General features: G+C 40.3%; 6 protein-coding genes across 8 annotated transcripts; 5 read left to right on the top strand and 1 right to left on the bottom strand.

Moving 5' to 3' along the window:
* Positions 1-5,940: 5,940 nt before the first annotated feature.
* trim46a (tripartite motif containing 46a) lies at positions 5,941-13,748 on the bottom strand. Its single transcript, XM_076109303.1, has 12 exons — positions 13,689-13,748; positions 12,555-12,813; positions 11,896-12,046; positions 10,916-11,114; positions 10,683-10,829; positions 10,298-10,393; positions 9,587-9,840; positions 9,372-9,493; positions 8,945-9,274; positions 7,579-7,808; positions 7,379-7,446; positions 5,941-6,388 (listed from the first exon to the last, which is right to left on the bottom strand). The coding sequence occupies exons 1-12, from the start codon at positions 13,746-13,748 to the stop codon at positions 5,941-5,943; spliced, it is 2,364 nt and encodes a 787-aa protein (XP_075965418.1).
* Positions 13,749-14,434: 686 nt separating this feature from the next.
* LOC142969309 (transmembrane protein 107-like) lies at positions 14,435-16,766 on the top strand. 3 transcript variants are annotated; one of them, XR_012959121.1, is made up of 5 exons: positions 14,435-14,843; positions 14,994-15,061; positions 15,494-15,594; positions 15,933-16,194; positions 16,370-16,411. XR_012959121.1 is itself a non-coding variant. In XM_076109145.1 (5 exons), the coding sequence occupies exons 1-5, from the start codon at positions 14,757-14,759 to the stop codon at positions 16,437-16,439; spliced, it is 423 nt and encodes a 140-aa protein (XP_075965260.1). In that variant the 5' UTR covers positions 14,435-14,756; the 3' UTR covers positions 16,440-16,766. The 3 variants fall into 3 exon arrangements, 2 of the variants coding, with proteins under 2 accessions (XP_075965260.1, XP_075965259.1); XM_076109145.1 differs by having other exon boundaries at positions 15,933-16,029; positions 16,370-16,766; XM_076109144.1 differs by having other exon boundaries at positions 16,098-16,194; positions 16,370-16,766.
* Positions 16,767-17,308: 542 nt separating this feature from the next.
* On the top strand, positions 17,309-19,496 carry krtcap2 (keratinocyte associated protein 2). Its single transcript, XM_076109449.1, has 5 exons — positions 17,309-17,467; positions 18,085-18,239; positions 18,488-18,551; positions 18,829-18,895; positions 19,011-19,496. The coding sequence occupies exons 1-5, from the start codon at positions 17,464-17,466 to the stop codon at positions 19,129-19,131; spliced, it is 411 nt and encodes a 136-aa protein (XP_075965564.1). The 5' UTR covers positions 17,309-17,463; the 3' UTR covers positions 19,132-19,496.
* Positions 19,497-20,688: 1,192 nt separating this feature from the next.
* Positions 20,689-22,336, top strand: LOC142969511 (protein S100-A1-like). The gene is made up of 3 exons (XM_076109451.1): positions 20,689-20,846; positions 21,841-21,995; positions 22,112-22,336. The coding sequence occupies exons 2-3, from the start codon at positions 21,858-21,860 to the stop codon at positions 22,268-22,270; spliced, it is 297 nt and encodes a 98-aa protein (XP_075965566.1). The 5' UTR covers positions 20,689-20,846; positions 21,841-21,857; the 3' UTR covers positions 22,271-22,336.
* An 8,369-nt stretch (positions 22,337-30,705) lies between these two features.
* Positions 30,706-33,783, top strand: LOC142969341 (protein S100-A1-like). Its single transcript, XM_076109190.1, has 3 exons — positions 30,706-30,836; positions 31,706-31,860; positions 33,574-33,783. The coding sequence occupies exons 2-3, from the start codon at positions 31,723-31,725 to the stop codon at positions 33,730-33,732; spliced, it is 297 nt and encodes a 98-aa protein (XP_075965305.1). The 5' UTR covers positions 30,706-30,836; positions 31,706-31,722; the 3' UTR covers positions 33,733-33,783.
* A 5,897-nt stretch (positions 33,784-39,680) lies between these two features.
* s100w (S100 calcium binding protein W) lies at positions 39,681-40,145 on the top strand. The gene is made up of 2 exons (XM_076108898.1): positions 39,681-39,824; positions 39,957-40,145. Exons 1-2 carry the CDS (start codon positions 39,681-39,683, stop codon positions 40,143-40,145), a joined length of 333 nt encoding a protein of 110 aa, XP_075965013.1.
* Positions 40,146-60,948: the final 20,803 nt, after the last annotated feature.

Below are 60,948 nucleotides of genomic sequence, written 5' to 3' on the forward strand. Positions count from 1 at the left end.
TGTAATTAAGTTATAACTTGACGAAAGTCCACTTTTATACAAAATATTACTAAAAAAAAATAGGGACAGGATAGAGCAGACAGGTGACTCATCAGGTCTGCTACACAACCCAGATACAAAGATAAAGTGAGTCAAAGGGCAGTTAAGTAGTAAGACGAGAAAAATGAGTAATTGATGCGTCTAGGAGAAGAGAAGGGAGTTTTAGATGTTGTCCATTCTTCTAGTGAAAAGAGACAGACATCAATGAGGCTGGAGGGACAATGCATGGAGTCAGATAGACTGGCTGGACACACCCCTCGTTCCAAACTATGGTTTTATTGTGAAGAGACAGCGTGTTAAGTGTTACTCTGGAAATCAAAACATGGTCTTCATGCTGATGTGTAGGCTATACGTCTTTGTTCGACAGCCAAATACTGACATGGGGCCTATGTTGTTTACATGAGTGTGTGTGGAGTAGGGGGTGATGAGGGGGGTAATCAGCTGAACAATGAGTACAACTCACAAACAGGATCCCTCTGTTTCCTGAAGTAGAGACGGTCTCCTTAAACAGCACACACACACACGCTGAGTATCTTTAAGACATACACACATTGTACGTACACTTTGTTGTCTCTTCCACAGTCTCTCCCCAACAAACACTATTATGTGCATTCAGATGTCTATTTTTATCATTATGGGCAAAGTCTGATCTATGGGATATGTTTCCCCCGTAATTACACCCAACAAAGTCTCTGCTAACATGCAGTCTGCAGCCAGACAGTGTGCATACTCAGCATATAAACACACAGCATACACACAGCTCACTGGGGGGGGGGGGGGCAGTATCCAGCCTGGGCACTTTCTACCATCAGTAAAAGCACACCTGTCCCAGCTGCTGTTTTGAAGAGAGCAAGAGGGAGAGAAGGAATGTGCTTCTCTCAGTTTTCCTGTCAGGCCCTCGACCTTCCCACCCGTCTCCGTTGTCGTCCTCCCTTTACTGGTTTATTATTCCCATGGTCAGCTCTTCTCACGCACTGTCATAGCATTTCTTTGTTTCTCCTCGTCGTGTTTCTCCTCACCTTTCCCCAAGTCAAATCTCTAACCCGTATCTTCTTACACCCTCTCTTTCTCAATTTATCAGTCTCCTCCTTCACCTTTCACTCCTCTAAAATGACTTGGTGGTCCCGCAGTCCTGCTCCTACACTTATGTCACACAGCTGACTGACATGTTTTGTGGCCTCAGATCATCTGCAGTGATAATCAGGTCTGTCTCTTCAAAATGTCAGCCAGTCTAAGATTTATATAGATTTTACAAGAGGAGCAACACACGCCTTCTCCCCTGAGAAAAAAATCACTTCAAGCTCTCTTGATATGCAGCAAATTTCACTGACGGACTACACATGAAATTCCCCAGTCAACATTGATACTGAAGCTTTCTCTCATAGCTTTGTATTGGTGTACATGTATATGCGTGCACTCCGTTGTTTGTAAATGCAGTTGCTGCGGTAGGTATTTATGGGGAACCGTGTGCAGGGGGTAGCAAGTGGCTTTCTATTCTCAGTTTTACCAGCTCCTCCACTTTTGTTTGGGTTTTATAATCAGCATTTTCTTCTCCTCAGAGCCTGGTGGTTGCACAGCTGAAAGGCTGCATGCCACATAGGTAACACACAAAGACCACCTTCCTTTTTCTCATACACACACAATCACACATGCAAAAGAAATGTGGGCTTTCAGCTCTTTAACTGTTACCAGTTGGTGCTGAAAGACCTTTGCTCTGTACGGAAATAGATTTACAGGCAGCCCTCCGTTGTGTCCTCAGGGTTATATTGTGTGGTTCAGTATATCCTGTCTCTGTCTCCCATCCTTCTCCTTCCTGTTCTTCCTCCTCCCTCTGCTTCTGCCGGCCTTTACAGTGGGAACATTGAGCAAAGTGATATGTGGACAGCTAGTCATTAATCTGTCAGAGGACAGCCTATGGACAAAAACACTGTCAGCGCGGATCAACATGCACATTTCACCTTCCATATAAATCATTTGTCAGGTATCCTCCGATCAGAGACTCAATAACAGAGCTTGACACCACTGGACCCAATGGCAGAATTGTGTGTGTCAAGCGCAAAATTTCATTTAGCTGGCTTTAAAAGTTAAATAAATACATTTGAATTAAACAAACTTCTTATTCTTCTTGGTTATGTTCTATAAATCCTTTCTAATACTCACACAGCATGTGCAGCCACAAACCAGGTTAAAGTTTTAAATCAAGCCAAACAGGTGGTTCAGGAGAGTTAATGTCTTTCCAGTCTAAAAATGACACACAATCACATATAAATACTCACAGAGCTTCAGGGGCTTTGGTCCTGTCTGAGCATGCTTTTTCACTTTGGCATCCATTCAGAACACACACACACACATGCAGCAGATTGGTGTGTGTGTGTGTGTGTGTACATGTGTAAATGTGGATTGTAAGTGTTTTTGAGTGGCAACCATGTGAAGTGGATTTGGATTCAATTGCATGTGTTTGTTTGTGTGTGTGTGTGTGTGTGTGTGTGTGTGTGTGTGTGTGTGTGTGTGTGTGTGTGTGTGTGTGTGTGTGTGTGTGTCTTTCATTGCAGTGTTAAACAAAAATGTTTTTCGTGATGTACCGGAACCTCTTCGAGCGGTGGAAAACCATTTAGTTTGACAGTTTACAGACAGAAAACGTGCAGACCATAGTTGGGACTTGTAAAGTTACTCGGGGGCCTAAATGTTGGTGGACAAGTGTGTGTGCAGGACGTACACGTCCGCTGTGATGTGCAGAGGTGCTGAGGAAAGACAGGCGACACAGCTGTTCTGGGGACTTGGAGCCTGTGCTTGCATTGGCAAACATTTCTGCAGCTTCCTGCACTGTGTGCACATTTGAAAGTGTGCTACATATCAATGCCTGTGGAACTTATTCTGCATGGCGCTCAGCATTTTTGCCTCAGTCAACTCCAACACATGAAACAAAGCTTTATTGGCTATTCAAGTACTGTAGTTTCATCCAAGGTAATGACTCAGAACAGATAATCTGAGATAGTGAAATATCCATGAAATATTACATCTATGTTCGTGTTGAGATATATGTAATTATCTGTATTCATGTGAATTCTAAACTCCCAGGTTTTCCCTGTTATTGGTGTAGTTTAGTTGCTTATTCATCTCATCGGACATTCGACCAACTCCTCCATTAAATCAAATTACAAGAACAATAGCATTTCACAACACACCTGCGTGCAAACACTGGCTTAACTCATGTGGGGAGGAGTTCTGTTGGGTAAACAAGTGAACACTAGACTGAGCTGTAGCTAAGGCATGATGCAACCACCAGAGCCTGAGGAGGCGGAGTGAGAGAGAAAACACTTAAGGGAAACGCTGTTTCAATGGCACATTTTGCAAGTTTGACTATTTTTACAATAATACTGGGACCAATGTGGTGTTAACGTAGTTTTGTTCTATGGGAGGTTTTCTTTCTCTTTCTATTATGTCCCTTTTGGTTTATGTGGTGTAAATGCAATGTAGATAAGTGTAATCAATATGTGACACTCTGCAGAACTTTGCAGGTGCATTTTGTCAAGGGACTGCAGATGAAAATGAGTCAGCCTTGGGCTATTCACCACCTATTCACCTTTATTGCCAGTAACAAATACATTGGTAGAACAAATGGGAATGGGAAAGAGGCACAAGGAGAGAGAGATACATATTCATCCAGGTGTAACACAATAAATAGCTCAAAGAATAGCACTCGTAACTTATATCTGACCTGTCTTCACAGATTTGTGACCAGTCAAGTCAGTGTTGACACATCATGCACCTGTTGCTGACTGACGTTTGAGACAGAGGAAATAGACAAAGCTCAAACAATGTCGCCCCCTAATGGTTCATTATTTGTATTACATGCTCCTGCAGCAGACAAGTCATACTTACAGAGAGCATAAACACTGGTTTGATTTGCAATGTCTCTTTGTTGACGACCATAACAAATGCTCAATTACTCTGGTGTTACGCAATAGCTATACTGAACTTTTTCACCTTTGTCTCTCTGTCTGGGAGAGGACAGTGTGTTCTACGACCACTCCAACTGGCTCACCTACTGAACCGTCACCTCTCTCGCCCTTGTCTTGAGCTCACATATAATACCGCCTCGTGTCCTTAAGGTGTGTCTTGAGTCTGTACAAAATAGGCTGGTTATATTTAAACCCTGTGGCACAAAATATCCACTTTACCTGTTAGATCTGGCACACTCGGGTGATTAAGGGCACGCTTGCCCTTACATGCAGGCGTGCCCCATGCACTCCGAGCACTGCTGTTTACTGTCAATCAAAATGTGACAACTTCATAGCACGCTACAATTAAACACACTGTTTGCGATGATGGAAATAAAATAGGTTTACAACCAAGAGAGTCCTCTGTGATTCAGATTGAAAGCCTGTCAGAAATACAAAACAAGAGGACATACACTAAAGAAAAGGTTTCTTGGGTTATCGTGGAAAAGCAAGTTATATTATTCAGAAAAGAGGGGGATTGCTCTTGTACAGTTACCTCTATGTAACTTTAGAAGACATCATAGTAATTACTGGTCATTATTTGAAGGAAAGGGACTCCATGTTACAGTTATCAGTCATTTATTGTTTTAAACATTCTGCCAGCCGAGGCTAAATCTAAATGAAGAGATTCGGATGTTTGCGATGCTACAGTCTAAAGTCATTCAAGTGCTGTGTTGTAACTCAGGTAGAGGAGTCTAGACATGTCATTCGAGACAGTCACAGCTAGAGTTCACATACACACACATACAAATCAGAAAATCACATTTTATATCAAAATACAGACGGAGCCAGTCGATTTGAAAATATTACAATATAGACAATCTCTTGCACTGAAATGATACATAACTGGTCTCTTACATTCCCCAGACATTACTTTATCAGCTTAGTCAAGTAAATGAGCTACTGTCAGCTGTAGTATGGCTCAACCAGAGCTCATAAGATAGACCTCTTCTCATTAACCTACTTCATCCATCCACATCTAATCATTAATATGTATGTGCAAATCCCTCAAACACCACAGTTTTAAACTGGCCAAGTAGGCCATCTGCATTTTTAACTTTTGTCAAAATGTGAAACACTGCAATGTATTCACATGTGATTGAGTCAAACTGTTAGCGTGTTCACCCAGCCGAAAATGCCTCAAAAGTCCTTTTTGAAATGCAAAACAGCGACTATATAAAATACCACGTGGGACTGTTTAGACACAGAGACGCGTGATCCTGACGCGAGCCAACAGAACTTGACAATTCAACAACCGAAGAATATTCACATTCTCTAATTCTGACTTATATGCACATCGTTAACACTTGTTGAGGCAACATTAAAAATAAAGATATAAAATTAGACGTACAGTACATCTGAGGTGCGTTTACAAGGTGAGAGTCAGTTATCTGCATATATGTACGTTTTAAATCCTAGTTACACTTGCATGCAACTTTTGTTGTCCAGTCATTCTGGGACAAATTAAGACAAGTGTATAAGAAGGGCAGACTTTTTTTTTTTTTTACATTGCAAACAGATTTAACCTGTTCTAAAGGGGATTTACTCACCCTGTCAACACAATTCTGCATAGTCTAAAATCACTTCAGCCACAATGTCCATAGGAGCATTAAGCAATTGAAGAGAAAGAAAGCAGGAAATAAATAGCCAAAATACAATATGTCATGTCAGGCCAAGTGCCAATGCAAAAGAACATGATATATTTATATTACGATCTCAACAATCACATTGAGAGGAAAACCTTAACCATATTCAGCAGTGACAGTTTCATCAAGCATCAATACAGGATCAAGGCAATTCATTATTGACTTACATTAAGTGGTGAATACAAACCACATGTATCTCTATTGACATAAAGTTTGACTGCTTTGATGTGCCCCATAAACTGTCCCACCACAATTTATTTGCTGAGATTTGTTGCACGCGTTTGGATAGTTACCCTACGTGGTGACGGCTCCTCGATGCTCCGATTGGCCACGAGGTCCTGCAGCTGCAGGGCCCCTCCGCCAATGAAGCAGAAGGCCGGACACACTGGAGTTGAACAGTCCATGTGTCCCTCCCAAAGGATCCGCAACGAGTGGGCATCATAGAAGGTGACAAGTCCTTTGTCACAGTCCAGACACACTCCCAGTCGGGGTGGCAGAGGAGTGGTATGAGAGTGAGGCAGGTTACTATGGCTGGTACTGTGGGAGTGCACTCCCCCCTGGCTCTGGCTGTCCCCGTGGGTCTGAGTGTGACCATGTCCATGAGGAAGCAGGATCTTGCCCATGCCTATTGTGAGGAAGCAGAAGGGAGGAGAGTCCTGGCCGTCCTCTGCCCCACTGTCATGGCCACTGTCTGGGTCGCAGCTGGGGGGAGGCAGACGGGGGGAAAAGATTAGACCGTGCAAAAGAAAAACTAAGCAAAGGAGGAAAATGTTCAAAAAGTTTAAATACAGAATGACCTGAAGATATAAAATACTCCACTTTATACTCTGCAACTTCTATTTGCACCTGTATTAAATTTGAATGTATTGAAAAGTCATTGAAAAGCAAGAATACAAAATAAAACAGTGATATATTGATATTATCAAGTTGGTCATCTGTCTCCTAAAAACATGTCCACTGTGTCCTTTAGTCCTAACTGCAGCTGTGTTGGAACTCCAATATACACGACACTATACGATTGTATATTTATAGTGTTATGTGAATTTTGTGTGTGAAAACTAAGAGTGCGCTTGATTATAACTGTAGAGATCATGTAGTTATGAGACACTCAAAACAGCAGTGGAAGTATATATATATATATATATATATGTGTATGTTTACATATTGTGATTATATATGTATGTGTGTGTGTACTATTTACTCTTCCTCCATACTTTGAAAGTGCATTAGTCAATATTCTATATCAATAATTGATCAAGTGACTACATGTAATCTGACTGTAGAAACTTGTGTGTGAAAGTCAATGAGTTTCCTCAGGGTTCTGAGAGCTCAGCTAACAGAGAAACTGCTCCACAGTCTGAAAGTTGTGGCTTCAAGGCCTTCCTTCATGGTTTGTCTTTTTTCCTTCTGTTAAACCTTAAAACTAAATGAACCATGCAGATAATCCAATAAAAACACTGAATAGGAAAGAACAGGGTTGGAAGTTAGCACCAGCCACCAGCCAAATGCTGGTAAAATATGCAAGTGGCTGCTAGATTTGCTTCACTCGCCCGCCTGAAAACCCAATGTTAATGTATTAAGTGGCTGGTATCTTTTGGAATCCACCAGCCACAGTGGCAGATGGACATAAAAGAGTCCTGATAGCTCAGCTTGTGGGGAAGGTCTATGTTTAAGAGAGGGCGATTTAGTTACCGAGGGCTGGCCATGTCCTGGGGGAGATGAAACCACTCTTGTAGCTTCTGCTCCTGTGCTACTCCCACCTGCAAAACAGAGTCAGAAAGACAGAAATCTTTGGTCACATCAATTTTGAGTCAGTATGTAAGGTACAGATGATTTCATATATGCAACGCATTATAATACCAATCCAGCTGACCAACAAGCATCCCTCTCACCTTTACCAGGTAGGAACCAGGCTCCACGGAGCATGCCCAGTAGTGTCTGCCTTCAGTGACGGCCAAGTCGGCCACCAGCAGGTCAGAAGTCAAGTTGCAAGAAGTGAGTGTGCGGTCGGCAGTCTGCAGGAGGGAGAGGCCTGGCACACTGCGAGCGTAAGTTTGTCCTCTGCCCAATGCCAGCCTGTCAGCATGCAACCCCCAGCGTGAGTCCAAAGAGAAACTCAACACTGAGGGGGCAGGAAAAGGAGGCGTACCAGGAGGGAAAGGAGGGGTGAAGAGGGGAGAGAGATGGCAAGGAAGGTAACGGAAAGGAGTCACGAGGGAGGAAGGGTTAGATCCCGAAGCTGTGACAAGTCTGATCACATAATGTAATAATAACCAGCGTGGGAGGAGAACACATAATAAGAGGCCGATCAAGAGAAAAGGTGTATTCAAGAGGAAAAATAGGATGGAGTGGTTTCAGCAGGAGGAGGAAATGTGAGAATCAGAGTAAAGGTAACATTCACATCTACATGTTGTTGAAACTGGTTTTGTGAAGGAAGGACAATGTAGAGTGTGACGACCCCTCCACTCCACTAGGTGTCCCTGTTTCCTGGCTCTTCCTTGACTTACAGAATCTGTCATCAGTTTAATGAGCCACACCTGGGCCCGCTGTGGTTCCTGTTATAAAAGCTCACCACCTTCACGTGGAGGCTCCCTCTTCCCTGGCTGATGTGGCTGCTGTTTGGTTTGTAGTAGACGTTCCATACATGCTTCCATGACTAATTACTGACTTGCATGTTTAATGCAAAGGTTAATGTTTTAAATAAATGTGCTATTTATTTATAAACTCGTCTGGTCTCACCCTACTTTATCGCAGCTTTTGAGTCGGGCTGTGACAAACTAACATTAAAAGGGAACCTAGGACAATATAAAGGAACGATACATATTTGTTGTGCAGAAGGACAGACAGGAAAGAGTCTGGATGAAACTGAAATGCAGAATAAAAAAAGGGATGTGCAGAAGCTAAAATAAAAAATGGGAATAGAAAAAATAAAGGAATGGAGAGAAAAGTAAAAAATATCACAATTAGTTAATCAATTGAAGAAATGGCAATACCGGAAAAATATCAAACTTAACTGTTGGCAGAGTGTTTTCTTTGTTACCAATGCAAACAAACCTGTTTTGAATTTAAAAATATCTTAAGGCATATTACTTATTCTCCAAGCTATTTACAGTACAATTATTTGCAATTAATTCAGTGAAACTGCATTGGAAACAAGGAATGGCCTCATTTGTTTTTAAAAGAATGGAAAGATTACGTTTTTTTGTGGTAAAAGAAATGTTAAAATGTGATGTCAAACAATGGATGCCCATCTCTCACCAGGTGCTGGTGGAGTGTGGAGGTAAACTTCTTCACTGTACTCTCCAAACCCGGCCTTGTTGCAGCCTCTCACCCTGAGCACATACACGCTGTCCATCTGCAGCCGATTGATCACCGCGTTGGTTCCTCTCACTTCATCCAGCCGCAGCCATGCAGTTGCAGAATTAGGAGATCTGGTGCCGCCCCAAGTGGCTGCGGCCCCTCCTGCTCGTCGTTGGTATTCGACAGAGAAGTGCCAAGCTGGGGCCGAGTCCTGAGGGAGGCGCCAGCACAGAAACAGATGGTCATACGCAAGTGTCTTCTGGGTGTCAATGACTGGAGCCAGTGGGGCTGTGGAGGAGACAACGCAACACATGTGGTTAATTTACTATAATAAAGTATAATTTCACTTATATATGGTTTGAATCGCAGAAACAAAAGAGCCTACCATGTATGAACTCCAAGCTGTGGATGAGCTTGACTTCTTTGGATGCGTCGAGGTGAAAGTTCCTGAAGGAGAGATCAGCTGAGAGAGAGAAACCCTGGAGGTTTTCTATGGCCTTCACAAGCCTGGAGGAGGAAAGACATGTCAGATGTCAGAAAGCAAAATCTTACCAATCCATTCCTCCAAAATTTTAGGATTCAGCTGAATAAGTGTGTTACCTGCTGTGGGTGACTCTGGCAGCCTGTACGAAGCAGGGTGGATCGGTCTCCTTGAGCAGCTCCTGGGTGTAGGCCATCAGGCCAGCGTGCTCCAGCAGGCCTTGCCTCACCGAGACCTGGACCGACAGGGCATCCTCCCTCCTGCTGCGGGATCCCTCCAGGGCCAGAGCCAAAGCCCCCTGACGCTCCGCTACCGCCGCTCCCAGCTCTCGGATACAGTGGGTCAGCTGATGCAGAGCCACTGCGCTGTTCGCCTGGAGAGAGACAGAGTGGGGAGAAAGTGCTGAGTTAAACAGCAATGACAGATTAGGAATGACAAACACAGAGACAATGTCGAAGATATTGCCAACACAGAATTGTGTCATGGCACCAGAGGCCCCTGGCCTCTAGAGGGCCCACTAATACTACCTGTGCCTTTAGCTGCAGTTGTAGTGACGGTTAACTGGCAGGATAGGCTGGGGGTGGATTCCCGTTGTATTGAAGCACAACAAAACCACAGTGTGTTGTTGATCAGTGTCACAAATGTTGCTTTTTGTAAGTAAACATCAGTGCTTTCAGCTTGTTCTCCACAGCAGTGTTATAGAAGAAACACTGCTGGCCATAGTCATTTCCATTGAACCCAAATATTGCAGCAGATTCTCCAACTATTTCTGTTCAAAGAACAGCATGAGGAAACGGGTACTTTGACAAAGCAGAGAAACGATAGTTCACCTCCATCTGTTTGATGGCAGCTTCCAGTTGAGTGATCTGACTCTGTATCGTCTCCTGGTTGGCCAGGACAAAGTTGACTTCCTTGGTAACCTTGTCCTGTAAGACCAAAACATTACATTACATTACAGTCATTTAGCAGACGCTTTTAACCAAAGCGACTTACAATTCAGATTCTATCACATTTCTACACCGTAGGCACAGCTACGGGAGCAAATTTGGGGTTGAGTGTCTTGCTCAAGGACACATCGACATGCGACTAGTGGAGCCAGAGCCGGGGATCGAACCGCCGATCCTCTGATTGAAGGACGGCCCTTCACTTAGCCACAGAAGTTAACATTTCAAGGCCGCTAACGTCAAGATCTTAACACAGTTGAAACCGACTCACCTTGAGGGCCTGGTAGGCCTGTGCTATAGGCAACACTTTGTGTCCGTGGTGGACACGGCGGAGCTTACAAAGTGGGCACAGTAACCTCTGGCAGTTACGGCAGTACCACTGCAGTCTCTCCTGCTCATGCTCGGTGCATGTTAGGACCTGGAGCACGGAAGAGGATTAAGGCACAATGACAACAGAAGAAGAAGCTACTGTATATGATGAGCAAAACACAAAAACAGACAAACCTTGGGCCGGAAGTTGTTGGTGGGTAGAATGTGTTCGTGCTGAGCTCGAGGGGTTCCCCAGGGGTGGTAGAGTTTGAAACACTCGTTACAGAAGTTGGACTTGCAATCAGCGCAGCCCTTAGAGGCCTCCAGAGACTGGGGAGGCTTACAGAAACCACACATGATGGCTACACTGCCCAGACTTACTGTGTGCCTGTACCTAAAGGGCAGACAGGGGTACAGGGAGATAAGAGCAGGGCGAAAGCAATTCTGCAGCAGAAAAAAATGCAAAAAAAGGAGGAGTCCATAAAACTCAACAAAGGGAAGATTGAGCTCATCCGGGTTTGCCCTGCTCTCTTTTCAGTAGTTACTCTGGAAGTGCCTGACCTGGATACATCACCACCAGCTGCCTTGTTACTGCATCTTGCGCAGTAAAACATGCACCGTCACACTTTCCTGACCAACACAACCACTCTAGTGGAATCAGCAGCTGCACTCATCAAACATAACTCTCTGCCCATCTCAGAAGGCTTTTTTCCCAAAGCAGCTCCTCTCAATTTGATCTTCACAATTTGAACTGATAAGAGAAGAGGATGATCAACATTAAAGAAAGATGAGAAGTATTTCATTTCAAACTTCCTCAACGTTTCTGTGCTGTCCCTGCAACCAGCTCTGAGGGTCAGTCTTTGATCAGGAGTAAAGGAATGATTCATTATGGAAACTCCTTCTAGCAAATTACTTCTTGTCTTATTTATAAGGCAGTATTGACTAAGCCCTTCATTCGCTGCCTGTCTTTATTGCCTGCAGGATTGATAAGGGGATTTTTTGTTTCTTCTTTCTTTATGATTTCTGTTAGTGAGCTGATGATGAGAAATTATCATGGAGTGAAATACCAAGACAGCACAAGTCATGTTTGAGCCTGCAGTGTCAGCTCTTACTACACCTGACTGCGCCTGTGACTCTCTCTGCTACAGTATATTACTGTATATCTACATGCAAACCTCTCCACAATCCGCTCCAGTGTGAGGTTGCGGAGGCAGTCTGTCAGGCCTTTCTCTCCGAGCTCCACATCCTGCTGACAGGAAGGACACGGGAACAGCATGGGGGGAGGGGCCGCGTCCTTCCGTCTCCGCCCTGGATATGTCCCGCACACTGACAGGAGGACGCAGGTGTAAAGGAGGGGAGATGGAGGAGAAGGAGACATGGATAGAGATGTAGAGGAGAATAAGGCAGAACTCTTAGTTGTCCCTCACATGTATAAAAATGAATTCAGTGATAAGTAAAAGTAAGTTCACTTTGGAGGAAACACTATTAGCTTACACACACGCAGTGAAAATACACCTGCTCGACAGATGCTTACTGCCTGTTGTGCCTCCTTGACTCCTTGTCTCTGTGGACTTTGCTCTACATGCACTTCAATAAGTCATGAGATGAATGCATAAAGCCCTGCATGCTCAGCGGGATACTGATGTATCAGCTACATCGCCTATGAAAGTCGGATGCTAAAAAGACCGTGATGTCATATCACGCTGCCAGCTTTTAATTTTTGCACAATGATGTCACTCTAAGATGACCCAATGCTGAGATCATTCATTTTCATTTTTAAATTCCCATCAGCTGTACCAAACAAACACATATAAGCTCCACATCCGTTCGCCACCTGTTCTGAGGACCCGTTCCAAGCGGTCAGGTGTCCTGGGTGTGGGTCTTCGAGCCTGTCGTGGGGAGCGAGTGTTGGGTGTGGAGGCCGGCGAGTTGGGCTCTGGAGGGAGGTCTGGAGGAGGATAACCTCTCTGTACCAACACCTCAGCCGCACACAGCAGACAAACACTGTGCTGACACGGCAGAAGGACGGGCTGCTTCACCATCTCGTCACACACCGGGCAATGCAGCTCCTGTTCCATACTCTTCATGTTGGACTGGAGGGGGAGAGGTTCAAGAAGAGAGCTGAGTGAGGAGTCACATTCGATAAAGGCTGAGTCACTAGAGTAAAAAAAGAATCCACTGCTCTTTACATTCTGCAGTTCCTGTGACCTGTAAAAAAAGAATGTACATGAGATGTGTAGGAGTGAGGAGCGAGAAGGGGAGCGGCATCAGACACTGGTTTTGTATAACTGATGTTAGAAGTATAAAGCACAGGGGAGGAAAATATCTTTCCCCTGACTTCAGGTGTTAGTCCGTCTCCAGCTTCACCTTCCCTTTGAACAAGTCAGATATGGAATTAGCTCAGCTGTGGCATAGGATACTGTGGTTTGGTAACTGAGTATTACACTTCTCCAAGGAAAAATGTTAAAATAAATATATAGCTTTCAGTTGTTACTGGAGGCCCAGTTCCGGTGTTGCATCTATAGCCTACCTAAACGCAGCATCCCGTTTCTATGACAACGCACATCAGTTCTGCCTCATCTATGCGGCCCATGAGCATCTGAAGCCGTTAGCCAACATATTTGATTATAATCACCAAACATCCACCGCTTTATCTGCAACGTTTGGATATAGCCTATGTTATTTGTGGCCTTGCTTTTTTTTTATGTTTCCACCCACAGTGCTCGAGTTTTTGCCAAAAACTCTGTTTGATTGTATTAATGGCCAAAAAATGCCCAAACGGAAGAAAAGCCTCACATTCCATCATCACAGACGCAACCTGTGAGTTCAGATGGGGCGAGAGGAAATATGGCACAAATTGTGGGATTAAATATGAGGGTGGATGACAAAATGCGATGGTGCTATCTTGTTTAAAATAAGCACACGTGGTTTAAAAGAAATAGGGTAATAAAATGAGCGTCATACTTACACTAATGCGAACCAAAGCGTCCATGATAGAGGTAAAGGTTTGTAACTCCGCTTCAGCCATACCTCGAAGATGTCAGCGTCACTGCGATACAACAACGAAACCTTTTGTTTTTCTGGGTAAAGACAGGGGCAGGGTATGTCAGTCGTACCGAGGAAAATGCGACCCTGGACCGTAATTGGTCAACCACCACAACAGATTTGCTTTTGTGGGTCTTCTCTGCTCAGTGTGCCGTTATGCGCACGCTGATTCTGTGCGGTCTGTCTCTAAAGCAGCGATTCGCCTCAGTGTAGAAATAGGATGGGGGGGGAGGGGGGGTTGGTTAGGTCTGGTTTAAACCATTAAACATGTTACATTGTTAAAATAGATATATTGGTATTGTTATGTGTTTTCAATATTTGCATATTTGACTATTTATAAACAACATGTCCGGGCTATGGGTCCAACCATGAAACAGCGGTTGATGCCCAGTATTATTATTATTTTTATAAGAATTAGTATATTTGAATCGTATCGCTTCCTTCTTGCTCAGTTAGTCAAAATACATCTCCTGGTTGTTGCTTTCAGAGGTGCAATTCTTTTAAATATGCCCAATTGTTTGTGGCCCAGTTTTCGTAGTACCGCTAGAGGGCAGTGTTGTGTAAGAAAAACACGAACAGTCCTCTTTCAATTGTTGTCCGTGTCCGGAACCTTTGGATATTGATCGTTAGAGAAACCGGACTGTAATTAAGAATGCACCAGCTCCTATTTATGGTGTCAGTTGTTGTAGCAACCGTGTTTAGGCGCAATAGTGTGGATGTAGTATCTCTTTGTTGTGTTGGTCATAATAGTAGCTAACTTAAATATTAGTTGCGATATGTTCGCTATTTCTAATTAGTGTGTGTTTCAACGTCGCACAGTGTCGTTTATGATCGCCTTGGATAAAGTAAATAAGCGTATTTGTCAGACTGCAGCGAAGTGCAGAGGCTAATATGCGCAGGGCACATTGAAATTGCAGCAAATAACGTAGCATTTGTTTGCGCATTGTATTCCAGTATACTCGTGGTCTGTTTAAGTAAATAGTTGCTCGGTATGTCGGCTGTCAGCAGCCTCGTACCTGCACGGTTCTTGACCATTATAGCTCACCTTGTCATCGTTATCACAATCTTTTGGTCGAGGGTAAGTAACAGATTGTATTCACCTACTCTAACCCGTAGTGATATATTGCGTGTTAGGTGCTTTTAAAAAAAAATATATATATATATATATATAACCAATAATTAAGTTAGTGTTTTTCATGCTAAGCTGTTGGAAATGTTTGTTTCACAGGGAAACAACGTGAAGGCTTGCTTGCCTTTGGATTTCACGCAAGAGCAGTATGACGATGAAGACAGGAAGTAAGAACACATTTGACAAACGCATACACACAGAAAGTAAGACGAATTTTGACCCACACAGCAAGGTTGTAGTCAAGACCACCTAAACCAAGTCATGACCAGGACCACAGTGTATCAGGACAGAGACAAGTACAAGTCTTTGAGGGGTTGAGACCAAGTCAAGTAGTAAATAAAGGCATTGCAGAGAGGAATTTTATTTGTGGGGATTTTCTTTTGTTTTCTATTAGCAATCACAGTAATGATGTTAAATAAATAAACAGACAATGCAAAGGCAATTTAGTGATGTCCCCACTGTGGTGGTCGTGACCTGCCTTGAAATAAAATCTGAGGTCCTCCTTGTCTGAGAGCGAGACGAGACAGAGACCGACCTCGAGTACTACAACACTGCCACACAGGCGTACACACCCTCTCATATGTCTCTCTTTGTCGCAGGTTGGTGGTGGCATTGGCGGTCACCCTCGGTCTGTTTGCTATAGAGTTGGCTGGGTTCTTCTCAGGAGTGTCCATGTTCAACTGCAGCCAAGGTCTCCTGTGTATCCTTTTAGACTGATACTGTGGGCCCCTCATTGATGATGATTGATAGGAGATGACAATATAATTGGTATATGTCCAGCCAGGGGCCTTTGTTGTTATTTCTCCCCCTTTGTTTCCTTTCTGACTTCATTACTACAAGGAGCAGCAATTACAATGACATTTATCTTCTGCACAAAGACAGAGAGGTGGGAAATCATTTTGTCTTAGAATTGATGACAGCCTCAACAAAGAGCCAGGAAATTGATGTCACATGAGATATCTAAGTATAAAGAGAGATCAGTGGTATTAAAAAGTCATTCTAATTGTCAGTTACAATTCCATGACCCCAAACTCATAGCAACAGGAGTCCATGCCAGTGCCTCAGTGGCTCTGCTTTTCTTTCTATTTGAGCAGTGGGAGTGTGACATCTACTGGTGGATCCTTGCCTTTTGCAGGTTTGTGTATCTATACTTCGTATTGTTTGCCCAAAACCATTTTTTTCCCTGACAGATATTAAACCCAGCACTGGCTGTCCACTGCAGCGCATCCGTATCCTTGTCTTTCTTTGTGTTTGAGAAGTGGGAATGCTGGACATATTGGGTTATTTTTGCCATCTGCAGGTTTGTGTTTGTGCGTGTGTTGATGTGCATGCATGTATCAGCTTTCTGAGAGCAAAGTGATAGAACCTCTATAATCAATGAAGTATTAGTAATCATGACATATGAATGCATGGAAGTAGTGCTCAGCACTGTTGCACTGTTTTCTCTACATTTCTATCTCTGTCTCTCCCTCCAGTGTGCTACCTGCTTTTGTGGAGATTCTTCTGTTTATAGCTGTTTTTGGACTGAAGAAGAAGCCATTATGAAAGACAGTACTGTGAACTTAAGTCTCAATCAACAGATCAATCAGTGTCAACAGATACTAGCTGAAGAAGATCTGTAGTTCATTATTGAGGTGCAGAGGAATGGACGGAAAAACTATGTTTAACGACTGTATTACGTGCATAAAGTGCGCCAACAGCAAAGGGATATACAAGCTACTCTCTGCAATGTTTTTTTATACATATATATAATAATGTTAAAGAAAAAGCAACAATTGTTCTGTTGTTCCCAGTCTGTCTGTCAAATTTCAATGGATATTCTTAGAATGTTATTGTAATCTCAAATATATGTTGTAAAAATTGTTTCTTAAACTGCTGTTGTGTTGTCTTTTCTTTATGCTTTTAACCCCTCTGGCACTCAAGTCTATATTTGCTTCTCAGGCACGTGTGTTTCACAGTGCTTTCCCTCGACCAATACTCCTTCACCCAGATTACCAGACCCTTACCACAACCAGAGTTTTAATCAATTATTAAAACAATAGATGGGTTATAGAAATGGAATATAACGTAGGTATAAAACAGTATGTATGTTACATTAGAATTAAGAATTATTGAACTATTCTCAACAAAGACTCAAAAACAGCAGAAGAAACCATTTAACGAAGACGGTAATGGTAATACACTCATTTACAGTACAGGCTAAATTATTTCTGCAGTTTAAAATGGTTTCATATTCAGTTCAGATTTGTCATGAAACAACAAAGTCTCTCATCGATGAATTTCCATTTGTGTGAATCTATTTAAAATGGATAAACTGAAATAAGAGACACGTTTACAATGATTTATAGCTCTGTGGTTTATTCAGCAGATTTAAAATGAAGTTCCAATCTAACCAGCTACGTTTCTCTCTTCCTCCATTCATGACTCCGCCCACTGGTCCCACCTGACATTTGGACCGGGTGGTGAAGTTTTATTTGTTCCTAGAGCCGATCACAAATTAACTGGCCGGACCAAGTTAAACCTAAATCACATTTGTTTGACGACAGGGACTTTCATCTCACAGTGAATCATGGGTATGTATTACACGATTAATGTGTCATTCAAGGCAACTCACCAACTCGCGTTTGTATTCGCGTAGACATTGTAAAACTCCAGCGGCCAATTCTATGGTCAAGCTAGCAAGCTAACGCTAACGTTTAGAAATGGACTGAACCATTTTACCGTTTGCATATTCACTACTCTAAAACAGCAAGGGCATACATTTATTATTACACTGTATGTGAGAGCGTTACGTTAGCCGGTTATGTTTGCTGCTCACCGTCGGTTGTTTAGCTTAAAGCTAACAGCAATTTGAACGGAAACGTCTATGAACGAACACTGACGTGGCGTTACGTTGTAAAGCATCAGCGTGAAGGTGGCCAATCTAGACTCATTCAAGTGAGTGAGCAGGTATTTGAACTGGTCTTCTGAAGTTTATATATTCCGAAATTGATGATATCGTGGCTCAAATGCAACAGAGAGTCATTCCAGCATCTCGTATCTTTAAAAAAAGAGTGTCGATTCCAAATGTCTTTGTTTTTGATCTGATCAAGCAGAGGAGAACTCATCGGTCGAGTGTATATTATTGCATCCTACTTAGACTTTGCATCTGTGTTGGAGTTCTACAATAAACCCTTTCTTTGCCCTGTAGCGGTGAACACGGGCACCTCTTTAGTACTGTCCAGCCTGCTGTCAGTGCTGGTGTTCGCTGGGATGCAGATGTTCAGTAAGCAGTTGGGATCCACCGAGTGGCTCACAATCCTGGGAGGTTTCCTCGGCTCAGTCCTCTTCATCTGCTCCCTCACTGTATCCTTTTGAACTGCTTCAATCCCTCATTGCTAAGCATTAAACTGCACAATTCTTTAGTATTGTTGAGATATCTTTTTTTTAATTAACATTCCATGCTGTAGTTGTCTTTTGTTTACACATTTTCCAGCAAAACATTGCTTCCCATTTTTTACCTAACCTGATTTCTCTGAGTAACCTGGTTTCTTGTGTGCATGTAAATGAACAGATATCGCTGAGGATTGTTACACCTTAACTTTTGTTTCCAGGCATTTAATAATATGGAAAATCTGATTTTTGGGAAGGGATTCCAAGCCAAGATATTCCCAGAGAGTAAGTAGTGACATCACTGAAATCAAACTCATGCTGTCGCAATGTACACAATGTGTTTTATTCTAATTTTATTATTTTGTTTACATGATGATTAGCCTGATATTTTTCCTATGATTTGCCAAGTCAAGCGTCGGCTCAGCTTACACTGAAACATGAGCATCCTTGATGATATACCATCTTGCACAACAGTATGCACACTTTATCTGGGATTAGCCCACAATGATATATCACTCCGGCTCTGTTCCTCACTTTTGTCATTCATTCTCTCAACTTCCAGTTCTGCTGTGCCTGTGCCTGTCACTGTTTGCCTCTGGTCTGGTCCACCGTGTCTGTGTCACCACATGGTACGTGTCAGTACCTCTGCAGATCACTGAGAACTCCTTCAACTTCATACAACACAGTTAAAAGTAGTTGTTAAATGTATTTTATCCCATTGTTTTTTCTGTCTTTCTATTCCAGCCTGATATTCTCCCTCTTTGCCTTGTACTACATCAACAAAGTATCTGCAGCTCTCTACCAAGCAGCTGTTCCCGCAGTAACTCCAGCAAAAGCTGCCAGCAAGGGCAAAAGGAAGAACTGATGAATTTGTTGGATCCCACTTGCATCCAGCAAATCAGTTAATATTTCCCAGGAGCTGATGGCCAGTGCAACACAGCAGTTTCACATTTTGTATTAATGTCTTGAACCCATAGCCCTCGGTGTATTTCTGCAGCCGTTTTAAAGATTACTTGGAAAGTTATGATCAGTTCAATGACTACAACTTTGAAGCCAATATAACAATCTCAATTTGAACCAAGGCCATTAAAAGAAGCCTGACGACCGTCACATTCCATTAATAACCTTTTGACGATTGCAAAGAGATTCAAACAGGTTATCTGTGTATTCATCAGCACATCAAGTTGCTTTTTTGTTTAATTCATTTTGTAATTAAACTCTGTAAAAGACTTCGGATGTGTTTGCATTCTGTCAAACTAGTTTGTAAATGTCAGTCTGTTTGCTCAGGTAGGTGTGGTGGTGTCCTAAAATTGTGTGCTGAAAAACTGTTTAGGAAAAGGCAGAGGAGGGATAGAAACGGCAGCTTGTTTATTCTCCTTTTCCACCAACTGTGGTCAAAATGCCCCCGATGAAGTGACTAAACCACGTTGGTGTTTAGAGATGATATGCCCATGAGGTGAGCGTAAAACACTTAAGACCAACTCTGATGTTGTGAACATGTGAAGCCGCTGTCTACTTCAAAGAGAGGTGAGTGATGGTCAGTTAGACTTATTTAGTCATGGTGGCAAACTTTGCGTGGTTAAAAAAAAGTACCAGTAAGCCATGGATTTGTGTGTCAAAAATGTATATATGTTTTATAGATTCAGATATTTGCACTATTTAGTTTTCATTTGGCAAATGTGGCCTAAAGGTCAGAAAAAAAGGTCTTGCAACGGTTAAATATGGCTCGGGACAACGAAATCACTGAGGTGCCCTTGAGCAATAACTCTCAACAGTTCCAGTGGAGCTGCTCGGTGGCCAACAGATCACTGGGCAGCTTCCCAGTGTTAAACGTCCTTGGACTGATATAAAGGTCCTTGGATAAACAAAGGCCTTAAAAACAAATGTTCAATATGTCATCAATGTCTACTTTTATGACATGAATCAGTTAAATGCGTTGGCAGTTTCAAAACGGAGAGAACCTGGGAACAAGTGAAATCATTAATTATATTGATTATTTTGCACACAAAGCCGTGTGTTTTGCAAGGTACCTCCAGTGGGAACATGCCATTGAAGACTGACTCAGAAGATGGCACCAGATTACGGAAGACAATTATTTTTGACTAACGGTCTTGTCTCAGGCAATATCTGAGGCCCAGACTTGCCCAGACTCAGCATGTCCAGGCATCATAAAGGAAGATCATTCGACTGATATGCGTCATATTGCCGTTGCCACAACTCTCAATAACAGATTTTTTTTTTTCTGGCAGATTTTCCAGATGGAGTTTCTGTCTAATACTTAAAACTCTAAAGGGGAAAGTTTGAACAGCTGTATTTAAAGAAATTGTCGCATTTTAAGGTTCTCTGCCTTGCCTATACGGTGACGGTATAGAGTGAAAACATGGGCAGGGATGGTATTTGCTCATGACTCTTCCGTGTTAGTTCTCTCTCTCTCTCTGCCCCTGTGTCTATATCCCTCCCTCTCCCTCTCATCATTTTTGGGCGTTGCCTAGTTAACTATAAAGTCTTGAATAAACTTCCAGTGAGCCCCTGCACTCTTCACTGAATCTCAAACTACAGTTTCTGCCTCTTTGAGACCTGGTGAGTTCATTATAATTACTTATTGTTCTGCTTTTAACTGTTGAAGAGCCTTTTTTTATGAGTTCTATGAGTTCAGACAGAAAACGGATTCTTGTTTATATGACGATTATTCATCTGATCTGTATGCAGTTTAAGGCTACGTGCTAAAGCTGCTTTTTGTCGCACTTGGTGTATTCAGCGACTTTCCTCCTCTGACAAGTAGCGCCTCGTCCTCTGTCGGTTATGTTCCTCTTACTTTATTCCCCTCGTCTTTGTCGTCCACTTTTTTTGTAAAGTCTACCTCGGGATTTTTGGAACTCAACCAAAAAAATGGTGGAAGGGAAAGGCAGCGCGAGAGTGGGAGGCTCGAGATAAGGAGTTTAGTTTATGTGCCAGAAAATGATGTCTAATAGTTTAGGAATGTGCTTTGAGTGCCAGTGAGACCAACGCCCACATCCTCACTTAACAATATGTTAGTTTTGGATGAAGTGGTGGAACAAATCTGCAGACCTTTTACTGAAGTGAAAAAAAGTAAAAGTATCATTATGCAGTACATGGCACCTTTCAGAATTATGTGTGTTGTATCATTGATTTCTAATTATTGATGCAAATACCTAAAAATGATACTTAAATACAGTACTCGAGTGACTGTACTTATACTTTCCACCACTGAGTAGCCTTCTGCTTTATTACAACCTTATCCTTTAGGCCTTCTTAAGTTAACTTAAGGTAACTTAGGCCTACTTAAGTTAACTTAAGTAGAAGTTCAAAAGTAACCTAATAGAAAGTTCCACTTTACAGTTAATTCTGCTTTATTGTTGAAAGGTATTTAAGGTCCCAGCCTATTTGATCTATTAGGTGAAACTATAACAGAGAATCATTTGTTATGCTTATCCGTATGTAAAATATTATTCTGCACAGTAAGTCACAACAGCTGTCAGATAGGTGCGTAGTGAAGAAGAAAGCATATACATTTAGAGAAATTCTTGACCAGACTTGTCTTTTCTCCTCTCAGCACCCACATCTGCAGCTATGACTGAGTTAGAGAAGTGCTTGGAGTCCCTGATTGTCATATTCCACCGTTATGCCGATGAAGACGGGGATGGAAAGACCTTAAGCAAGAAAGAAGTGAACAAACTAATAGTGACTGAGTTACCCACCTTCCTGAAAGTAAGAATCTTTCCTCTTAAATCTAACCTCTGTGCTTAGTACCAATCAATGCACATAACTTGTGGTTACTTTAGCTTTTTACCCTAAACTTGTCACTCTTGCTATTGCTCTTTCAGACCCAGAATGACCCGAAGGCTGTGGAGAAGATCAGGAAGGATTTGGACCAAAACGGAGATGATAAGGTGGACTTTCAAGAGTTTCTTTCCCTCGTCGTCGGCCTCTCGATGGCCTGTGACAAGATTTTCATGCTCCATCAACTGAAGAGCAAGAAGTGAGATAGTGAGATCATGTTGTAGCACATGGGTGCCAGATTTTCAAGTAATAAACTGCCTTTTACAAGATTTCACCTTCTGTTTGTCTGATTACTCTTTTAGTATATTGGGTACAAAATACTGTTTTCTCTAATTCATGAGGGAGCTTTCTTCTGTTTGCAAATAGTTTTAAATGCTCTGTACCATCTATTTCTTGTGCACATAGGACCTTTATATTTGAGCAGAGCTCTGCCAATTTAAGAAAAATACCTCAGAAAGTACAGAGAATATTGATTCACATCAATATTGTGAAACAGTTGTGCTTTAGTTCACATATGAAACATATCATTTCACCCATAAATACTCCTTGAATGTTTAAAATGTTAAATTTAGGCAGTGGGGTTTTTATACAGTAGATAAAAGGTTCAATATGGGAATGTGCTGGTTATCAGATGTTGCCTAAACTTGGGTGCAGCACCACCTGCCTGTATGTCATGAGTTATGGGTTAGAGTTGTGCCAAATAAGCATTCTTATAAGTGCTGACAAGATTTGGTGGGGTTTGAAGGTTTGTGATTTTTGGAGATAGTGGTGGTTTTCTCATGGCCCTCCTCCAGTTTAGATGCCAAATTGTTCATTGCGCTGTGTTTCCAACTTACACAAGCACTCTTCTGGTATCTCTCACATGTGTCCCTGGCAGGCTTTTTATTCAAAGTATTAACATCCTTAAAGGCTTCCTTGCACCATCCAACACAAAGTACCGTCTATGAAAAAATAAGTTTATAGTACAGGTCAAAGGACATGGCACACTGCAAAGCATTAAGTCCAATAATCAATCATTAAGTACATTTTTATAAGGCCCATAATGTCAGTCGTATAAGGGAGGTATTCAAATACAGCAAGTAACTGTGTTTCATTTGCCCGTGGGCAATGATGACAAAAGCCCCCTCTGTCTTTTTCAGCCTGATTCTTGGGATAGTTGACATTCACCAGCAGAAAGATCTTGCTTTGAAAAAAAGGACACACAAAACCTCAAATACATGACAGAGGAGACAACGCGTGCTTTTAATGCTGTAAAAGTTTTACTAAATATTTTAAAGTCAGTGCTGAATCCAACGAACGGTCAGCAATGTGGCCAGTCTGCTGCAGGAGTCTGAGGAAAACGGCCTTTTTTTTTACAGCAGTGATTTGGAACTGCCATAGTAGGAAAAGCACAGGTGTTAGTAATCTCCTAAACGATGGCTGTATTTATTGAAGCGCACCAGTAAGTTGTGACATTGTGACAAGAGAAGTGGAATTGAACAGTCAGAAAAGCACAGGCGTAAATAATGAAATAAATGATGGCTGGATTCCATGTAGCTGCTTTGATTTCAGGAATCCTTCTGGCTCACAGTCGCTCTCACTGAAACACTTGAATAGAATAGAGCCATTCGTTAGTGTTATTAGTAACACCTGTGCTTTTCGTTCTGACAAGCCAAAATGTCTACTGTGAGAAATGCTTTCGAACATACAATGTTGTAAGGTTTGAAAAAAAGATGCACTTGTATATTATCTGCACAAAAACGTTAAGAAGCGCTTTTTCCCAAAGCAGCTCCTCTCAATTTGATCTTCACAATTTGAACTGATAAGAGAAGAGGATGATCAACATTAAAGAAAGATGAGAAGTATTTCACTTGAAACTTCCTCAACGTTTCTGTGCTGTCCCTGCAACCAGCTCTGAGGGTCAGTCTTTGATCAGGAGTAAAGGAATGATTCATTATGGAAACTCCTTCTAGCAAATTACTTCTTGTCTTATTTATAAGGCAGTATTGACTAAGCCCTTCATTCGCTGCCTGTCTTTATTGCCTGCAGGATTGATAAGGGGATTTTTTGTTTCTTCTTTCTTTATGATTTCTGTTAGTGAGCTGATGATGAGAAATTATCATGGAGTGAAATACCAAGACAGCACAAGTCATGTTTGAGCCTGCAGTGTCAGCTCTTACTACACCTGACTGCGCCTGTGACTCTCTCTGCTACAGTATATTACTGTATATCTACATGCAAACCTCTCCACAATCCGCTCCAGTGTGAGGTTGCGGAGGCAGTCTGTCAGGCCTTTTGTCTCCGAGCTCCACATCCTGCTGACAGGAAGGACACGAGAACAGCATGGGGGGAGGGGCCGCGTCCTTCCGTCTCCGCCCTGGATATGTCCCGCACACTGAGGACGCAGGTGTAAAGGAGGGGAGATGGAGGAGAAGGAGACATGGATAGAGATGTAGAGGGGAATAAGGCAGAACTCTTAGTTGTCCCTCACATGTATAAAAATGAATTCAGTGATAAATAAAAGTAAGTTCACTTTGGAGGAAACACTATTAGCTTACACACACGCAGTGAAAATACACCTGCTCGACAGATGCTTACTGCCTGTTGTGCCTCCTTGACTCCTTGTCTCTGTGGACTTTGCTCTACATGCACTTCAATAAGTCATGAGATGAATGCATAAAGCCCTGCATGCTCAGCAGGATACTGATGTATCAGCTACATCACCTATGAAAGTCGGATGCTAAAAAGACCGTGATGTCATATCACACCGCCAGCTTTTCATTTTTGCACAATGATGTCACTCTAAGATGACCCAATGCTGAGATCATTCATTTTCATTTTCATGCGGCCCATGAGCATCTGAAGCCGTTAGCCAACATATTTGATTATAATCACCAAACATCCACCGCTTTATCTGCAACAACGTTTGGATATAGCCTATGTTATTTGTGGCCTTGCTTTTTTTTTTATGTTTCCACCCACAGTGCTCGAGCGTGCCAAAAACTCTCTGTTGGAGCCATAATGTGGTTTTGCTGTTTTCTTATGTCTTTGAGGGAAACATGGGGTGGGTACACATGCAGTTCTGACATTGAACAGTGGGTGGCACATTAACCTAAAAGTGCATATATGTAAGTGCCTGGTAATGAGGATCAGGTGTGTGTGTGTGTGTGTGGACGGGAAGTTAACAGTTTTTGACCGTGTCAAGGTGTCGTGTCAACCGGCATGTCATTTAGAAGTTTCAAGGTCTTATATTATCCTGTCAAGTAACCTGTGGTATGCTGTTAAGGTGTCGATATGCATTTGAATAAATGGATCAACGGATCGAAAGAAAGACAGCGCATTGGACAGTGAAATGTTTGTGGAACACGCGTCCGAACAAGTTCTCCCGTTCGCCCCCCAGTGGCTTTAAAATGGATATTTGTTAAAGTCACTACACTCTGTTTGATTGTATTAATGGCCAAAAAATGCCCAAACGGAAAAAAAGCCTCGATCACATTCCATCATCACAGACACAACCTGAGTTCAGATGGGTCGAGAGGAAATATGGCACAAATTGTGGGATTAAATATGAGGGTGGATGACAAAATACGATGGTTGTGCTATCTTGTTTAAAATAAGCACACGTGGTTTAAAAGAAATAGGGTAATAAAATGAGCGTCATACTTACACTAATGCGAACCAAAGCGTCCATGATAGAGGTAAAGGTTTGTAACTCCGCTTCAGCCATACCTCGAAATGTCAGCGTCACTGCGATACAACAACGAAACCTTTTGTTTTTCTGGGTGAAGACAGGGGCAGGGTATGTCAGTCGTACCGAGGAAAATGCGACCCTGGACCGTAATTGGTCAACCACCACAACAGATTTGCTTTTGTGGGTCTTCTCTGCTCAGTGTGCCGTTATGCGCACGCTGATTCTGTGCGGTCTGTCTCTAAAGCAGCGATTCGCCTCAGTGTAGAAATAGGATGGGAGGAGGTTGGGGTTGGTTAGGGCTGGTTTAAACCATTAAACATGTTACATTGTTAAAATAGATATATTGGTATTGTTATGTGTTTTCAATATTTGCATATTTGACAATTTATAAACATGTCCGGGCTATGGGTCCAACCATGAAACAGCGGTTGATGCCCAGTATAATTATTATTTTTACAATAATTCATATTTTTAAATCGTATCGCTTCCTTCTTGCTCAGTTAGTCAAAATACATCTCCTGGTTGTTGCTTTCAGAGGTGCAATTCTTTTAAATATGCCCAATTGTTTATGGCCCAGTTTTCGTAGTACCGCTAGAGGGCAGTGTTGTGTAAGAAAAACACGAACAGTCCTCTTTCAATTGTTGTCCGTGTCCGGAACCTTTGGATATTGATCGTTAGAGAAACCGGACTGTAATTAAGAATGCACCAGCTCCTATTTATGGTGTCAGTTGTTGTAGCAACCGTGTTTAGGCGCAATAGTGTGGATGTAGTATCTCTTTGTTGTGTTGGTCATAATAGTAGCTAACTTAAATATTAGTTGCGATATGTTCGCTATTTCTAATTAGTGTGTGTTTCAACGTCGCACAGTGTTGTTTATGATCGCCTTGGATAAAGTAAATGTAAGCTTATATTTGTCACACTGCAGCGAACATTAGTAAGTGTAGTGACCGTTGCTTCCCAATAAAAAAGTCACTACGGTTGCTGTAATGCTTGTTCTGACGCATGCCATAAATAAGAAAATCCAGTTTCGAATATAGGCATTTTATTCTTCACATAATAAGAGTTCACCACTTTCTCTTCAGTTATCCATTTTCTCCTCATACCAATAAATCATAATATTTGCATTCGTTAAATCTTCACGGTCAAAAACTGTTTGCTTCCACCTATTAGCAACCACCTGTGTCCAATGACCCCACTGATTATATTACCTGTGGCCTGATTCACACCGGCACTACGCCCCCATGTGGTGGGAGGTTGTACAAAAACAAAAACAACAAAATGGCTCTTACACACCGGCCCCTAATTGGTTCTGGCAGTAGACAAAACAATTATTTATACGTTTTACGTAAGGAGCCATTACATTAGAAACAAAAATGTACTGTTTTTAAACAGTCAATTTCATAAAAACGTCCTACAATCGATAAATTATATTTCCATGTCTTGAAAACATGGTTGTGGGTTTTCACCATTATTCTTACACGCCAGTCGCTTCACAAAGCAGACAAATCTTTGTCACTGGTCTTTCAATTATGCTGGTCTTGGTTTGCAGAAAAACAGAACGCACTAGTCCTTTCCTATCAGGAAATGTCTGTAGTATCTTTCCAAGTATCCAGGATCCACGAGGCGCTGTTGAATCAACAACAACGACGACGATATTTCCAGGTAAAAAAATTATTTTTTCCTCGTTCCATCTTTGCCTTTCTTGCAGTAATCAGCTGCTTCCCTTTCTTACTTAAAGTCAGCAAATTCATCTTCAGCATGAGAATCCAACCTACTGCAACTTTCAGTTTTTTCCAATTGGAAAGGTGAGTAATCAGTTGATGCGTGGGACTTGAATCATATTCAGTGACAATTGCATTTACTGTGAAGTTCCTTTTAACTTCCGGGTCCTCAGCAATGTCCAAATCCAAGACGTGCGCTGGCCACTCATCCTCTGGTTTCCACAGAAACTTTGGACTTTCAATCCATCTCTTTTGAACCAAATGTTCAATTTTCAGTCCCCTTGAGGCATCATCTGCTGGATTTTGTGCTGTAGGAATGCATCTCCACTGTGAAGTGTGTGATGCCTCTCTAATGGTTGATATTCTGTTTGCAACGAATGTTTGTAACCTTTTGTCCTCATTTTTGATGTATTTTAGTACTGATGTACTGTCGGTCCAGAATTGTGACTTCTCCAAAAGAAGCTGTAGCTCTGATTGTAGCCTTTTGTCCACTTTAACAGCAAGAGCAGCGGCTGTCAGTTCCAAGCGAGGGATAGTCACTTGTTTCGGAGATACCCTGGCTTTGCCAAGCATGAAAGCAACATGTACTTTGTTGTTTTGCAACCTGACGTATGTAACAGTTCCATGCGCATCTTCACTGGCATCAGAGAAATGATGCAATTGAGCAGATGCTGTGTATCCAAAGTCTTTCGGTTTGAAGCATCTGCTGACCTTGAAACTTTCCACTCTTTCAAGATCTTCCAACCATTTCTGTTGAAAGAATTGGGGTACTGGATCATCCCAACCACATTTCAACCGACACAGGTCCTGCAAAATCATCTTAGCTGGCATTGTAAAGGGGGCTAAGAAACCCAAAGGATCATAGACAACATCCCACGTCTTGTGTGTGGCTGTTCTCGGATGTTAAATTTGAACTTGAAGGTGTCCGTCTCGATGCACCATTGTAGTCCAAGAGCCCGTTCAACTGGCAATTTGTCTCTGTCAAGATCCAACTCCTTGAAGGTCTTGGATCTATGTTCTTCTGGAATTACCAATAGCACCTCACGACTGTTGCTGATCCACTTGGTGAGATTGAAACCTCAAGACAGGAGCTGATGGCCAGTGCAACACAGCAGTTTCACATTTTGTATTAATGTCTTGAACCCATAGCCCTCGGTGTATTTCTGCAGGCGTTTTAAAGATTACTTGGAAAGTTATGATCAGTTCAATGACTACAACTTTGAAGCCAATATAACGACACATTGATTATTTTTTTTCCCCAGCGATCTCAATTTGAACCAAGGCCATTAAAAGAAGCCTGACGGCCGTCACATTCCATTAACAACCTTTTTACGATTGCAAAGAGATTCAAACAGGTTATCTGTGTATTCATCAGCACATCAAGTTGCTTTTTTGTTTAATTCATTTTGTAATTGAACTCTGTAAGACTTTGGATGTGTTTGCATTCTGTCAAACTAGTTTGTAAATGTCTGTCACGGGGCATGATGGTGGACTCAAACGCAGACCAGAAATAGTGTGAAAAGGAATAATAAACACTTAACTAAGAACGTGAACACTACAAGAACACAGGGAATCCAGGGACAAGACAAGAGACGAGGGGGCAAATCCAGCAGGACAGGGAGACGTGGGAAACCGGGAGCAGGACAAGACAAACAGGCGGGGACAACACAAACAATGACCTGGCAATGAGTGACTGAGAGACAGGGGTTTATAAGGTGACTTGAACAGGTGAGGAGAGTTGTGCTGATGAGGGAGTGCTTGATTACTGATCAGGGACAGGTGAAGGGAGTTGGACTGGTGCTGAGGGAGTGGCTAAGTCAGACTGGTGCTGAGGGAGTGGCTGACAGGTAGAGTGCTTGATTAGCGGCAGGTGAAGGGAGTTAGGCTGATGCTGAGGGAGTGAGGAGGGTGAACTAAATGAAGACACACAGAACACACAAGGCAAAGCCTGATCGTGACAATGTCAGTCTGTTTGCTCAGGTAGGTGTGGTGGTATCCTAAAATTGTGAGCTTTGGATGCGATTGCATTCTGTCAAACTAGTTTGTAAATGTCAGTCTGTTTGCTCAGGTAGGTGTGGTGGTGTCCTAAAATTGTGAGCTGAAAAACTGTTTAGGAAAAGGCAGAGGAGGGATAGAAACGGCAGCTTGTTTATTCTCCTTTTCCACCAACTGTGGTCAAAATGCCCCCGATGAAGTGACTAAACCACGTTGGTGTTTAGAGATGATATGCCCATGAGGTGAGCGTAAAACACTTAAGACCAACTCTGATGTTGTGAACATGAAGTTACTATTTTATGTGATGCCGCTGTCTACTTCAAAGAGAGGTGAGTGATGGTCAGTTAGACTTATTTAGTCATGGTGGCAAACTTTGCGTGGTTAAAAAAAAGTACCAGTAAGCCATGGATTTGTGTGTCAAAAATGTATATATGTTTTATAGATTCAGATATTTGCACTATTTAGTTTTCATTTGGCAAATATGGCCTAAAGGTCAGAAAAAAAGGTCTTGCAACGGTTAAATATGGCTCGGGACAACGAAATTACTGAGGTGCCCTTGAGCAATAACTCCCAACAGTTCCAGAGGAGCTGCTCGGTGGCCAACAGATCACTGGGCAGCTTCCCGGTGTTACTCAGCGCGAACAGGACATTCCTGACTGATATAAAGGTCCTTGGATAAACAAAGGCCTTAAAAACAAATGTTCAATATGTCAACAATGTCTACTTTTATCAATGGCATGAATCAGTTAAATGGGTTGGCAGTTTCAAAACAGAGAGAACCTGGAAACAAGTGAAATCATTAATTATATTGATTATTTTGCACACAAAGCCGTGTGTTTTGCAAGGTACCTCCAGTGGGAACATGCCATTGAAGACTGACTCAGAAGATGGCACCAGATTACGGAAGACAATTATTTTGACTAACTGTCTTGTCTCAGGCAATATCTGAGGCCCAGACTCAGCATGTCCAGGTATCATAAAGGAAGATAAGTGTGTCATTCGACTGATATGCGTCATATTGCTTTGCCATTGCCACAACTCTAAATAACATTTTTTTTTTCTGATGGATTTTCCAGATGGAATTTCTGTCTAAAACTTAAAACTCTAAAGGGGAAAGTTTGAACAGCTGTATTTAAAGAAATTGTCACATTTTAAGGTTCTCTGCCTTGCCTATACGGTGACTGTGGGCAGGGATGGTATTTGCTCATGACTCTTCCACGTTAGTTCTCTCTCTCTCTCTGCCCCTGTGTCTATATCCCTCCCTCCCCCTCTCATCATTTTTGGGCGTTGCCTAGTTAACTATAAAGTCTTGAATAAACTTCCAGTGAGCCCCTGCACTCTTCACTGAATCTCAAACTACAGTTTCTTCCTCTTTTAGACCTGGTGAGTTCATTATAATTACTTATTGTTCTGCTTTTAACTGTTGAAGAGCCTTTTTTTTTATAAGTTCTATGAGTTCAGACAGAAAACGGATTCTTGTTTATATGAAGATTATTGTATGTAGTTTAAGGCTACGTGCTAAAGCTGCTTTTTGTCGCACTTGGTGTATTCAGCAACGTTCCTCCTCTGACAAGTAGCGCCTCGTCCTCTGTCGGTTATGTTCCTCTTGTAATATTCTGTTTCTACTGACATGTAAGTGTCTAAGTAAAACGAATGATACCAGTTTGTCTCATAGGGCGTCCATCTTTATTATTTACGTATCTTACACTCAATGGCGCACATCGGCGACATCATCACAACGTCATCACATCATCACAACATCTGCAGACCTTTTTACTGAAGTAAAAAAAAGTAAAAGTATCATTATGCAGTACATGGCACCTTTCAGAATTATGTGTGTTGTATCATTGATTTCTAATTATTGATGCAAATACCTAAAAATTATACTTAAATACAGTACTTGAGTGACTGTACTTATACTTTCCACCACTGAGTAGCCTTCTGCTTTATTGCAACCTTATCCTTTAGGCCTTCTTAAGTTAACTTAGGCCTACTTAAGTTAACTTAAGTAGAAGTTCAAAAGTAACCTAATAGAAAGTTCCACTTTACAGTTAATTCTGCTTTATTGTTGAAAGGTATTTAAGGTCCAAGCCTATTTTATCTATTAGGTGAAACTATAACAGAGAATCATTTTTTATGCTTATCCGTATGTAAAATATTATTCTGCACAGTAAGTCACAACAGCTGTAGTGAAGAAGAAAGCATATACATTTAGAGAAATTCTTGACCAGACTTGTCTTTTCTCCTCTCAGCACCCACATCTGCAGCCATGACTGAGTTAGAGAAGTGCTTGGTGTCCCTGATTACCTTATTCCACCGTTATGCCGATGAAGACGGTGATGGAAAGACCTTAAGCAAGAAAGGAGTGAACAAACTAATAGTGACTGAGTTACCCACCTTCCTGAAAGTAAGAATCTTTCCTCTTAAATCTAACCTCTGTGCTTAGTACCAATCAATGCACATACAGTGGGGCAAAAAAGTATTTAGTCAGCCACCAATTGTGCAAGTTCTCCCACTTAAAAAGATGAGAGATGCCTGTAATTTTCATCATAGGTACACTTCAACTATGAGAGACAGAATGGGGGGAAAGAATCCAGGAAATCACATTGTAGGATTTTTAATGAATTAATTGGTAAATTCCTCGGTAAAATAAGTATTTGGTCACCTACAAACAAGCAAGATTTCTGGCTCTCACAGACCTGTAACTTCTTCTTTAAGAGGCTCCTCTGTCCTCCACTCGTTACCTGTATTAATGGCAACTGTTTGAACTCGTTATCAGTATAAAAGACACCTGTCCACAACCTCAAACAGTCACACTCCAAACTCCACTGTGGCCACACCAAAGAGCTGTCAAAGGACACCAGAAACAAAATTGTAGACCTGCACCAGGATGGGAAGACTGAATCTGTAATAGGTAAGCAGCTTGGTGTGAAGAAATCAACTCTGGGAGCAATTATTAGAAAATGGAAGACATACAAGACCAGTGATAGTCTCCCTCGATCTGGGGCTCCACGCAAGATCTCACCCCGTGGGGTCAAAATGATCACAAGAACGGTGAACAAAAATTCCAGAACCACACGGGGGGACCTAGTGAATGACCTGCAGAGAGCTGGGACCAAAGTAACAAAGGCTACCATCAGTAACACACTACGCCGCCAGGGACTCAAATTCTGCAGTGCCAGACGTGTCCCCCTGCTTAAGCCAGTACATGTCCAGGCCCGTCTGAAGTTTGCTAGAGAGCATTTGGATGATCCAGAAGAGGATTGGGAGAATGTCATATGGTCAGATGAAACCAAAATAGAACTTTTTGGTAAAAACTCAACTCGTCGTGTTTGGAGGAGAAAGAATGCCGAGTTGCATCCAAAGAACACCATACCTACTGTGAAGCATGGGGGTGGCTTTGGGGCTGTTTTTCTGCAAGGGGACCAGGATGACTGATCCGTGTAAAGGAAAGAATGAATGGGGCCATGTATCGTGAGATTTTGAGTGGAAACCTCCTTCCATCAGCAAGGGCATTGAAGATGAAACGTGGCTGGGTCTTTCAGCATGACAATGATCCCAAACACACCGCCCGGGCAACGAAGGAGTGGCTTCGTAAGAAGCATTTCAAGGTCCTGGAGTGGCCTAGCCAGTCTCCAGATCTCAACCCCATAGAAAATCTGTGGAGGGAGTTGAAAGTCCGTGTTGCCCAGCGACAGCCCCAAAACATCACTGCTCTAGAGGAGATCTGCATGGAGGAATGGGCCAAAATACAAGCAACAGTGTGTGAAAAGCTTGTGAAGACTTACAGAAAACGTTTGACCTCTGTCATTGCCAACAAAGGGTGTATATAACAAAGTATTGAGATGAACTTTTGTTATTGACCAAATACTTATTTTCCACCATAATTTGCAAATAAATTCTTTAAAAATCAGACAGTGATTTTCTGGATTTTTTTTTTTTCTCATTTTGTCTCTCATAGTTGAAGTGTACCTATGATGAAAATTACAGGCCTCTCATCTTTTTAAGTGGGAGAACTTGCACAATTGGTGGCTGACTAAATATTTTTTTTCCCCACTGTAACTTGTGGTTACTTTAGCTTTTTACCCTAAACTTGTCACTCTTGCTATTGCTCTTTCAGACCCAGAATGACACGGACGCTGTGGAGAAGATCATGAAGGATTTGGACCAAAACGGAGATGATAAGTTGGACTTTCAAGAGTTTCTTTCCCTCGTCGCCGGCCTCTCGAATGCCTGTGAGAAGTTGTTCATGCTCCATAAACTGAAGAGCAAGAAGTGAGATAGTGAGATCATGTTGTAGCACATGGGTGCCAGATTTTCAAGTAAAAACTGCCCTTTACAAGATTTCACCTTCTGTTTGTCTGATTACTCTTTTAGTATATTGGGTACAAAATACTGTTTTCTCTAATTCATGAGGGAGCTTTCTTCTGTTTGCAAATAGTTTTAAATGCTCTGTACCATCTATTTCTTGTGCACATAGGACCTTTATATTTGAGCAGAGCTCTGCCAATTTAAGAAAAATACCTCAGAAAGTACAGAGAATATTGATTCACATCAATATTGTGAAACAGTTGTGCTTTAGTTCACATATGAAACATATCATTTCACCCATAAATACTCCTTGAATGTTTAAAATGTTAAATTTAGGCAGTGGGGTTTTTATACAGTAGATAAAAGGTTCAATATGGGAATGTGCTGGTTATCAGATGTTGCCTAAACTTGGGTGCAGCACCACCTGCCTGTATGTCATGAGTTATGGGTTAGAGTTGTGCCAAATAAGCATTCTTATAAGTGCTGACAAGATTTGGTGGGGTTTGTGATTTTTGGAGATGGTGGTTTTCTCATGGCCCTCCTCCAGTTTAGATGCCAAATTGTTCATTGCGCTGTGTTTCCAACTTACACAAGCACTCTTCTGGTATCTCTCACATGTGTACCTGGCAGGCTTTTTATTCAAAGTATTAACATCCAGGCTTCCTTGCACCATCCAACACAGAATTCAACACAAAGTACCATCTATGAAAAAATAAGTTTATAGTACAGGTCATAGGACATGGCACACTGCAAACCTTTTGGGCCCTAGCCCTATTTTTAGGCCTCTTCTCGAAAATTGCATAGCCATACGCAAAAGAGTCCTGAGCTCTAACTACAAGGTCTATTTTAATAATTTTGATGCTAGAATACTGGTAACACTTGTGAGATGTGTTTAATTGTGTAAATATTGTGTATATGTTACTGGTTAATAACTGATATACTTATGGCACAGCTCAAATTGACAAATTTCTAGGTTCGCCTGGAAAAAAGCACTTGTATTGAACATTTTTTTATTTAAATAATGCAGCTGCAAATCTAAAATCACACCACAGTCATAGAACAACACGTGTTACATGTCCCCACAACATATTTTACTTCGATTGAGTGAAAGGCCAGCATAAATGGTCATAAAAATCAAAATTATGATTTTCGGAACCAGCTGTTGCATTGCTGTATACTCATTTTATATACTATATAACTACATATTAACTATATATTCACTTTTCTTATCACTAAGAGTGTTCAATAATCCTAATAAATCAGTTTGACACCATTTTGAATAATTTTGAGCAGTTATGATTTTTCATATCTGTCATTCATAACAATAAATGGCTCATAATGTGTGTCATGTGACCCTGGTAAGGCCGATTTACTCGTGTGAGACATTTTTAGATGCGGGATAGTCCAACGGGAGCCATGCAGGGGTGTTTGATCGTATCCGGGTCTGTTTACTGACTAAAAATCGCAAAATGCTGGGCGAACCCCCCTCTCTACATGGATTGCTGAAGTTTTTTTTACCCAATTTTTTTTCTCGTGACCTGTGGCTGATGTTGGCATGCATACCCATAACTTTTGAACGGTTTGAAAGAGAGTAATTTGGACGCCGCTGTGCGTTTCCGGGTCGAATCGAGCCCCTCCTGCATGTGCTCATCCGCCATGTGCGATCATGCTCCGTGATGAGAGAGCCATATAGTGAGCATAGATCGTCGATTTTTGGCCAAAATTGTGGCAAATCTTCCAGATATCGTCCAGATATGATATTAGTTCATGTATAATTGTGTTTGCAGTGTTTACAATGGCTGGTATGATGATGTTGCTCGGACTTTTCCCGTTAATTCGATATGTATTTTGTCTGGAGCAATAATCATATTTATTTATGAAAAATGCTTTCTACGACACGCTGAATGCTGCACACTCTAAAACAGCCCCCCGTGGGGGGCTCTCGGGTCCAACGGGTTTTAAGTCCAATAATCAATCATTAAGTACATTTTTATAAGGCCCATAATGTCAGTCGTATAAGGGAGGTATTCAAATACAGCAAGTAACTGTGTTTCATTTGCCCGTGGGCAATGATGACAAAAGCCCCCTCTGTCTTTTTCAGCCTGATTCTTGGGATAGTTGACATTCACCAGCAGAAAGATCTTGCTTTGAAAAAAAGGACACACAAAACCTCAAATACATGACAGAGGAGACAACGCGTGCTTTTAATGCTGTAAAAGTTTTACTAAATATTTTAAAGTCAGTGCTGAATCCAACGAACGGTCAGCAATGTGGCCAGTCTGCTGCAGGAGTCTGAGGAAAACGGCCTTTTTTTTTACAGCAGTGATTTGGAACTGCCATAGTAGGAAAAGCACAGGTGTTAGTAATCTCCTAAACGATGGCTGTATTTATTGAAGCGCACCAGTAAGTTGTGACATTGTGACAAGAGAAGTGGAATTGAACAGTCAGAAAAGCACAGGCGTAAATAATGAAATAAATGATGGCTGGATTCCATGTAGCTGCTTTGATTTCAGGAATCCTTCTGGCTCACAGTCGCTCTCACTGAAACACTTGAATAGAATAGAGCCATTCGTTAGTGTTATTAGTAACACCTGTGCTTTTCGTTCTCTGACAAGCCAAAATGTCTACTGTGAGAAATGCTTTCGAACATACAATGTTGTAAGGTTTGAAAAAAAGATGCAGTTGTATATTATCTGCACAAAAACTTTAAGAAGGCAGCAACTAAATCAATAACCAAGGGGTTAATGGAAGACAATAGAATTGGATCACTGGAGCACACCGGAGGTCACTGAAGAAATTAAATTGCTAATGACAACAAAGCATTGTCTGCTTGATAAACGAGGCAAACCATCAAGGGCAATCCCAGTTATAAGCTATCAACAGACTGAGTGGACTGGTTATACTGGGACAGAGAGGCTGAGTGGACTGGTTATTATGCAGAGAAGGACTTTGCAGTGCACTAAACTTCAAACAGGTGAGTAACAAACTCATTTATTGTTGTAATTCACTGTCCAAAGTAGGGGGTCAGCAACCATTACATTGCCTATCAATGTAGGCTTGTGTATGTGCACTAGCAGGTAAAAGCGGTGCAATGTCTCCTTTATTTATTTGTGTGTATGTATGTTGTCTGCTTTTTTTTAGTTATTGCCTGTGATTTTTATTTAATTGTCTTAGTGTCAGGTTTTCTGGTTAATTCTAGTAAGGGTATACAGAGGGAGGTGAGTTTTTTGTTGTTGTATACACTTGCTGCAAATTGCTGGAATTTATTATTGGTTTGAACATAAGAGCATTATGGTGTGATGTTTCAATGGCGTGTACTTTGACATTTAATGTAATTTTATTTTGTAGCCTAAAGGTGATCTCGAATTTAATAATGTGTCATCATGTATATCAAACATTTTTTCACCATTTTAACTGACTACTTTTAACATTTTTAATTAAGTAAATATTTATTTACTATTGTTATTATAAATATTTTACAATAATAAAGACATTAAAAAATAAATTTACTTGAGTATGATATTGTAGCACTCGTTCCATCGCTGGTCATTTGTTATAAGCTTTGTTTTTCGCCAATAAGTGATTGCCTTACGTTTTAGCAAGTAAGTTGGATGCCACAATGGTCCCAGCTCAGCCAACATGGCAGCCTTTAATAACAAGTACTGAACATGGAAATAACATTGAAATGTGGAGATTTGGTACTTTAAGGAGGTGGTCATGCCTTTAATTCACCACTAGATGTCACAAAACTAGTTTTAAAGAACGAAACAATTGCTGTTCTACAGGTTCTCTCCAGTCTCACCATTTGAGTGAGGAAAGACAGTTTTATAAAAAATAAATGATGCTGGGTTCAGTGAGGATGCGTCAGACCAGACTGTAACATATAAACACACTTTTTGTTGAATCCTGACAAAGAGCATCAGTTGAATGGAGATTTTACATGAAAATATTGTGTTCCACAATGTGATGTGTGGTGTAGATGTTCTGGTATTAATCTGGTGTTGATGTGATGATGGTGCAGCTGCTGGACAGAGCAGCCAACTGCAGTTTAAGTTGAATAGAGTTTAACAAGAGTTTAACTGACAGTTTTGTCCCCTCCCTTGTAAGACTTTGGGTATACATCACACTGAACATGGTGAAAGGAATACCTTTACCTCCTTTGGACTTTTGTTTGTGCAGACTACACTGTAGAGAAACCTGTACCTCACACCCATACTTTGACAGGTGTTTGCTTACCTTGTTGCTTGGTGGATTATCTTGATCATGAAAGGAACACAGCCAAAGCAGCATACAACTGTGAGATTATATTTGACGGCATCAAATATAATCTCACAATCAAATTGATGCTTTATTCAAAGCTCTGCTCAAAGATATTTCTATTTCATTTTAAATTATTATAGTACAAGTTCATGGTGCAGACTGCAGAGGTCCAGCAGCTCCAAGTGAAACTGTAACTCATACCCTATAGCCAGCAGGGTGTGGAAAGATGAACGTTTTTGTAATTTACACCACACGATCCTTCGTCTCTATTTGCTTTGCCTCCCCTGCAAGGAGAATCTGATCGTTTTCAATAAGTGAAAGTGTTGAGGCCAAAGTGAAGAGAGGCTTGAGCTAAAAGGGACTTGGCAGGGGGCAACAGAGGGTAAGAGGAAGAAAATACTGCCCTTCTGTTGCCTTGGAACAAACAAGTGGAAAAAAGAGGTTGAGTTTCACGAAGTTGAGCAGAATGAATGGGGTGTGACTTGCGGTCAAAATGAACAAACAGCCAGGACACTCTCACTGACGGACTAGAGACTCTTGTAGAACTAAAGTAGGACATTTACAGTTACGCTAAAGAACAGGAAAATAAAGTTTTCAATTAGTTTCCATTGTGATCTCTGATGGTGGCAGAAGTACATAATTCAGCCACGACGGATCAATTTAAGTTAGAAAAAATGCTTTTGAAAGTATACTGAATTTTATTCCAATAATACTAAGAAATAAAATACAACTGGCACTGTTGAAACATGTTTTTGATTCTTAACTGCTCAAAAGAGAGAATTTCAGGAAATTCAATACAGCCTCATTGATATAGAACATTACCAAAAATCTAGGGCAACCAGGATAGACAAGATGCTCATGCAGCCAAATTACCTATGAACAAACGCATACACACATTTGGTTATGCCTTTAAACGCAGCACTTTAGGTGGGATTAAACCCACTCGCTGTAACTTTCCATTTATTCTGACATATTTTCTCCAGACAGCTACACTGAGCAACTCCTCAATAAAGAGGCTAATCTTAGATGCTCCTCCACACACACGTCATCAATGGCGACCGTTTGCTCTATACAACACAAGCAAAATAACTGTATTTAGTGAATGTTTTCTTTTCTATGGCACAGCTCTCTGGAAAACAAGTTAGTTAGTTGGGTGGGTGGGTGGGTGGAGAGGGGGGGGGGGGGGGGACATTTCCGGTGCACGTGTGGGTGTGTGTGTCGGACATCGTGTGTCTACTCTTTAAGAGGGCTTTAAGAGAGCTTCCCCCTCACTCTGACAACTGTCTCACCTTGGACAGCTGGTGATACGGACAGGATCTCTCTTCAGCCAGGGAACGTGAACTCTCAGGTGAGTCCCGATGAAAAGCAAGATTTTGGGGGAACGCAGGAAAGAACAAATAGCATTTAATTCAGATGCTGAGCATCAAAGATGCAATGGAAATGTTTGAGTTATGCCATGGTGTCTATTTCAGCTTTACTCAGTGCTCTGAGCATTTGTCGAGCACCTTATTGTGTTGAGTCTGATGTTTACAGTCAATGCTCATATGATACATTTTTATACATTTATGTATTTTCTGTTAATCCAGTATGTTTTTAAAGGTATTTGCTCTTGCCTCTGTTAATTACTCTCATCAATCGGTTTCTCCAGCTACAGCCATGGCTCGTTTGGACCAGGTCATCACAAACATTGTGGATATTTTTCTGGACTATGCTGATGATGACGGCAAGAAAAAGAAGTTATTAAACAAAGAAGAACTGAAAAAGATGTTGGAGGGCGAAATACAAAGTCCTGAGTTAAAAGTAAGAGACTGAACACACTCACTTTACGTTAATGGATATTCATGAAATGCGTGCGCTATCCTGCTTCGTCCTCACCACTTGTGCTTTTGTGCATTACATGATGTTATTTAACTGTAAAGATGTGTTCTCCAGGACAAAATCAATGCAGGTGACATTGAGGAAGCCATGAAGATGCTGGATAAAAACCACGATGGCGAGCTTAACTTCAGAGAGTTTTGTCGGTGCGTGAGTGAGCTGGCCAAGTGCTACTACCAGAAGAAGACAGGCAAGGGTGGCAAGAAAGGCAAGGGGAAAGAACAAGAAGGTGAACAAGAAGACTAAAGAACCAACCCTTAAAGTGTTTGTAATTATTTCTGTTTTGAAAGTTCATGCAAGATGTGATATTCGCTACCTTAGAACCTCTGTCAACAGGTTTTCAAAGAACTTTCCATTTAACACTTTGCTGAAAATAAATAAAAGCAATAAAGTTTGATTTGTTCTGCACGTGTAGTTGTTGGGTATATGGCGCCACTGCTGTGGGAGGAAACAAGCGTGGGTTCATCAAACATTCAACAGACATCACCCGCTGTGTTCTCCAGAGCACATATCACTGTCACTGCTTCCTGAGTGAACATTTTAAACTTTATCGGATATATTCCATGTCAGAAAAGTCACTTCAAATATCTATCTAGCTGTCTTTCCCTCTTTCGAAGTATTTTTGTAAAATCACATGAATTAAACCCCACTATTGTATATTAAGAAGATAGTATTCCCAACCCCTCAATGCACAAGGGAGTTATGACTTATCAATTATTATGAACATTTTTTATGTTTATACATTAATCATGAAAACTCTTTGATGGAATTGTTTATAATTTGGTTGTTGCCCAATAATTCCTTCAGATGTTTAACACACTTGCTCTGCTTAGGAAACCATGGCCACAAACACTGACAGTGTTCATACCGCTTTTAATGTCAATTTATATAAGGTTTCTATGATTTTAAAGGTGATTTTCATCCAATCCACAAAGTGTCGACTCACTCACATGGCTGCCTGTCTAGAAACAAACACACATGTCTATTGGTTCCTGTGAGGCACGTGTGACTGGCTGAACGAACCGTCTGTCCACAAAATATTTCTGTAGTAGTGTAAAGAAATGAGACCTTGTTTAAAGTGTCACGATGTAAATCAAAAAGTGTCAATATGTCCAGCATCTAATTTATCTACTAAGGTCATGACAATATATTCTAAAGCTGCGTTCAGATGTTTGTGTTTTGAAGCTTAGAACCAGAATGTGATGTAACACTGGAGTAAATTCAGTGATTCAATGCTGTTATATTTCTTATAGGCAAGGCAAAGCAAGTTTATTTGAACAGCACATTTCAACAAGGTAATTCAAAGTGCTTCACATAAAACCATTAAAAGCATTAAAACATAAGGCAAAAGAAAAGGAGATTTAAAAACAATTAAGAACATTCATTGAAACATTAAAAACAGTCATTAAAACACTAAAAAGCAGTGTAAGAGATAAAATACAGAGAAGAGAAGGACCTTTGAAGAACTTCAAATTTGTGTCCTCACCTCTTCCTAAATCAGTCACAACCATTGCTCGTCCATGCTTTATGCACTGCATTCTTCTGGCTGCGTGCAAGGTGGAGCAAGTGTGCTAAAATACTGTATGCAAGAGGTGAGCATCTACCAGCACACCAGCATGCCCTGTTCTCTCATACTGTAAGTACTTTAAATGTAATCATTTCAACTGAAATGTACTCATATGTCAATATATTAACATATGTTGGGCTGTGGAGGCAAATGTATTCCTTGTGTGTAGCTATAAATTAACCCATATCCCTCAAATACACCCATGTCCCTCAATTCATAAAGGCGTTTTCAAGCATATTGATGCAAATGGTAACAAATAGGCAGTTTCTCACAATAGATGGGAAGAGAGAGAATGAAAGAAAATAGTATTAACCATGCAGTGATTGCCATAAAAAGGTGAAGAAGCCCATCAGATTAGACTTCAGGTTATTTTTTTCTCAGATAATATTGAATAGACACTTCAGGCCTCCGTGGATGAAGCGGTAGCATCTGTTGTCAGCACATAAGCCATTTGTACGTTTTTGTTTGTTAAAAGATTTTATAGTCAATCTACTATTTAGTCTTCACCTTATTGTCTCTTGTCTGTCTTGTTGCTGTAGCACTCATTGACCATGAAACCTGCACACAAAGAAAACTCTCTGAAGTCGATGTTTTGCATCTATTTGTTTGAAAGCACCGCCTTTATGAGTCTGTCAGCACTTCAAGCTGAATAAACAGAATGTACCTGGTTGGATGTCTCTGGAAATGGTCCAACCATTATGTGATGAAGCAAAGGCTTTACTTCAATATGTCACATGTAGACTCGCCCAAAATATTTCTTCTGAGTATAGAGTAACACTGCAGGCGGTGGTTGTAAAAAGTTTGTAATTTCTCAAAGCACAGCTGAAGATTCAGTTGAGCAATTCCCCATTGGAGTGATCACCTGATCACGCTTCAGGCAGGGAAAAGAACACACCCTACAGGTGTACTTATTTCCAACTGTGCTACGCACCTGACCCATTGGTTCTTCATTTTAATTCCCAGCTGCGTGTTGTGTCTTATAAAGTCAAAGTCTTCTAATCATTTATGTTATCACTGTCGCACCCGGAATTTCCACGTGAACTAAACAGAAATAAAGTGAAAAAATAAAATCTAAGAAAGAGTAGTTACCGTATTACAGTAATTAGTCATCATTTATTACTGGAGGGGACAAACTCCATTGTGTCTGTGGGTCTCACATTTTAACTCATTTTAAATCAATCTGTGTGGTAGCAGCAGCGTTGTTCTTGTTCAAACAACACAACTGCTGAGAGAACTAAGCTCCAGTTTTGATCTGATCCAGTTTGACCAGATTTGCTAGAAACTTTTTTTGATTAATCTGCCATAATTTAATGCATATGCTGTTATTTCATTTACGGGAATCAGGAAGTGAATGATTTGTTCAGATTAAATAGCTTTGCATTAAACTAAACAGATGCATACAGTAAAAATAAAATACAACAGACTTGTGCTGGAGTTGACTTGCAAAAAATAAGCTTTTGCTTTTACTTGTAATGGTACCTGTTAAAAGTCTCCAAGTGTTCGATATCTGTACTGCTGCTGCTGGTGTGTAACATACACAAGTCAAATAATCTTTCAATTTGTCAGATTTATGTTTTCAAAAATATATTAACAAGACTAATTATGCAGCTGCACAAGCAACTCTGAGGCTTTACTTCGGCACTCAGGCTTTGAGCTGAACGCTAACAATGACAATGCTAACATGTTTAGCAGGTGTAACACCGTTCACCATCATAGTTTAGCATGTTAGCATGCAAATATTTGTTAATTAGGATTAAACGCAAACTACAGCTCAGGTTTATGGGAAAATTTGACCTGGCAATTTCATGGCAATCTGTCTGATAGTTGTTGAGAAGTTTCACTCAAAACTGCAAATATCAGCTTCATGGTGGCGTCGGAGGAAACAATTATGGGATCACCGAAGTCTTGAGGATTCCCTTTTGTTGCAATCTATCAAGTAGATATGTAAATATTTCACTCGAGAAGTGAAAACTTTGGACATCTGAACCAAATTCCATGCCAATCCATCCAATATTAGTTTTTGTTGTTGGACTGTCCAACAGACAGACATTAGCATGGCAAAAAATCAGACAGACACATAGACTAATAAGCGTCAGGTCATGATCCTGGTGCATTCCTGCAAAGGTTTTCCTCCTTCAAACCAATTTCACAACAACTCGTTCTATCACACAGACCAACAACACGGTCCTTACTTTGTTGAAGAATCCTGACTAGGAATGGGTAGGTCTGAAACCATTACATTGTTTTTAATGGCTGATGTACTGCAGACGTTTTTCAGTGGATGTTGGTGTGTGTGTGGAGGAGGGAGGACTGTCTCATCTGCAGAAGGGTTCGGCACATTTGGTGTCAGCAAACATTGCCCACCTGTGAGTCACAGGGTGTCTTTGACCACGCCTGTACATTTGTCGTTGTCTGTGCTGGTGTCTCTGTCTCCCATGACATTAATACCAACGCCTTAAATCATCATAAGGTTTTACCACATAGCAGGTTATTATAGCAACAATAACCCACACTTGTCTGTGCGTGCAGACTAGAGACAATTTGTTTATTGTTGAAGTTCTCACTCATCCTTTTTGCCTGTTACTGTATAAAAAAGCTGTATTAAAAGCCTTGCAGACACAAAGTTGGGTAGACATGGTGTAGAATAAATTGAGATAAGAGTTGAACAAAAAGACATAGAAACAGTTTGTACAAAAGTAGCTTTAGGCAGTATTAAAGTTGCCGTTCCATGCTGCTGAATGACTCACTAAAGCTTACTGTTTGGTGTAATGTTAGTCAGACACAATGCTGCCACAGGTAGATGTGTTGGAAGTAAGACTCTGTTCATTTGTTTGAAATTAGCCACAACGGAAAAATACTCCATTACAAGTAATAAGGACTTGCATCAAATTGAGTTTGTGTATCAAAAGTAAAAGTACTCCATTTACAATAGTCCAGTGCGGTTTATTTATTTATTGGGGACAGTGCACATTTGTCAACATTTCAGTTTCCACCTAAATGTAAATGTGTTACATTTACATTTAGCTAGAGAGCTAATTTTCATCTGTAGTCCCTGGGCAGGTTATTACAATTTGGTGGCCTAATATTATCAGTAATTCAACAGCAAACACTATAGTACAACACTGTACAGCACAATACAACACAATACAATACAATACATAAATACATTACAAAAGTAGCAGATTTGTAAAAATAATACCAGTATATAATGGCAGTGCCAGAGATGAGGTGATAGGATTTCTTGTCATTGCAGGTTTGTTTTGCTTTAAGCCATCTCTTTAGTTTTTGTTGGAAGTTACAACAGCTGACTTCCAGGTGCCCGCGACCCTCAACAGGATAAGCGGTTTGGATAATGGATAGATGGATGGACTTTCAAGGTGCTTGAAAAACATTGTTCTGGAGGAGAAGCTTTGTGCAGCTGCTCAACTGAGTTAATAAGAAAAGTTGTTAAAAGCACTTGCTGTTATGTCATGATCTTGATGAGATTCCGTTCATTTTAAGTTCAGGTTCTCTTGTTATCTGATCATAATTTCTTTCAGTTAATTTATTAAGATTTTTCTTGATCAGTTTGCCATTTCCCCTTGCATCATTAATTACTCTATTTCAGCGCGACATATTGCTCGCATTTGACACATAAATGTGTTTGCGAGGGTCTTGCATGAAGGTTTTTCAAATGGTTAAAAAGTAATTAAAAGACATTTTGCTGGAAAGTAAACAATCAACACATACATCCACTGAAATAGATCAAATTAGGGAAAACAATGAAAAGTAAACATTCACAAATTAAAAGTACAAATTGTAAACAAGAAAATAAATGGGGATTCCTTTTCTTCATTGGCATTTCCATTTACAACTCTTGCGTTGCTGTGAAGAACACCCTGCACGCCATGACAAACCTGGTTAGAGCTGTGTGTAACATGGGACACACCCTACAAAACCTGCTGTGCTAGCTTTACCAATGAAGGAAATTATTTTAAAACTTATGGTCAATATTTGCCCTGAAAGAAGGAAACAGATATCTATTTTCTTCAGGTTAGGGTAGAGCATTTGATGCTTCCCTTATCGTACGGACTGAAAGGAGATTATATTGATCAGCATTACATTACATTACTCCCAACACTGGTATTACTGATATGAAAGGGGGCTTACGTCAGAAGAAAAGCTGGAAAAAGTGCATTTCAGCGATGTCATTTTGACATTTTGTAAGAAAAAAACCAGAAAGAGGGGTTGGGGCTTGAAAAGAGGATCAGTCAACCTCTGTTTAAAAAGGTGTGTGTACTATCTCAACCTCTTGAAGTTATCATACAATTTTGATAAGTGTTTTAAAAATATTTCTTTAAATGCATTATCAACAATACAGGATTTGATTTATCTAAATACTTGTGCCATCGTTGTGTGAATGATTAGTTTAGACCGTAACGGGCAGGTGGGACCTTGCATTGCCTCTGTCATCAGTGTATGAATGTGTACGTGTGTGAACGAGGTAAACGTGGGGATGTCATGCCATGTCTTGAAAAAAAATGTCCTAACAGGTAATGGATGTGTATCTACAGCATTTGATGTTCCCTTATCATGGGGCCTAAGAGGAGATCATATTGACCACCATTACTACTACATGACATGCAATCATCTATTTGTATGAACATGCTTATATGCAAATATGATTCTTAGCTTTTCTGCATTGTTATGATGAAAGGCGGGCTTATGTCAGAGGGAAAGCAAGAGAGTATATTCCAGTGGTGTCAACTTGACACTTCGTACATTTTTCTGGAGAAGAAAGAAAGAAAAGATAAGACAGAGAGGGGTGGGGCTTTGAAAGAGGGCGCGTCAACCTCTATTTAAACCGTTTGTCAGTGCTCTCCTCTCAAAATCCTCTCTTCCATTCTCTCTACCTGCACGAGCTTTCATACTATTTTGGTAAGTGGAAACATATTTTTTTAAAACTTTTTGAAATACAACATGAACAATTTTGCATTTAATTTGTCCAAATACTTGATAAACATGTAACATTATGTGGCATGAGATGCATGAATGACGTTTGGTTTGTGTACTGTGTGTCGAGTGCTACGTCAGAATAAACATGTCAATCTATGGTAAGATGATAGCAATTCTAATTTGAATATTGTGATAATGATAATCCGAGGATTCTGGGGAAAAAAAACAATAAAAAGTTGTTTTAAAAGGCATGCGGTAGGGTGGGAAAACTGAAAATCAGTGAGTAAGGACAGTGTGTGACAGTTCAGAGCCAAAGCCACTGACTAGAAACATCCAGTAAATGGAGTTTGCAAGAAGACTCTGGTGAAGGGCAGGACAGCACTCTGATGCCTTCAATTGTTCATGAAACTTTTAGAGACTTTCTTTTCCCACCAAACACGACCGATACTTGATCATGTTCTTTATTTCAAACCAATGGTAATTAAAAATGTATTTACCCCGGAGGGAAAAAGAAAACATGACAAGGTAACAAAAGAGCAAGATTTAAAAGGAAAATAAAATGTTCAGCTTGTACTGAATACATCTTTAGAAGAATTAGTTCTGTTAATGTGACCATTGAGGAAGTGTGTTGGGAATTAACAAGTTGCTCATCCAACTCTTCCCAGTCTTTTAATTTGATGCTCCAAAGCAGTGCAACCCATGTTTTAATAAGATGGAATGAAGCGTGAACATATTTAGTCATAAACACTGACTAAAGTCAACAATACTTTCTCATTCCAGCCATGGCAACCCAGGGAGGGCTCATTGCCGCAATCGCAATCCTGAAGGGTACCTTTGACAAATATGCTGGAACAGATGGAGACAAGACGACTTTGAGCAAGAAAGAAGTTGGAGAATTGCTCCGCGGTGAGCTTGGGGATGATGTAAGTAGAAAAAAGCAGCACTTTGGCAATATAGCTGTGAATGCCTCTTTGACATAATGTTTATGTTTTGCATTTACAACTCCTTCTGTTTTTCTTTTGTTTAGCAAAAAGTCAAAAAGGAATTTGAGAAGTTCTTCAAAGGTCTGGATGGCGACGGAGATAATGTTGTTTCTTTTGAAGAGTTTATCGTTTTTGCAGCAAGCTTCGCTATGATGGTGTTTGGGCAACAACAGTCTTAAGCCACGTTGCTTCAAAACTTCTTTGGGTATTTGAATTTGTTCTAAATTAAAACAAACTGGAAGATCCAATTTGCACTGTATTACAGTCACATCCATTCAATTTGCATGTCATTTTCAAATATTCTGAGAAGGAAAACTTGGTTAAACACACAAAGATAAATCATATGGGTTATTGTGTTGACTTGGATGACTTAAATTGTGCTGACTTTGAGTTCGTATCAATGATGTTCAATGTAATCAGTGACCAATAAAGAAAGGAAAATAAACGTCACATTTTGTGAAAGTTTTGTGTGTGTTCCTAAACAAAATACAGGTATCATTCAAAGTACAGCTGACCGTCTCTACTGTGCATCTACAAGGCAGAATGCCTTTAGAATCATCTTTAAAAACATAATCTGCCTTTTCATTTAACATACTATATACAATGTCTCTCGGCTCATCATTCAGGGTCCCATCCCATGGTGCAATGTTCACTATTATGTCACTGTTTGGATGCATTACACGTAGAGCAGGAAATAACACAGCTTTACATCTGTATGAGGTCCTTAAAACGCTGAGTATGAGTTTAAAACTAGAGCGGCTTAAACAAAGGGTGGGTAAAATAAAACTCCAAAACTTTATAGGCAGTAATCTTCATGCACATGTTTATAAAGATTTCAGTAATTGTGCTGTGTTCTCACGTTCACCACTTGGTTTTCCAACACAAATGCTTTTTGCTGCTATGATGCTGTTACAGGACCCAGCTTGAAAGAGCCTGATAACAGATTTATGCCAGGAAATGATTGAGACAGGCAAACGTGTAGCTTCTTCATTCAACGTCTTCTCAAGCTATATTTATTTCACACTTTTCCAAGTGAAAACAATCTCCTGTATGTTTCCTCAGTTTTACATGACAATGTACAGGAAAAATACATTCAATTGTCTCAAACTAAATAATCAAAGTTCACACTGCTATCATTACATTAACAAGTTACATAACTATGTTCAACCCACATATTTGTGGTAGCTTGGGACAAAGCCCTTCCTAACTGCACTTTTGCAATGTGCTCACAGCTACTGTGGCCTCCGTGAGAAAGACACTATTCCACATGGTGGCGCTGCTCTAACAGCATAGCGAACCGCTAATACATGCTAACCAACATTCACAACACTTATATACACATTTCAGTAACATTAACTAACATATTTAGGATGAAACGACCTGCCAGAACATAAAGAGTCCATTCACCTCATTATGAACAAAAAGTAGAATGTGTAGGAGCCAGAAAGAAACAAGGGAATGTAATGCAAGGCTACTATCAGTTTAGCGAGCACTCGACAGTCAGTCTTAAAACAACGTAGCTACCAAACAACCACATGAAACACAAAGTAATCTATAAAAATGTTCACTAAACATTGGTCCCCAATTCATATGTCATATTCGGTTAGGGTGACCAGACGTCCGGATTTAGGCCGGACAGTCCGGATTTTCAATGCCCTGTCCGGCGTCCGGCGCAGCATCAAGCCGGACGCGTATTTGTCCTCCTTTTTGGAGTTCCACTGGGCCTAAAGAGCCGCGCGATAGAATATTTTGCTGGAATGCAGTCTAACAAATGACTGGTTAAAAGCGTGATTATGGTTTCTCTTCATTACATGTTGTAAAAAGTGTTTCCTCTCTCCAGCTCTATGATTTTAATTACATAACACAAGTTATTTAGGGAAACAACAGATCAAATCTTTTCATAAATGAAGAAAGTTGTTTGAGGTCTTTTGTTGTTCAGACAACAATGGACATATTTTAACCAGATGGTGAATCAGAAAACAGATCTAATATATAACTTGAGTTTAATCTGTGATCGTCTTCACTGTGGTATGAAACTCCAGCGTCAGACCGCTCAGCTGCAGCGTCCAATCAAATAACAAATAAACAGTGAGGGGGCGTGTCCAGCTTGCTCGTGGCTCCTCCGATTTGGGATGCACCCATAAGAAGAAAACATGCCACGTCAGACGTCATTCAACCCAGAATGGACCAAAGAACATGGTTTTATTTCAAAAAGCAGTCGAGACTCCTTTCATGGCTTCTGCACTCTCTGTCGCTGTGATGTTGACATAAGCAGTCAGGGTAAAGCTGCCATTGAAAGACATGCGGGAACAGAGTGAAGGTGGAGTTTGCTTGAATACAAGTGGACTGCTGCACACATACACGGATGAAGACACTGCACACAAGTCCCCAATACTTTACTTTTTGAGCCGTTAAATGTTAACCAAATTTGTTTGGTTTTCTTTATGCTTGTAAAACATTCATTTATCTGTTTATTATTTATTATTTATGTGACCTGTGATTTAATTTGTATATTTTAAGTCCACAAATGTTGTGCTTTGTGGCACTCAGCACAGTGGTCAGTTTTTGAACACCACAATGTATTGAATAAATACAAATACTGTGAACAAACACTTTTTGACTCTTTAAGACTATTTTTTCCTATTCTGTTACACATACATCATGTAGCAATCACACAAAGTTGTATTGTAGAGGGGAGCACGCCAGAGTCCTATGCAATTATTCACAGCTTCACTAAATACCGCAGAGTGTCCTCCTTTTTGGTGTTATGGATCTGGTCACCCTATATTCGGTGCACTTTACAAGTCACTAACCTGAGAAACAGGAAATGATCGAGACAGGCAAAGGTGTGGCTCCTTCATTCTTCTCAAGCTATGAGGAGACGCTGCAGGGCCGCGAGGCGAAACCACAGCGCTGCACTGCCACCTACTGGGCATAGATAGTAATACACTTCTAAATAAGTTGTATTATGATTAGCAAATCACAGGAATTCGTTCTATCAAATATTTCTCAAATAAACAAAAATGTGACCATACATTTTGTGTGCGTCACAATGCCCCCTTGTGTTTGAAGCTTTCACTCTGAGGTGTCCATGCCATTTATTTCCCTGTGGTCTTGTGTGGCTGGAATCAATTAGCCTAAGACAGAGGATGAGAAGTATTTACCAAAGGTTTACCAATCTAAGCATTATTTAGGTGAGCAAGAAACATGTCCGAAGCCTCACAGCTGTCACCTCGCACCTGAAGAGGAGGCATGGCTGGACTAGCCTGTTCAGGGGCCCCTGAATTCCCCGCCTCTGTGCTTTGTTTATACCATGTCACTTCCACAAAGCAGACTGCACATGGCAGCTTCATTAATTTCTATTTGGAAACCCAGAGCAGATGTGTTCTCAGTTACTCCTGGTTTATAATTCAGCTTGTATGGCAGGCCCATCTTTCGTAATTTGATTTAGTAACCCTGCTTTAAAGTCAAGATCAATGATGTGAAGTTATCAAACACAGAACATTGGGATGATGAAAGTTATTACTTTACAAGGTTGTTGAATGTGGGGGTGCAGCTAACGATTATTCTTATAATCCGACAATTATTTTTTGGGGTTAATTGGGTCATTGTTTGGTCTATCAAATGTCATGAAATAGTAAATAAGCACAACACAACAGAATGTGACAACATCAAATTACTTCAATCTAAAATGTATATATATCCCGTTTAAGGTAAAGAAAAGCAATTTTTTACGACTACGAAGCTGAATGTAAAAAACTATTTGGCGTTTAAACAAAGTCAACGAATAACCCATATTCTCAAGTTATGGTGTCAATATGGACATGAGCTGTGAGTAGTCCAGAGTAAGATTTCGTCGACATTTCACGATAAAAAAAGAAAAGTTAAACAAAGTTTATTTTCCTATCCTATAGACCCAGAGGCTTTAATTGGGGTACAAGGGATCCCGATCCACAGTTTGGGCACAACTGGCTAACATATTTGTTTATTACATTCCTAATTTAGTCAAAAGAAACCACTGACTGACTCACGACTTCCTATTCCACTCATCCACGGCATGCCAAATATTCTCAAGTCACCCCTTGTACACATTCATATCATTGGAGTTTGTATCACTGATGTTCAATGTAATCAGTGACCAATAAAGAAAAGAAAATATATGTCACATTTTGTGAATATTGTGTGTGTTCCTAAACAAAATACAGGTATCATTCAAAGTACAGCTGACCGTCTCTACTGTGCATCTACAAGGCAGAATGCCTTTAGAATCATCTTTAAAAACATAATCTGCCTTTTTATTTAACATACTATATACAATGTCTCTCAGCTCATCATTCAGGGTCCCATCCCATGGAGCAATGTTCACTATTATGAGGTACAGAGGAATGGACGGAAAAAATATAAGAACATATATTTAAACCAGATGGTGAATCAGAAAACTAATCAAATATACAACTTGAGTTTAATCTGCGATCTGTCTTCACTCTGGTATGAAACTCCAGTGATGTTGAAAAGAATCAGATCAGTCCGATCAGCTGCAGCATCCAATCAAATAACTGATGAACAATGAGGGGGCGTTTCGACTGTTAAAACACTTCCTGGAAGGCTGTTCTCGTGCATCTTCGCTCATGGCTCCTCAGAGACCCCTCCTCGCTCCTCGATCCTCAGAGCAGAAATAAGAGCTTTGGGACGGCCGTCAATATGGCGGAGCAGAACAGCTTCCGGTTCAAGCGAGGATCGAGGAGCGAGGAACATTGTTTTCTAGAAGAAGACAGGCAAGGGTGGCAAGAAATCCAAGGGGAAAGAACAAGAAGGTGAACAAGAAGACTAAAGAACCAACCCTTAACATTTTAAACTTTGACGGATATCAGTATATACCATGTCATAAAAGTCACTTAAAATATATAGCTGTCTTTGCTGCCTTTACCTCTTTCAGTGTATTTTTGTAAAATCACATGGATTAAACCCCACTATTGAATCTTAAAATGATGGCATTCCCAACCCCTCAATGCACAAGGGAGTTATGGCTTATTAATTATTATGAAAAAAACAGGGGGCAAAAGTGTTATGTTTTTAATTTGGTTGTTGCCCAATAATCCCTTCAGATGTTTAACACACTTGCTCTGTTTAGGAAACCATGGCCACAAACACTGACAGTGTTCATACCGCTTTTAATGTCAATTTATATAAGGTTTTTCTGATTTTAAAGGGGATTTTCATCCAATCCACAAAGTGTCGACTCACTCACATGGCTGCCTGTTTCGAAACAAACAAACATTTCTATTGGTTCCCGTGAGGCACGTGTGACTGGCTGAAAGACCCGTCTGTCCACAAAATATGTGTAAAGAAATCAGACCCTGTTTAAATTGGCACGATGTAAATCAAAAAGTGTCAATATGTCTAGCATCTAATTTATCTACTAAGGTCATGACAATATATTCTAAACCTGCGTTCAGATGTTTGTGTTTAGAAGCTTAGAACCAGAATGTGATGTAACACTGGAGTAAATTCAGTGATTCAATGCGGTTATATTTATTATAGAAGAGAAGGACCTTTTGAAGAACTTCAAATTTGTGTCCTCGCCTCTTCCTAAATCAGTCACAACCGTTGCTCGTCCATGCTTTATGCACTGCATTCTTCTGGCTGCATGCAAGGTGGAGCAAGTGTGCTAAAATACTGTATGCAAGAGGTGAGCATCTGCCAGCACACTGTTGGCCTTACCAGCAGGCCCTGTTCTCTCATTCTGTAAGTAGTTTAGATGTAATCATTTCAACTGAAATGTACTCGTACGTCAATATATTTTTAACATATTTTGATTAACCCATATCCCTCAAATAAACCCATGTCCCTCAATTCATAAAGGCGTTTTCAAGCATATTGATGCAAATGGTAACAAATAGGCAGTTTCTTACAATAGATGGGAAGAGAGAGAATGAAAGAAAATACTATTACACATGCAGTGATTGCCATAAAAAGGTGAAGAAGCCCATCAGATTAGACATCAGGCTATTTTTTTCTCAGATAATATTGAATAGACACTTCAGGCCTCCGTGGATGAAGCGGTCTGTTGTCAGCACATAAGCCATTTGTACGTTTTTGGTAAAGGTTTGATAGTCAATCTACCGTTTAGTCTTCACCTTATTGTCTCTTGTCTGTCTTGTTGCTGTAGCACTCATTGACCTTGAAACCTGCACACAAAGAAAACTCTCTGAAGTCGATGTTTTGCATCTATTTGTTTGAAAGCACCGTCAGCACTTCAAGCTGAATGAACAGAATGTACCTGGTTGGATGTCTCTGGAAATGGTCCAACCATTATGTGATGAAGCAAAGGCTTTACTTCAATGCGTCACATGTAGACTCGCCCAAAATATTTCTTCTGAGTATAGAGTAACACTGCAGGCGGTGGTTGTAAAAAGTTTGTAATTGCTCAAAGCACAGCTGAAGATTCAGTTGAGCAATTCCCCACTGGAGTGATCACCTGATCACGCTTCAGGCAGGGAAAAGAACACACCCTACAGGTGTACTTATTTCCAACTGTGCTACGCACCTGACCCATTGGTTCTTCATTTTAATTCCCAGCTGCGTGTTGTGTCTTATAAAGTCAAAGTCTTCTAATCATTTATGTTATCACTGTCGCACCCGGAATTTCCACGTGAACTAAACAGAAATAAAGTGAAAAAATAAAATCTAAGAAAGAGTAGTTACCGTATTACAGTAATTAGTCATCATTTATTACTGGAGGGGACAAACTCCATTGTGTCTGTGGGTCTCACATTTTAACTCATTTTAAATCAATCTGTGTGGTAGCAGCAGCGTTGTTCTTGTTCAAACAACACAACTGCTGAGAGAACTAAGCTCCAGTTTTGATCTGATCCAGTTTGACCAGATTTGCTAGAAACTTTTTTTGATTAATCTGCCATAATTTAATGCATATGCTGTTATTTCATTTACGGGAATCAGGAAGTGAATGATTTGTTCAGATTAAATAGCTTTGCATTAAACTAAACAGATGCATACAGTAAAAATAAAATACAACAGACTTGTGCTGGAGTTGACTTGCAAAAAATAAGCTTTTGCTTTTACTTGTAATGGTACCTGTTAAAAGTCTCCAAGTGTTCGATATCTGTACTGCTGCTGCTGGTGTGTAACATACACAAGTCAAATAATCTTTCAATTTGTCAGATTTATGTTTTCAAAAATATATTAACAAGACTAATTATGCAGCTGCACAAGCAACTCTGAGGCTTTACTTCGGCACTCAGGCTTTGAGCTGAACGCTAACAATGACAATGCTAACATGTTTAGCAGGTGTAACACCGTTCACCATCATAGTTTAGCATGTTAGCATGCAAATATTTGTTAATTAGGATTAAACGCAAACTACAGCTCAGGTTTATGGGAAAATTTGACCTGGCAATTTCATGGCAATCTGTCTGATAGTTGTTGAGAAGTTTCACTCAAAACTGCAAATATCAGCTTCATGGTGGCGTCGGAGGAAACAATTATGGGATCACCGAAGTCTTGAGGATTCCCTTTTGTTGCAATCTATCAAGTAGATATGTAAATATTTCACTCAAGAAGTGAAAACTTTGGACATCTGAACCAAATTCCATGCCAATCCATCCAATATTAGTTTTTGTTGTTGGACTGTCCAACAGACAGACATTAGCATGGCAAAAAATCAGACAGACACATAGACTAATAAGCCTCAGGTCATGATCCTGGTGCATTCCTGCAAAAGTTTTCCTCCTTCAAACCAATTTCACAACAACTCGTTCTATCACACAGACCAACAACACGGTCCTTACTTTGTTGAAGAATCCTGACTAGGAATGGGTAGGTCTGAAACCATTACATTGTTTTTAATGGCTGATGTACTGCAGACGTTTTTCAGTGGATGTTGGTGTGTGTGTGGTGGAGGGAGGACTGTCTCATCTGCAGAAGGGTTCGGCACATTTGGTGTCAGCAAACATTGCCCACCTGTGAGTCACAGGGTGTCTTTGACCACGCCTGTACATTTGTCTTTGTCTGTGCTGGTGTCTTTGTCTCCCATGACATTAATACCAACCCCTTAAATCATCATAAGGTTTTACCACATAGCAGGTTATTATAGCAACAATAACCCACACTTGTCTGTGCGTGCAGAATAGAGACAACTTGTTTATTGTTGAAGTTCTCACTCATCCTTTTTGTACTTGTTGATTTGTTCATAACTGCCTGTTATTTTATAAAAATAGCTGTATTAAAAGCCTTGCAGACGCAAAGTTGGGTAGAATACATTTAGATAAGAGTTGAACAGAAAGACAGAAACAGTTTGTACACAAGTATTAGGCAGTATTAAAGTTGCCGTTCCATGTTGCTGAATGACTCACTAAAGCGTACTGTTTGGTCTAATGTTAGTCAGACACAATGCTGCCACAGGTAGATGTGTTGGAAGTGAGACTCTGTTTGTTTATATTAAATTAGCCATAACGGACAAATACTCCATTACAAGTAATAAGGACTTGCATCAAATTGAGCTTGTGTATTAAAAGTAAAAGTACTCCATTTACAATGGTCCAGTGTAGCGGCCTATTTATTTATTTATTGGGGACAGTGCACATTCGTCAACATTTCAGTTTCCCCCTAAATGTAAATGTACCAGAGTTAGAGAGCTAATTTTCATCTGTAGTCCCTGGGCAGGTTAATACAATTTGGTGGCCTAATATTATCAGTACAATTCAACAGCAAACAGTATAGTACAACACTGTACAGCACAATACAACACAATACAATACAATACATAAATACATTACAAAAGTAGCAGATTTGTTAAAACAATACCAGTATATGATGGCAGTGCCAGAGATGAGGTGGTTGAGGAACATTAATGTTGCAGTTAATATGTTTATTGAGTATTGCCAATACGTACAATTTGGTTCCTGTTTGTTAGATATGATTTCATCCAGTAAATGGCATCAGAGGAGAAATTGAAATAGGATAGTTTTGACAGGAGTACCTCATGGTTCACTGTATCAAAAGCCTTCTTTAGTCAAGAAAAACGACACATATTTCACCACCTTCATCTAATTTTGATTTTACATTTTCAAGAAAATAGCAGTTTGCTGTTCCTGTTGAGTGGTTGCTGCAGAGTCCAAATTACACTGGGTGCAAAGGGGTATGACCCATGTTCAGGTGAGGGGTGAGCTGCTTTGATACACATTTCTCTGCCACTTTGGACACTACTGGTAAAATACTGATGGGTATGGTTCCCAACCGTGGTTTGGTCACCAGCCTTGTAAATGGGAGTTACAACAGCTGACTTACAGGTGCTTAAAAAAACAACCTTTCTGAATTGACAAATTGATCAGATATACAAAAGGGCAGAGTAGGGTATCCTTATGTCATTTTAAAAAAAAGAGGTATCCAAACCATAAGCATCCTTTGCTTTTGAGTCTCTTAAAGAGCTTATGATGCTTACTACTCCTGATTCAGATATTTCTGTTGTTTAAAAAATTGGTTTCGTATCATTGATTGGGCTATATGATATGTTTCTGGAGGAGAAGCTTTGTGACAGCTGCTCAACTGAGTTAATAAAAAAAGTTGTTAAAAGCACTTACTCTTGTGTCATGATCTTGGGTTAAGATTCCATACATTTTTAGTTCAGGTTCTCTTGTTCTCTGATCATAATTTATTTCAGTTCATTTAAGATTTTTCTAGATCAGTTTGCATCATTGATTACTCTAATAAAATAATCCGCTTTAGCCTTCCTTATGTTTCTTAATACCTTATTTCGAAGGGATGTAAAAAGTGTGCCTGTCATTACTATTTCCTGATGTAAGTGCTCTTTTCAGCGCGACATACAGCTTAACAAACTGGTTAAGAAGGCCGGCTCCATCATTGCAAACAAGACTATCTGGAACAGGTGGTAGAGAGGAGGACACTGAAGACATTATTATCCATATTGGATAACCCGGACCACCCTCTCCACCACCTACTGCAGGGACAGCGGAGCACTTTCTCATACAGACTGATCCAGCTCCGCTGTCACAAGGACAGACACAGGAGAACATTCCTGCCCACTGCTATAAGACTCGACAATAAAACACCTCTGGCCAGATCATCCTTCAAATGACTACAACACCGCGACACAGTTGTTGTCTGCTGTTGGTGATCCTTGCACTACTGCTTTTTACCTAGTTAGTTAATTTAATACCATTCTATTTTATTGTATATACTGTGCATTTTTGGAAAATTATTTTCTTTTCTTTAAATGTATTATATTCTGCTCTGTTATTTTATTGTATTGTATATATTGAGCATCTTTCATACTTAATATTTTTATGTTTACTCTGTAACTTCGTTTGCTACTGCTACAAACAAATTTCCCCCTGGGGATGAATAAAGTATCTATCTATCTATCTATCTATCTATCTATCTGTATATCTATCTATATTGCTCGCATTTGACACATACATGTGTTTGCGAGGGTCTTGCATGAAGGTCTTCCAAATGGTTAAAAAGTAATTAAAGGACATTTGACTGGAAATTAAACAATCAACACATACATCCACTGAAATAGATCAAATTCGGGAAAACAATGAAAAGTACCATTCACAATTTAAAAGTACAAATTGTAAACGAAAATAAATGGGGATTGCTTTTCTTCATTGGCATTTCCATTTACAACTCTTGCGTTGCTGTGAAGAACACCCTGCACGCCATGACAAGCCTGGTTAGAGCTGTGTGTAACATGGGACACACCCTACAAAACCTGCTGTGCTAGTTTTACCAATGAAGGAAATTATTTTGAAACTTATGGTCAATGTTTGCCCTGAAAGAAGAAAACAGATATCTATTTTCTTCAGGTTATGGGTAGAGCATTTGTTGCTTCCCTTATCGTACGGACTGAAAGGAGATTATATTGATCACTTTAGCCTTCCTTATGTTTCTTCATACCTTATTTCGAAGGGATGTAAAAATGTGCCTGTCATTACTATTTCCCGATGTAAGTCCTCTTTTCAGCGCGACATCTTGCTCGCATTTGACACATGAATGTGTTTGCGAGGGTCTTGCATGAAGGTCTTTTAAATGGTTAAAAAGTAATTAAAAGACATTTTACTGGAAAGTAAACAATCAACACATACATCCACTGAAATAGATCAAATTGGGGAAAACAATGAAAAGTAACATTCACAAATTAAAAGTACAAATTGTAAACGAAAATAAATGGGGATTGCTTTTCTTCATTGGCATTTCCATTTACAACTCTTGCGTTGCTGTGAAGAACTCCCTGCATGCCATGACAAGCCTGGTTAGAGCTGTGTGTAACATGGGACACACCCTACAAAACCTGCTGTGCAATTTTTACCAATGAAGGAAATTATTTTAAAACTTATGGTTAATATTTTCCCTGAAAGAAGGAAACATATCTATTTTCTTCAGGTTTTTGATAAGTGTTTTAAAAATATTTCTTTAAATGCATTATCAGCAATACAGGATTTGATTTATCTAAATACTTGTGCCATCGTTGTGTGAATGATTAGTTTAGACCGTAACGGGCAGGTGGGACCTTGCATTGCCTCTGTCATCAGTGTATGAATGTGTACGTGTGTGAACGAGGTAAACGTGGGGATGTCCTGCCATGTCTTGAAAAAAAATGTCCTGACAGGTAATGGATGTGTATCTACAGCATTTGATGTTCCCTTATCATGGGGCCTAAGAGGAGATCATATTGACCACCATTACTACATGACATGCAATCATCTATTTGTATGAACATGCTTATATGCAACTATGATTCTTAGCTTTTCTGCATTGTTATGATGAAAGGCGGGCTTATGTCAGAGGGAAAGCAAGAGAGTATATTCCAGTGGTGTCAACTTGACACTTCGTACATTTTTCTGGAGAAGAAAGAAAGAAAAGATAAGACAGAGAGGGGTGGGGCTTTGAAAGAGGGCGCGTCAACCTCTATTTAAACCGTTTGTGTCAGTGCTCTCCTCTCAAAATCCTCTCTTCCATTCTCTCTACCTGCACGAGCTTTCATACTATTTTGGTAAGTGGAAACATATTTTTAAAAAACTTTTTGAAATACAACATGAACAATTTTGCATTTAATTTGTCCAAATACTTTTAAAAGGCATGCGGTAGGGTGGGAAAACTGAAAATCAGTGAGTAAGGACAGTGTGTGACAGTTCAGAGCCAAAGCCACTGACTAGAAACATCCAGTAAATGGAGTTTGCAAGAAGACTCTGGTGAAGGGCAGGACAGCACTCTGATGCCTTCAATTGTTCATGAAACTTTTAGAGACTTTCTTTTCCCACCAGACACGACCGATACTTGATCATGTTCTTTATTTCAAACCAATGGTAATTAAAAATGTATTTACCCCGGAGGGAAAAAGAAAACATGACAAGGTAACAAAAGAGCAAGATTTAAAAGGAAAATAAAATGTTCAGCTTGTACTGAATACATCTTTAGAAGAATTAGTTCTGTTAATGTGACCATTGAGGAAGTGTGTTGGGAATTAACAAGTTGCTCATCCAACTCTTCCCAGTCTTTAATTTGATGCTCCAAAGCAGTGCAACCCATGTTTTAATAAGATGGAATGAAGCGTGAACATATTTAGTCATAAACACTGACTAAAGTCAACAATACTTTCTCATTCCAGCCATGGCAACCCAGGGAGGGCTCATTGCCGCAATCGCAATCCTGAAGGGTACCTTTGACAAATATGCTGGAACAGATGGAGACAAGACGACTTTGAGCAAGAAAGAAGTTGGAGAATTGCTCCGCGCTGAGCTTGGGGATGATGTAAGTAGAAAAAAGCAGCACTTTGGCAATATAGCTGTGAATGCCTCTTTGACATAATGTTTATGTTTTGCATTTACAACTCCTTCTGTTTTTCTTTTGTTTAGCTCAAAGACAACAAGGAATTTGAGAAGTTCTTCAAAGGTCTGGATGGCGACGGAGATAAAGTTGTTTCTTTTGAAGAGTTTATCGTTTTTGCAGCAAGCTTCGCTATGATGGTGTTTGGACAACAACAGTCTTAAGCCACGTTGCTTCAAAACTTCTTTGGGTATTTGAATTTGTTCTAAATGAAAACATAAACAGGACGATCTAATTTGCACTGTATTACAGTCACATCCATTCAATTTGCATGTCATTTTCAAATATTCTGAGAAGGAAAACTTGGTTAAACACACAAAGATAAATCATATGGGTTATTGTGTTGACTTGGAGGACTTAAATTGTGCTGACTTTGAGTTCGTATCAATGATGTTCAATGTAATCAGTGACCAATAAAGAAAGGAAAATAAACGTCACATTTTGTGAAAGTTTTGTGTGTGTTCCTAAACAAAATACAGGTATCATTCAAAGTACAGCTGACCGTCTCTACTGTGCATCTACAAGGCAGAATGCCTTTAGAATCATCTTTAAAAACATAATCTGCCTTTTCATTTAACATACTATATACAATGTCTCTCGGCTCATCATTCAGGGTCCCATCCCATGGTGCAATGTTCACTATTATGTCACTGTTTGGATGCATTACACGTAGAGCAGGAAATAACACAGCTTTACA

Source organism: Anarhichas minor, unplaced genomic scaffold, assembly GCF_050575085.1.
Source record: "Anarhichas minor isolate MPS153535 unplaced genomic scaffold, ASM5057508v1 ptg000041l, whole genome shotgun sequence".
Lineage (NCBI taxonomy): Eukaryota > Metazoa > Chordata > Actinopteri > Perciformes > Anarhichadidae > Anarhichas > Anarhichas minor.

What these genes read in the sequence shown, in the direction of transcription:
- trim46a (XM_076109303.1), bottom strand. Translation starts at nt 13,748, where the DNA reads ATGGCTGAAGCGGAGTTACAAACCTTTACCTCTATCATGGACGCTTTG. An exon ending in CCACACTCCACCAGCACCTG is followed by an intron (nt 7,809 to 8,944) that starts GTGAGAGATGGG and finishes CTGCCCCCTCAG; the next exon opens with TGTTGAGTTTCTCTTTGGAC. An exon ending in CTGGTTCCTACCTGGTAAAG is followed by an intron (nt 7,447 to 7,578) that starts GTGAGAGGGATG and finishes TCTGTTTTGCAG; the next exon opens with GTGGGAGTAGCACAGGAGCA.
- LOC142969309 (XM_076109145.1), top strand. Translation starts at nt 14,757, where the DNA reads ATGTCGGCTGTCAGCAGCCTCGTACCTGCACGGTTCTTGACCATTATA. An exon ending in TATGACGATGAAGACAGGAA is followed by an intron (nt 15,062 to 15,493) that starts GTAAGAACACAT and finishes TCTTTGTCGCAG; the next exon opens with GTTGGTGGTGGCATTGGCGG. An exon ending in TGGATCCTTGCCTTTTGCAG is followed by an intron (nt 16,030 to 16,369) that starts GTTTGTGTATCT and finishes CTCTCCCTCCAG; the next exon opens with TGTGCTACCTGCTTTTGTGG.
- krtcap2 (XM_076109449.1), top strand. An exon ending in TCTTCATCTGCTCCCTCACT is followed by an intron (nt 18,240 to 18,487) that starts GTATCCTTTTGA and finishes TTTTGTTTCCAG; the next exon opens with GCATTTAATAATATGGAAAA. An exon ending in AGCCAAGATATTCCCAGAGA is followed by an intron (nt 18,552 to 18,828) that starts GTAAGTAGTGAC and finishes CTCAACTTCCAG; the next exon opens with TTCTGCTGTGCCTGTGCCTG.
- LOC142969511 (XM_076109451.1), top strand. Translation starts at nt 21,858, where the DNA reads ATGACTGAGTTAGAGAAGTGCTTGGAGTCCCTGATTGTCATATTCCAC. An exon ending in AGTTACCCACCTTCCTGAAA is followed by an intron (nt 21,996 to 22,111) that starts GTAAGAATCTTT and finishes TTGCTCTTTCAG; the next exon opens with ACCCAGAATGACCCGAAGGC.
- s100w (XM_076108898.1), top strand. Translation starts at nt 39,681, where the DNA reads ATGGCTCGTTTGGACCAGGTCATCACAAACATTGTGGATATTTTTCTG. An exon ending in TACAAAGTCCTGAGTTAAAA is followed by an intron (nt 39,825 to 39,956) that starts GTAAGAGACTGA and finishes TGTGTTCTCCAG; the next exon opens with GACAAAATCAATGCAGGTGA.
- LOC142969341 (XM_076109190.1), top strand. Translation starts at nt 31,723, where the DNA reads ATGACTGAGTTAGAGAAGTGCTTGGTGTCCCTGATTACCTTATTCCAC. An exon ending in AGTTACCCACCTTCCTGAAA is followed by an intron (nt 31,861 to 33,573) that starts GTAAGAATCTTT and finishes TTGCTCTTTCAG; the next exon opens with ACCCAGAATGACACGGACGC.